Here is a 72089-nt window from a genome sequence, read left to right as displayed (position 1 = left end):
GTCACCGTGATTTTATATTACTACGACGAGCTCATCTTAGGAATGTTAATTTCGAAAAAGAGACAGTTGTTTCATTTGAAATGGATGAAAACTGCATGCAGTTGTAAATATCACACGTGGGTGTAAATATCACTCGCGTTATTTTAACACCAGGCATGGACGTCTTCATTTTCAGTTTCATAGAGACTGATTGCAATTGATCCTAGCATTGATACTTAAGATGAAGTTGGTTTCAGAAAGACCCGATTTTTTAAAGTTCCCTATGGAGGGAGACAATTTTTACTTGAAGTACAGTTGAAGATCATTGTGAGCTGTTTACACTCAGGAAAGATATATTTTAGATCATTTTTTTTAAACCGATCTAAATCCCCAAGTATACATGGGGTCTAACTAAGGTTAACAGAATGAAATCTGATCGAAGAGAGAAGGAATGCGACACATACAGTTGTCAATCATAATTAATAGCTCAAAAGATCTTTGGAAAGGACAAGCCAGACACCCTGATCCACCATTGATAGCTGTTTTTCTCTATAATTGACAGTCCCAGGGAGTGCTGGAAACAAGTGAATGACAGGGGTTGATATATATGGACTATTCCTTCTAAAGCATGGAATAGCATAGATCAGCTTACAGTCGGCTCCAAGCCCCAAACTGACAGTATAATAGAAACCTTAACATGCTGGAGGTTACATGTTTTATTGGGTGCTGAGGAAATATTTTGGACTGGTCGGGGAGTAAATCAGTCTTCGGAATCACAAATCCAGCATTTTCAATGGCATCTATGTGGCTGTATTGAATTATTACGTATTTTACAGTAATGTCGTGAGACAAACTGGGTTCTTTAAATTTGTCAGCAGCCCTTTGCATATTTTGGAAATTTTCCCCAAGATGTTTTTGGTAATCTTTAGGAAAATCTTCGGAAAAAATCAATGGGTATAAATACAATAGCCTGCATCATTCTGTACAATGTTTACGCACAATTTGCAACCTAGCAACTGCAGGTTAAATCACTGTATCTTAATCAGCATCGCTATTGTCAAAGAAAAATGGTAGACATTGTTTTTATGGCAGTTTGTTTCAAGACCAAGTCTTGGTAATGTAAACTGAAGTCTGCATACATGGCAGATATTTTTGAATTGCTGATCACAAGATGTTTTCTCTTCAACCAATCCATTTTCAGTCAAGGCAAATCAAAAAATCCTCAAAAACCTTTTCAGGTAAAAGGAACTATGCTCTTTTAAAAAGGAAATATAATTGAGAGTGGAAAGCCCTTAATGGATGTTTTGGTCTTTGAGTTTTTCCTTAATGAACATGGGTAGTATTGATCATATTAAGCACAGTGCAAGCGTTCCTTGAGAATTTGACGATCTTAAGTTTCATGTAATTGCAAATACATGCAAATGATACAGTAAGAGGTTTTCCTTCAATATGGATCCAAGTTGTTCATTGATATATTATAAAATGAAGTCCAGTGTGTGCAGCACGTTATACCCGTGGGGTGGGGGGGGCATCATGCATTAGCACTGTGTTTGAATTATGGAAAATGATTGATAATACGGGACTTTCGAGATACGGATCCACTCTGACTTTTATCGCGCGTTGAACGTAATTTGTAGGGCATGTTACTTCCGGATTACAATAACAACTAAGTAAACAAGCATGGAATACTTCAATTTGCTATAAAATTCCTGCATTCAATTACTATATTTGAAAGAATGGAATCACTATAACCATTCATAGGAAAATGCATTTGATTAAATTGTGTGAGTTGGCGAGGGAAGTAAATCTAAGGAGTATCTTTAGGGTATTGGTAAAACTTCACGCCTTGCATCCAATGATACGCGTCTAAATGACATTTTCCCTTCCATCTAATTTACACCCAGGTACTAAGCACCAATAGTGACTTGAATCGTCATCGTAGGACTGCGCATAGCTCTTTACGGACCGTCTGCTAGCGCAACACCATTTGCATCGTTGTAAACTTTGCCCTACAATTGGTTATTATCACGTGACGGTGGTGTATAAAAGTCAAATATAATCGGTCGTTCCGGCACATCCCGAAAGTTCCGTATTAAACAGTAAATTAGTAATATTTTATCTCATTTTGTTGCATTGACCAGTAGATTAAAGAACACAGATATCTAATAATTTTCTTTACTTTAATTTCGTTGCAGGAAGTAGGGAGCATTATTGGAAAGGTCAGTGTTGATTTTTTTTAATCATTTATCAATGTGAAGTTTGAATACACTTATTTCTTTAGTGATTGTGAGTTGTATGGCATTAACTTGATATTTTTTGGTCTTTTGCAGAAAGGTGACAATATCAAGAAATTTAGAGAAGATGTAAGCTCCATCTTGCATATCTTTCCAAGTTAAATATCTTCACAAGCTGTAGCATTTGTTCATTGTTTTGTTTTTTGGTTGTTATTTTTTTCTTCTGTTCCAGAAATGGCTGATATTTTGATGGGTTTTTTTGTTGTTTTTGATAGAGTGGTGCTAAGATTAACATATCAGATGGCTCATGTCCGGAGCGTATTGTGACTGTTACTGGGACCACAGAGTGTATCCACAAGGCATTCACTATGATATGTAAAAAGTTTGAAGAAGTAAGTCGCTTTATTTGAACGGATTACTTAGTCTTTCTTCTATTGGAAAAATTGCTTCTTGAAAAGGCAATGCCTATTCTCAGCAAAAATAATGTTTCTGTAATATGGATTTAAATATTCAGAAGTAAATTTTTTTTTATCAAATCATATTTAATCAATGATAATTATTGTAGATGTAATTTCAGGCTTGGATTTCTCGAAAAAAATTCTAACTTTTCATTTATTCGAACAGTCAAAATTTGAGTAAAATCTCTGACTGATGCCAAAACTGGTCCCTGCTTCTGATGAATGAGATTTGTTGTGTTTCAGGACTTACAGAACACGCCCACAGTGCCTAAACCTCCTGTAACACTACGATTGGTCGTCCCAGCTAGTCAGTGTGGATCCCTCATAGGAAAAGGAGGATCCAAAATCAAGGAAATTCGGGAAGTATGTTCATAAAGGAAGAACATTCAACAAAAGTGCAAATATCTTGAAGTTAGAATTCAAAGAGATTCCATATGATATAAATTATGTTGAATAATAGTGAGATGAGCAGAACTTTCCTGGTTTTCTCTGTGGCAGGAACGAATGTTTTGTTTCAGACTTGGCCATCAAAACACCAATATTAATTGGTAAAGAATTAACAGATGGTGGAAGCATTCTTACTTTAGAAGTTTATTAATGTTTTCTGTCTCAGATCACAGTGTTCTTCAAAAAATAAATAAGTTGTCTGTATCACACAAAATGGTACTCATTAAAATCATACAATTTCATAGTAGCTTTTAGAATTTGGAGCACTCTTTTTAAGAGACTTCTCGAATAGATGTAGGATTCCCCAAATGATGTGAAGAGAAATTAGAATTTTTTTTAATCCATTGAGCTCCGGTAGAGTTTTAGGTGCTCAAGAAGCATATGTTGTTACAGTGTATGTTTTTGTTAGAGCTTGCTTGAAACGAAACTCTATCTATACATATGTTGGAGACCTTAATAATGTTGTAAGTGGTAAGGATTTTTCCACCAGAAATTTATAGTTATCCAGATACCTGCACTGGTATGAACTTGCTCATAATACACTGCTGCATGGGTCCCCGGTAATGCTGATTTGTAAACCATCTTTTGCTGCCATTGGCAAGGAAAACGACATGTTAATTGTACCCAGGATTATGCGTAAAAGTATTTTCACTGACTTAATAAGCAAAAGCAAGAAATGTAATGTTTTGTCAGAAAATGCTCAAATGCAAACCCTATTTCTCCAGAAAGAGCTGACCTGTTTATGAAATAGAAAATATTTATATTTAGCTTTTTTGCCAAGTCTGTTATTTTGTAAATGAAATCCAGGTGTTGGAGAACTGTATAGGGGTTCAGTCCTGGCATCAGGGACCAGGGTGCTGACTGTAGTAATGCCAGAGTAATGACACCTCTTGTGGCTAGGAATGCAGCTCCTGGATAAATTGTCATTACTCCTCTTATTCCCTCCTCTCCTCACCACTTATGCTAAATCAGAAAAACCTGACTGATGGCAATAATTAGCTGGGGGTTACTCTAGTAGAAAGAGCCAAAGAATTTCCCTGTGTTACCTGCCTTGCTAGACAATTCATGAGGGAACATCTAATTACACACTAAGCATCAAAAATAGAGCTATGGTTTTGGTGATAATTGAAGTCTGTGTGGAGAAACTTGGACAAAAATCAGTAACAGATTGATAAATTAAATCTCGGTGACAATTCCTTTCCTTGAATGATTAATACAGTGTAATTTCATTCACGTATTGGACTTAAAAAGTATTAAGAGTTATACTCTTGGAGATTTTTTTTTAAGTAAGTCCCAAATCCTATCGCCCTTTAAATATATCTTTACACTCAGCTTGAAAGAATTTTCTATTTGGCACATCCAGTGAGCTGTAACCTGAAGAAATGAATGTCCGCCTATGAATTTCATTAAGTACAAGATAATCTTTGACTCATTCTCTCATTCGGGGACAAATTTTTTGCTGTCATACAAATATGCTAATTAGTTTACACATTTCCCTCTCTTGGGGATCCGAAGTAAATTTTTATTCATACATACGCAAGTATTTCTCTGGAGAACTATTATTGAATAAAAAGAAAATTAAAAATAAATTAGATTGAAAACAATTCATTGCAAATGAAAAAAGAGTAAATGAATTTACATGTACAAAACCCAATGAACTTGAATACACATGATTTATCCTAAATTTCCAAAATTAATCCTTTGGATATTTGGGGAAATGAAGTACAACTAACTTTTTGAAAATTGCAAAAATATAAGTAATTTTTTTGTAATCAATATTTATTCATTTTTATTCTTCAGACTACGGGTGCTTCAATTCAGGTGGCATCAGAAATGCTACCAAATTCCACAGAAAGGGCAGTAACTGTGTCAGGAACGGCAGATGCTATAACGCTCTGCATACAGAATATCTGCAGCATTATGTTGGAAGTAAGTCTTTATTATTGCATGTTGTAACGCTTATTTTTCCAGTCTACTTCAAAATTAAGTGAGCATTTCACAGATGGAAAAAGAAAGTGTAGATTGTACTCCCCTGAAAAAGATTACTCACAACATATGAGCATATAGTTCTGTCGTTTTGTTTCTTCAACAAATGAAAGGATCACAGATGTTGAGCATACATAATAATATGATTTTGTAGGTTACTAGGTCAATAGATGACACAAATTCTGAAGTGCATGAATTCATTTGTTATTGGTTCTCTGCGAGATAATTTGCGTTAATTGTATTTTTCTGGGTTTATCTTCAGCTAGTCTCGCCCTAAGATCGCAGTGAGAACACGCGTATGTGAACTTATACAACTATAGTTATACCCCAAAATGTTCTCACCTAATTTGCTTCACAAAGTTTTCTAACCTCCTTATAATTGTTCATTTTTCTTGCACAAAATATTCCAAAATACCAAATGCTTCTACTAAATTCTACCTGCATCTGTTTCAAATGATTAATGTGATGTATATTTGTACAATATCAATTTTAAGTTTTGTTCCTACATTGTTGTAACATATAACTATATAGTACATACATTTTATGAAGTGAAGCTACTAAATTCATGCGATTTTTTTTATACTCCAATTTTCCAGGCATCAGAACAGGGGCGTGCCTGTCTCCCTTTGTCACCATGGTTACTGCTTTTGTCCTTATTGACTAGTATTGTAGCTAATTACGCCCGAAACAATGGCTGAAAATATGATATTAGCTCCTCAGAGTTCTGTTGTTGTAGAGATGATCCCTTGCTGCACTTGGCCCCCTGCTTAAGTAGATATAAACTAACTGGACTGCGAATATTAACTTGAGCTGTTGGTGTTGTGGCCCCATTTAGTCAATTTCTCAGATTCTTTATGTGCAAGACTGCCACCTTCAAATATCAAATGCTAAAATCTCTTATCATTTTAAAAAGAAGAAAAAAAGGATTAAAATGACTTTGGTCATGGATCTGAGACTATGAAATCAGTTGGAAGCCATTGTTTCACCTGAATATGGTAAAATGCTGTAGCTATACAACTCTTCCTTCTATGTGACCTTTAACCTTTGGTATTTGACCTCTCCTCTTCCTTACGCAGTCCCCTCCTAAAGGAGCAACTATCCAATACCGTCCAAAACCTGTGGTCCCTCCGGTCATTTTTGCTGGGGGTCAGGCATACACTGTTCCTGGACAGATGCAGGGGGTTCAGGCCACAGAGGTAAGGCAATGGGCACGTTCGTAGTGGGTTACGTGTGTTTTAGTTTGAATGAAAGTTTTTTCCAGAAAATTGACATGCTCTTTATGCAGTGCATTATTATTTGAAAATTAAAGACAATTATATTTCTTTTTGAAAGTTCTTTAGTTTTGACATTTTTTGTTTTTCTGTTAGAAGAGTGTTTCTGTGATGAGGATAAGGAATTTTCCCCACTATATTTTTTTTACTAACCGTAATGCTCGTTTTTTTTAATGGCAAGGTGTGTCATTTTTGATTGATAAAGTAAATTAAAGCCTTCAAATGACCTCATTACCTTAAATTCACAGAAAGAGAGACTTGGAATTCAGAAAATGGAGGTAAAATTGCAAACCATAGACTAGCCTCTGACTATTTAATGGGGATCGCTGTACTTTAATGCTTTGTGAGAGGAAGGAGTTCAGTGTAGACTAGAATTCATGAATGTTATTTTAACAGCACTAAATACTAACTTGCACTGACCGTATTCTGATTAATTCTCACTGATATACATATATAATTAGTTTAATAGACGGCTTCTATCCACTTCTCTAATTGATGCTGCAAAGTTTTTCACGTTAAAAAAACTTATGTGATTTCATTGATTGAATTTATATGGTAGATATGGAATTATTTTTGTGAAAATGGGTCACATTGTCATGAGTTTCTTTTTGTTTCTCAAAATTTTGTTAATCACCTTTGTTGCTAATACACATGATCAGGATTATTTATTTTTACCAAAAAATGTTTTACAAATTTAATAGACCTTCATTAGTGAATAAAAATTATCCACTATTAAAGAACAATTACCAGAGTTTACTTTTCTTTCATAAGAAGTGGACTAAGTTGGAAATAATCATTGAAATCTTGGGTGTTTGAAATCTGCATGGTGTTTACTTACTTATAACCTGTTAAATGTAAGATGCATTAATTGCGGTTCCACTGTTTATTAACCAAGTTTTGTGTTTCAATTTTCAAACTGTGTATGAATTCTGTATCAACTTCTTAAAAAATGCTTTGTAATAATTTGCTTTGTAATCCATTTAAAAACTTCTCTGAGATCAGTAATTGTGAACTGTATGTCAAGTTGAATGATTTGTTCTTCAAGCTAACCAAGTTACATCAGCTGTCCTTGGGCCAGCCAATTCCCATAATTCCTTGTACGTCACCACAGCTAATTCAAGGTAATCCAATCAAATTCAAACACTAACAATCCAATCAAATTCAAACATGGGAACAAGAGCATTCAGCCAACCTCCATTAAGGCTTCCCAGACTTAATTATGATATTTTCAGGAGTTGTTCTGTTTTGTTTGAGTATATACCATCCCACTCTCAAGAGTCCTGAATCCACCAACCTGATCTCCTCTAAAATTTAATCAAATGTAACCAGTTGTGAGATTAGCGATCTCTGGGGAAGTTCTCTTTATATCTATAGTCCTTCTAACAAGGACACACACACACACACACCCCTAACTCTATGATGGAGGTAAAAAGTGTGAAGTAAAATTGAGAAATGATTAAATGTTATGAAATTTGTGTAGATTGATAAGTGTGATCTTTCTTAACAGCCACTATGCCAGGGTTACCTCACATGGCTGCTGCGTATCCAAGGGCAACCAACACCATGCCGCAGGCTCTCCCTGCTCAACCACAACAACAGCAGACAACAACAGAAATGGCCATTCCAAATGACCTCATAGGCTGTATAATTGGCAGGGGTGGACAGAAAATCAATGAGATTAGGTAGATAATAATCAGTAGTCACTGGTCAAAGTGCAGGAATTTGAAAGGGAGGAAGCCCTTCTGTAAAAGGATCAAATAATCTGAAAAAATTGGATCAACAGTATTTCTGAAGTTTACCCTTTTTCTTGTAACATTGCTTTTTTAGGACCTATGGTATTAAGACTGTGTTCTGGTTTCTCTTTGACAGACAAATGTCAGGTGCTATGATTAAAATTTCCAATGCGGAGGAGGGCGCCCCTGACAGGAAAGTGACCATAACAGGAACTCCAGAAACTATAGGACTGGCTCAGTACCTGATAAACACCAGGTGTGTATACCCACAACAGGTCTATTACTATTGATCAGCGGGGGGCATACACTATATCTCAATCTCTGGCACGTGGCCAATTACAGACAAGCAATTGGAGGCATTGCCAGATTTCACAAGGGTACATGGCTTTAGTATTGTTGGTACTGAAAAAGTTTTATGAATAATTGGAAAAGTGTAGTTTTTCAAATCATTCACTATTTTACTAGAGATACTTGACAGTGTTTTGTATGATAGTGTTGACTTACTCTTGAAGTCATCATCATCAGAAGTGATTTGATGCATAATATATATATTGAGGCTTTTTTGTTGTTTTTTATAAGATTATTTGAGTGTAGATAATAGGTTAGATTTCAGTTTTGCTGTGCTTTATTTTAAGTGACAAATAACTTAAAAAGAAAAGACCTAATTAAAATATTTATTTGTATACATATATGCGACTGTTGAGTCAGATTATGTATATAAATTGTTTTTATTATTTATTTATTAGTTTGTAAATTTTGTATGAAGATGTGTATAGAAGTGTTTATGTGCTGACATAATACTCATGTTAAAATGGTTGTGCTTTCTACGATTTTCATGTGGGCATTTGTTTATGAAATTGTTGATCTGTCATGCAACAAAGTAAGGTTTTTTTACTGGGAGATGTATGTGTCTTTACTGTAAGGGTATGAAATATTCTTGGGGGAAATCTCACAGAAAGTCAGAAAATGCATGAATGAATCTCACCGTGCCCATTTGTGGGTAGTGCTATTATGGGAAAACATTAGATATGCACAGAGGACGTGAAAGTTCCACGCACACTTTGTGTTAAACACACAGACAAAAAAAAATTGAATGAGAAAACATATCATAAGAACAGAATTACAGCTGATTAAACACAAGATATAATGGCCAACTTAATGGAGTATAGGTGTGGAGATGGGCAGAGTTAAAGGGAGGGGTAAAAGAAAGGAGCGGGCGGAGGGAGTGGTAAACACCCCCTCCACCACACCATAGGTGTTGCATTGCAATTCCTTCTACAGTACTAGGGATATGAAAGCCAATGGCAATAGGACACTTGATTTAAGATTATGCAAATTTTTAGACTATGAGAAATTTTTGATAGTTTTTTTTTAATGTACAAAATGCACAATGAAGATGGCCACTCTACAACAATGAATAGATAATATTAAACAGATATATATGCTTGATATACATTTTTTACGGACAGTCCTCTTCTTTTTGACTTTTAACAATTGCATTTGGGTGATATGTCACATGTTTAAAAACTTATGGTGACTTTTAATTTTTCATCACATATGCATTCACAGTGGGCAGCTTGTAGTATTTGGGCAATTATGTACATTGGTTGTTTACTTGTTCATGAATTCATTTATATGAAGTAATTTTATGGTAGACTGACCTGCCAACACACTTTACCTTTGAACCCTACATGAAATTGACGAACAATATTTTACGATAGGTCAAATGTTGTTTATTTTTGTCCCTTGGTTAAAGAAACGGGAGTTTGGGGACAGATGAGAACTTAATCACCATAACTGCACAGCAGCATTTTTTGTTGAAGAAATCCAACTCAATTTCGACCAGTAAATTTCATCTGAGTCATTCAGTACCTCACTAACCTGTCTGTCCCGCTAACCTTTGGCACCTGGTAGTAACAAATTCGTCATATTTATTTTAATTATTTTGTAGTTTGACACATCCACAGCACTTATGATTATTTATATCATGCTTCTGTTTTCTTTTTCTTGGCTAAATTTTTTAGAAATTTTTGCAAATTTTTGTTGTGTCTGAATGCATATACTGTACACCAGTGAACTGAGTGATACCTGCTTCGTAGATCACATGACACGCAGTAGAGACGTAGATCCACTTTACAACTTTGGTTGTGCATTTCACATACAGGGTGGTGTTAATTTCAGACAGGGGGTTTTGTTGCCAAGTTGATGTTGAAAATGCTGAAAGCTTAGATGATCAATTCTATTTATTAGATGACCATACAACCCTTATTGTGCCATCTTAGAGAGTTTCATTATATTTATTTGATCTGCCTTATTAAAGTGCACCTATAAAAATGCTAGAGTTCAATATTTGTACAGCGCATTTCTTTCTATACATACACTAACCACGAAAGTCACGACTGTGATCATTTCAAGAATCTTTTCTTCTGTAGAGTAAGTTTTGATAAATTTTAATGTTAAAGAATTTTTGATGTCATATTAGATTTCTTGAAATGTTTGTTGATATTGTTGTTTCATGAGATCGGAAGTTCACAACAAGATCAACGCTGCAGGTGTAAAGTCTCACAAATATTTCGCTGCATTTTTCTGAGTGCAAAAATAGACCTGGACGGCTTTTTGTTTTTTTCTATCAACAAATTTAACCAATGTCATAATTTGTGGAAAGCTTTTTGAATTTTACTAATTTTATTTTTCTGTAACATTTTTATCAAAAATTATTTTTTGTTTTCATATATGAAGTAAAACTCAGAATTTTCATTGAAATATTTGCATGATTTTATTCCTGCATGGTTGTGTGAACTTTTGACCTCATGTGTGTATTTGAATGGTTTATATATCCTATTCTAATACTTTTTCCCTTCCCTTTTTTCTTTCTGCAGCATGGAATTGCATAAGACTCTGACCCTTGACCCGAGTTCATCGACCCAAAATACTACCCCGACCTTGACCTCTGTTCAATCCCAACATGCACCTATGGCAATTCCAATCAATCAACTGGCGATGAAGCCGATACCACTAATCGGATATAATGGACTAAGTGGAATTGCGGGATTAAATGGCATTAATGGACTTAATGGACTAAATGTTCCAGTTATTGACAGTGTGGCAGCAGCCAATCAGAAAAATTTAACAACTAAAATGCGCGTAGGTCTGACCTCGGTGAGAGCAGACCCCAAGTTCTCCCCATACTGATGAAGAGGGTTGTTTGGGGGTTATTGTACTCATGTTAAAATATATGTAGACATTTTTCCTTCATCCATTGTTTTTAAAAGCTAAGTTGTTATGTCTAAAGCTTTATGACATCAGAGATCCGCACTATTAATGCCAAAAAAAATTCACTTTTTTTCTTCTTCATTGGTTTCTGTGTTTTCGTATGTGTAGTCTTTTGTGTTTCATGTAATTTAGAAAAATCCCATTAGAGATGCACTACATATCGAAAACACATATCATGCCAATTGCACATCAGATTTAAGATCGCAACCACCTGTTTTTTCCCCCCATACGTTCAGCAGTGGCAGCATTACATTAGTGTCTAACTACAGAAAATTATTTTAATCTTGGTTTTTTAAATATCATTTTGACATCATAAATTCAATGGCTGCTTGCTGGATCTAAATTTGTTTCCATTTCAGGAAGGAAACATAAAATTTGATTTTTTAAGAATCAGAGACTACTTGCGAGTATATTTGTAATAAAAAAAAAATTAAATGGAAAGCAGTAACATTTTGTTTGGAATATATCTCTATTTTGCTACCTTACCAATTATTTTTCTGGAAACGTGATACAGAAGTTGTTAAACTTTTGAATGGCTGTATATTTTTTAGCTTTTAATAGTGGCTTGGCTGCATCTGTGCATTATTATATGGGTTCCCTGTGATACCCAGTTATCTTTCTTCTCTTGTTAATTTCTAAAGGATATGCGTCTCACACTAGAGAAATCCATGCATTGAATTTTGTGCGAAAAATTTACTGGTTCAAATTGGTGGTAGTAGCCGCAAACTGTCCCCCTCAATATTTTTTCATGTTAATAGTTTTATGTAACTCTTTTTCAGGAGAACTTGAAATTTGCATTGAATTTTGTGGTTTTTATCTTTAGTATTGTAGAAACATGTAGTTTGTGTTGATATTTATGATTTTGTACATTTGTTGACTTATTACCAATTGTGTATAAACTTCAAACATGAAAGGATAGTGTTCAGATATTTATTGTGGTTTTTTGTGTGAAGCCAAAATGTTGGGGTTTTTTTTAAAAGAGGGAGCTTCTTGCATCCCACCATCCTTACTCATTTTTCATGAGTGCTTAATCTTCTTATTATATGAAAACCACTTGTTAAAGTACAGAGAAATGATCATTACTGTGTATTGTTTATTTTATTGATAGTTGTACCGCAGGTTGAGTCCCTGTAGTTTGGTTTTAATTAACATATACCCTTTGATTGCTTGTAACAATTTTGTTGTATACCATTTATGGGTTTATTCTTGCCATGGAGGTTGTAGGGGAAAAAAAACTCTTTTTAACATTGCATTATATGGTTGTCTCATCGTACTGGAAGCTGTGTAGTTATGGTGATGAAGTGAATTCAGTCATTTTTGTATGAAGTTCACATGGGAAGTCAGGAACTGACGCCATGCCAACATAAGTATGTGTTTCTAATACAAGGTCAAAAACAGGTCACCGGAACATTCCATAGTGCAAATATTGCCCAAGTTTTGTTTTTTTCTCTCTGAAAGAATGATTGTGGTCCTTAATTGTGCTTATGACACCCCTATTTTGCCCAAGTTTCTTAATTTTGATTATATTATTTAAAAGGGTTTTAAAACAAAAATTGATATATTCGAAGTTGCTGGCAACAATGTGTAACATTTTTCAATAGAAATTTTTAAAGAAAAGTTGACTGTCGAGACCCTAGGAAGGGAAGCTTATCTATCTGTTTTGACAAATGTCTCTATTTTTCATATCTTTTAGTTTTAAGGGTCAGATATAGTCCAAGTCCCATTTTCATGTTTTCAATCAGTGATTATATATATATATATATATATATATATATTTGTTTTAAGTGTACATATATATATATGGAGGGCTCTACCATATTTAAATTAAATACCTCAATCAGGACTCTTGCACTAAATGGTACACCGAGCAGACACATGTAAATTTTGACAAACTGTAGCTAGTAATTCCCACATCATCTAGTCAGACATTTAAAGTGACTGAGCTCATACCCCCTATAATATTTTGTATCATTAATGACTGTGATAAATTTTGATTTGATTTTTTTCTTTCAAATTTTTATTTCACTCAAAAATTGTCTGCTTGGTGGTTCATTTACTGCTTTGATGCCAAACTTCAATTGTAAAGGTGGAACCTTAAAAGCATAATTATTTTGATTGTTTTTGCAATATATATACCTATAGATATATTATCATGTTTGCAATATACATTTATATATAAATACTTGACATGATTTATTTGTGTTTGCATGTTACAATTAAAAAAAAATGTTGATCATGTTTCATCTCAAGTAAGTTCAATATTGATTATACAAGCCCAAAGTACACATAGGAAAAAAAACGAAAATCATGGACAATAAGTAAGTCATTGTCATTTCTTTTCTTGTTTCTTCTCCAGTCTTAGATTTGTCAGGTAAAAAAGTAAGGATGAAAAAAAAAAAATGCGAACTTACAGTGGCAGCTTCTGTTTCAGTAAATTCTGTTAAACGATCCTCTATATTTAGAGAAATCAGTAGAGAAACGGCAAAGAAATGACAGTGGCTCTTGTAATCATTCATAGGAAACTGCCGAGTTGAATGCATGCTAATTAAGGTTCACATGTGAAAAGTGTGCAATTTCTTTCTTTTTTTTTTTACTTGATAATTTATGACCAATAAATCTGTTTTGATGAAACACGGAAGAGTGCTGTTGTTCTTTAGCAGAGGGGTACAATACTGAAGGAATGGTGATGAAACAAGAGGAAATTTTATAGAACAGGAAACTTGTTGTCCTTCATTACAAGTGAAGTTGATGTCATCATGCACACATATGCATTCACACTGTTGCAGCTTTTTATCTCGGTGACATGACTATTTAGTTCCTAAGTCATTTGAATATCTTCAACTTCTTTCTATTTAATGATGAAATTTGTTGTGAAATATTATCATTGAATTGGCACCTATCGGCTTCCGTAGGTTTAAACAAAGTATTGGTTATTGTGTTCTTGCATTTAAAAGCAGTGTTGCCTAATTGCAATAATATTTTCTTTATCATTTCATTTGTAGACTACATGAACGCGCATGAATACGTTAGGTACATTGTTCAATCTCTACCCAGAGTTATCGTTCCTTACACTCACATTAGCAGTGTTATTCCCACATGTAAATCCATTCTGACGAAAATATATATATTATCTGAAATGAAATAACGAATTCTATATTTGCTTTGTTTAAATAGATAAACAACAAACTAGTTAAGATAATTTACATACTGCACGTGGTACATTTTTACGGGAATACTTCATGTTTACAAACAAAACGAAGGAAGTATTTGAAGACTTCGAGAGAATAAGTTGTATCGATACCTGCTACAAAGTGTGTCCGGGCTGTTACTGTTTTGTATTTTGTGGTAGGCTTTTGATATTTGACATACAAGTAACAATAAATGTCCATCTCATGTAGATGTGCTGGGTACCTTTGATCTTAACTTTTATGTTTACACAATTTTTGAAGGGTAAATTCCTCCACCCGATGTGTCGTGTTCTTAGTTTGTGACGTTGCATTTCCATATATGCTTAAAAGCATAATACGCATGTTTTACCATACTTTGAAGATTCAGAATTAAAGCTTATAAGACGGTACTGTATACGCCACCCCTTGTTGGAAATCGCGGGCTAGTCGACTCTGAGGCCTTTGATTTTAAGTATGGGACATCTAATCTAACGTGTATTGTCATGGTAAAAAGGGTTCTCCAGAATTGTGAAATTCATAGCCCTTGGGTCAGCAGTTCTGGTGAAAGGGTTGGGCTTAATATAGGGAATGAATGTATTAATTCCTCTACAAAGGAGAGGTAGGATAGGGGCCTCATGATTCCCATTGTGAGTGATCATCATGGACTAATTTGAAGCATATATTACTTCAGAGAATGCATGTATATAGGACATACTGGCCTATATCACAAACTTGCATATTTTGTACAACTGTATTGCTGCAACTTTGGTATAAAAGTCGTACATAGGCATACAGAGATGTGCTCTATCAGGGGTGGATCCAGAAATTTTTAAAAGGTGGGGCTTCTACCGTGAATTTTGGTGTTCAATTGGGGTGGGTGGGACCCGAATTTTGGTGTTCAATGCGGGGGGGGGGGGGGGTATTTTTACCCTTATTAGCTCACCTGAACTGAAAGCTCTTGAAAGTGAGCTTTTCTGATCACCCGTACGGACGTAAACTTTTCACATTTTCGACTTCTCCAGAACCACTGGGCCAATTTCAACCAAACTTGGTATAAAGCATCCTTAGGTGAAGGGCTTTCAGGTTTATTCAAATGAAGGGCCATGTCCTTTTCAAAGGGAAGATAATCATGAAAATGCAAAAATAGGGTGGGGTCATTTAAAAATCTTCTCAAGAACCACTGGGTCAGAAGAGCTGAAAATTACATGATAGCTTCATGGCATAGTGCAGATTCCAATTTGTCAAAACCATGCATGATCCCCAGGAGTATTTTTAGGCCCCAATAGGGAATCAAAGTTTTACTTGCAAATTAATATATAGGGGAAATCTTTAAAAGTCTTCTTCTCAAGAACCATTAGGTCAGGAAAGTACAAATTTACATAAAAAGCTTCCTGACATAGTGAAGATTCAAGGTTGTTAAATCATGGCCCCCGTGGTAGGATGGGGCCACAATAGGGGATCAAATTTTTACATTCAAATATACAGGGAAAATCCTCTCAAGAACCACTGGGCCAGAAAAGTTTACATTTACATGAAAGCTTCCTGACATAGTGCATATTCAAGTTTGTAAAAATCATGGCCCCCGGGGTTAGGTTTGGACCACAATAGGGATAAAAGTTTTACTTGTCAATATATATAGAAAATATTTAAATATGGGTCAAGGTGACTTCGGTGAGCGATGTGGCCCATGGGCCTCTTGTTAGCAAAATTTTCTGACGAAAAGTGGGAGGTCATGAGTTCGAGTCCCGCTCGTGCCACGGCTGTGTCAAAACTAAGACGTTATAACATAGGTAGTGATCACGGGTCTTTCGGATACAACCTTAAAAACGGAGGTCCCGTGTCGCGGGAGGCGTTGGCACTAGTTTTAACGCGCTTTATGAAGTATGATGGCATGGAGCATCGCAGTTCATACCCTTATGTATTTTCAAAACTGAAATTCATTTCTTAAACATACCAGAGATTCTTTCAGAAAACTAAACGATTTCACATTCTCCTCTACACCCCGTTCATTCCTGATGTGACAATCACTAATGAACGCAGCAATACATTCTATGGAATTAGCGACGACACTTTGCACCTTTATTAATACGTATATTGATAAATACGCTTGTACATTAAGAACGTACCTACCAGTTGGATCAATGTGGATCTAATTTGAAATTATTCGTATTTCTTATACTTGCTACTGGTTCACGTGTCGAACCAAATTGATTTTTATAACCAATTTATTTAAACCAGTAGACGGAACAAAACAGGTATTCGAATGGAAACCTCGAATACCCAGAATAATCCATTCATTCTTGTTATGGAGTAAGATTTAATTTCCGTTAAATTTGTTTCCCAAACAAAAGAAATTACAATTCTTTCTGAAATTAGAACACAGCAACACTATGTTTGCCCAACTCTCTATTTTGTATTGCTTATAGGAGTTATGAGATTGATCACTGTTCGTTATCGTCGCCTTTCATCAATATACCAGCAGATGTAAAATATTATTTAAAAAAAAAACAACAAGCAAAATGACTGAATTAATAATAATTGATAATATATTAGATTTAATATTTAAAAAAAAAACACCCAAAAAACTAAAGGAACTGACGCTATTGGTCAAAGCGTCGCGGCTGCGGTTTCATTTCTGTGGAAGCCCATAAGGAGGAAAGTGAGATGATTGTAAACCTTATAGTGAATACGTTGACCATTCTAAAGTTTCAGTTAAAGTCCTCGTGGATTCCAACAAAGAAGGTGTTCGGCTTGAATGGTGTCAAAAAACCTAACTAAATTCAGATCGATACCTACAGGAGATTTTTAAACAAATGTCATTGCTATACTTTCATGTAAATTAAACGAATTTGATTGATTTAGAAACATTTGTTAATCAAAGGCTTCGAGGGCCTCATAGTCTACTCGTTCACGATTTCCAACAAGGGGGGGGGGGGTATATACAGCATTATAAAACAAAATGTGCATGCATAAGTATACCATACTAAACACCATTTTGTTCGATGTTAAAAACGAGACCAATATTTTGTTAGTATGATAAACTATGAAAATTAATACGATTTAACAATTTCGACAAATTATTTACGGATATCATTTAGGATTCAATACGCAAGAGCTTGTTCTGCGTATGGTCAGTTTTTAAATCGAGGCAGGCTACTGACAAACAACTTGATGGTGCAGGGATTTCAACAGTCTCGTTTAAAGTCAGCATTTTGCAAATTCTATGGTCTTTATAACGATCTAGTTTTCCCGTACAACCTATCATTGGAGCTTAACGCAGTCAATTGCTGTCTGACGTGTTTCATACCGATTGTTAGACCGTTCTTGGCACACTGATTTTGACTACGGATAACTTCGTTTACCTGATCAAGATATAGAGCTCACGGAGGGTGTGACCAGTCGATAGGGAATGCTTACTCCTCCTAGGCACTTGGTCCCACCTCTGGTGTATCCAGGGGATAGTGTTTGCCCAACTCTATTTTGTTTGCTTATAGGAGTTATGAGATTGATTACTGTTCGTTATCTTCACCTTTCATACTGGTCTACTCAATGTACGATTGTTGATTGTATCGAGAGACGTTTTAAGTATCGGTGAAGGGCTTCAAATTTAGGCCTATGCTCGGCGCTTACGACCATTGAGCAGTGAGGGTTCTTTAGTGTGCCACACCTACTATGACACGGGACATCCTCATCTCCGAGGACCCATAACATTCACACCTGATGCCGAGCGTTTGGCAATGGAACTGTCACTACCTGTTTTAACGACTAAGGCCTGTCGCGGCAGGGATTCAAACCTCGGGCTTCCGCATGCGGGGCGAACGCTCTAACCTCTAGGCCACCGCGGCGGCAGTATACTCAATGTAAGGAGAAAACGATGGTTTTAGAATGTTTATTTATGAAGGGATGACGTTTATGGTGGATGTGCGCAAGCACTCGAGAAAACATTAGAAACACCATGGGAGATTTACAGTATGTAGTCTTACTGAATGGTGATTTCACGCTAGACATGAAATCCCCCCTCTTCCATTGCTCAAATCGCCGCGGTGGTCTTGAGGTAGGGCGTTCGCCCCGCATGCGGAAGGTTGGGGTTCGAATCCAGGCCGCGACAGACTTAAGTCATTAAAACAGATAATGATAATTCCATCACCACACACTCGGCATAAAGTGTATAACTTGGATGTACTTGTATACGAGGGTTGTCCAGTATGTAATGTGTATTGTACGATATCTCAAAAGCATTCGACTCAAGTAGTGAAATGAACATTACATCCCTTCAAAATATTCTCCAAGGTTTGAAATACATAATTTCAATCTCTGAATCCATTTCTGAAATGCGTCACGGTACGCTCATTTAGTAGACCTCTGAGGCACTGACTGATGGCTGAGCCAAGGTCTTGTCGGGAATTGTAACGACGACCAGATAAGAACTTTTTTAAAGTTTTGGAAAAGGGAAAAAGTCGCATGGGGCTAGATCTGGAGAGTATGGTGGGTGTGGCAAGACGGTAACCTTCTCTGACTTCAAAAATTGCTTCACAAGCTCAGATGTATAATGATACAATCCATGAAATTTCTAAATCATCTAATAGAGTCAAAAAATTCCCTAGCTCGTGAGATCTTGATTTATACATGGGATTCTAATCCATGGGCTATGAATATTAAGCACTGCTTAAAAAATTTTGGATTTCCTGCTTTGACTGAACTTTTACCTCATAATTCATTAAAACCTGTTATCAATATGATTTCACAACGCATTAATGACCAAGTATTACAATATCAAAACTCAAAAATATCTTTTTCAAATAAACTTACATTCTTTAGAAATGTATATGAAATGAACTCAAGGTCTGCTTATGTTGATATCCTTACATATAGATTAGATAGGTCTGCATTAGCAAAGCTTAGACTGAGTTCACACAATTTAGAAATTGAAAGAGGAAGACATATTGGAGTTTAGCATATTAATAGAATTTGTAAACTGTGCAATAGTAATAACAGAGAATATGAAACTCACTTCCTATGGTTGTGCAACTGTTATGAACAAGAAAGAGAATCCCTATACAATAAATTGTTAATGTTACATAACTTTGATTATAAGCTGATCAATGATGGCAATATTAGGTCAAAGTTATTATTGAATTCCCAAGTCATCTAGTGTATTTAAATGCCTGTCTAAATTTATTGAAGATGTGTCAAATAAAAGGAATTTCCTTGAAGCAACTGATTCCAATATGTCTACATAATTTATCATGAGAAAGTCCTATGACTATTCCTATATTATATATGTATTATGACTCCATATACTATTCCTATATACCTATTATGGTCCCTTTATCTCATGTACACCTTATATGCAGTGTAATATAAAATAATATGATTTTGTCTTCTGCCATATTCATACATTCAAATCACGGATTGTATTTTGAATATTATTGTTTCTATGGTATAATATGTGCTTTTGCCAGTAATTGTTATTGTACTTGTGCAAATAAATCATTGTCATTGTCTGTGATGGAACATTATCATGAAGTAGACAAACATGCCTAAATCCTGACACAGGGCGTCGTTTATGATAATATTTGTTGAGCTTTTTTAGTATAACATCTCGGTAATACCGACCTGTAACACTTCTGCCCTTCGGCACCGGAATTTGTACGGCTATACCATCACGTGAGAAGAATATGCAATAAAGTACTTTCTTTGTGCTTATGGTTCTGTTGGCAACTACAGGCCTTCTACCGTGTTTAGTTAGCCATATTTTGTTTCCAATTTTTCTTACTGGTTCGAAATAGTGAACCCATGTTTCGTCACCAATAACAATGTTTGCAAATTGTCTTTGATTGAATTTGGAAAATATTTTGAGCAATTGCTTAGCGGTTTGTACTCGTAACCGTTTTTGGTCATCTGTCAACATATGCGGTATCCATCTGGCAGACATCCTTCGTACTTTCAAAATACGCTTCAAATAAAATGCACCCGCGATAGCGATATGCCAACAGTTCTTGCAAAATCACGAATCGTGTAACTGCCATCGCTTTCAATTATTTCCCTGACTTTTGTGACATTTGCCTTGCCTGTTACAGTCACAGGTCGGCCAGATTTTGCTGCATCTTTAACGGACTCTGTGCCAGTCAGAAATTTCTTTCTCCACCTACGAACTCTCCCATAAGATACCTTATCAGACCCATAAACTCCCCCCAATTCAGTAAACATCTGCATTACCGAATGACCGGGTTTTGTGCAAACTTTTGTATAAGCTCTAATTTCTTCAATATTCTCAAACCGTTTCCCAACCATTTTTACAACAGTGGTCAATGACTTGCTCTATTGAAATGACTAAGTTTAAAACTGTGTGGAGCTGAAGGCTCGTGTTTATACCGTTGGAAAGGTGTTGAATAGAGCTATTCAAGAGTATCATCATCCACGAAATCGTTCAAAGCGTTATCGCGCTGTGGTACAATACCCATTACTTATCGAATAGCCCTCGTATAGCTTGATTAAAGGTGAAGACAACGAACAGTGACCAATCTCATAACTCCTATAAGCAATACAAAATAGATAGTTGGGCAAACACGGACCCCTGGACACACCAGAGGTGGGATCAGGTGCCTAGGAGTAAGCATCCCCTGTCGACCGGTCACACCCGCCGTGAGCACTATATCCTGATCAGGTAAACGGAGTTATCCGTAGTCAAAATCAGTGTGCCAAGAACGACCTAACAATCGGTATGAAACACGTCAGACAGCATTTGTCCCAATGATAGGTTGTATTCACGAACTAGATCGTTATAACGATCATAGAATTTGCGAAATGCTGACTTCAATTGAGACTGTAGAAACCCCTGTACCATCAAGTTGTTTGTCAGTAGCTTGCCTCGATTTAAAAACTGACCATAAGCAGAACAAGCTCTTGCGTATCGAATCAGTTAAGATTGATTGATTGAATATTGTTTAACGTCCCTCTCGAGAATATTTCACTCATATGGAGACCTCACCACTGCCGGTGAAGGGCTGCAAACTTTAGGCCTATGTTCGGCGCTTATGGCCATTGAGCAAGGAGGGATCTTTATCGTGCCACACCTGCTGTGACACGGGACCTCAGTTTTTGCGGTCTCATCCGAAGGACCGCCCCATTTAGTCGCCTCTTACGACAAGCAAGGTGGTACTGAGGACCCATTCTAACTCGGATCCCCACGAAATCATATGCAGGTTATAATGGAATATTGCTACATAAATATGGGAAGTTGACGATGGAGAAGCCCCGTTTGTCATATAGCTGAGTTGTCAGTTTGCCGTTAATGTTTACTTTCAATAAAAGATATAAAACACATATTTTTATTCCTATGACAACATTTATTTTAAAGTGATTTCCTATCAATCAAAACACTAGAAAAACACTCACAGAGACATTTATTAACACATAAATCAAACAACCCACAAAGACTAGACGAATGAAACGACCACAATGCTGCGCTCTACAAATCACATCTGGTCGGCTTGAACGCGTTAACATTGAGGTCTATGGGAAATGAATTGGTACTCTTTTCCCGAATAACACGTGCGATACCACAGGACTTCGAGCCCGACCGCAAATGTAAAATTCATCCCCTAAACTAACCACACGTCCAAAGATTACGGCATATATAGCTAGATATCTGTGGAATTTCAAGGTCACAAACTAGGAACACGATACGTCAGCGTGAGGAATGTACCCATAAAAGCTTCAAATGTTGTGTGAACATAAAGTTCAAGATCACAGGCCATGTCACTGTCAAAGGTACCCAACAAGTCAGTTCAGTTATATAACTGTTGTTTAACTGCTTCAGGTATCCTGTACCCCAGTACTACCTGTCTCAGGGTCAATCTGCCGGCGAGTCATCCAGCAAACCCCCACATATATGTAAATAGGCTCACAGCCTTGTGAGGTTCAAAGACTGTTGCAGCAATGTGAGCGGAGGAAACCTACGCGGTTCAACGGTTACAGCGGCGCTTCAGCAAAGTGACGTGTCACACGCAGGGTGATGACCAAAGGCCAGTAGTGATCATTGGCCAGACACTGTAGCCCATCTCTCCACCCAGACGTCATACTCTGCATGCCCCGACTCCGGACTTATGTGGCCGAGTGAGCCCGCCCCCGCACAAAGCAGGCCTCACTTTAAGCAACTGCACAGGACTCAGGTCGCCAACCTTCAAAGACCTGTGGCGATAGGCTAGTGACGACGGCAGCAGACAAGATGGTGCTGACAGCTGCTAGTCACAGACCTGCACAAAAACGGTCAGGGTAGGATGGTCGCTGGTTGCTTACCCTGGGCAAAGACAACTTCTCACAGCCGCCCTGATATCGTAGCGGCCTTTTCCGGGGACAGCGCTCCCCACCCCCATATGGGAAAGGGTCTAGAAAAGGTTACCCAAACATTGCTTGCCATTCTGAATCCTGTCAGTTTACCGCAACTGGCTGGACATCCAACTGTGCGGTCGACACATTACAAAAAAGGATCATAGAATGCATACTCGTAAATCTAGCCAACTCTGCATTGGTGCCTGAGACGTTAGAACACTGATGGGCAGACCAGAGCGAAGGACGGCGTTAGTGACACGAGAACTGGATATATATGGAGTGGACATCACTGCACAAAGTGAGACTCGTTTCGCTGAGCGTGGTGAGCTGACGGAACCTGGTGCCAGTTATTCAAAGAAAGGGCCACGAGAGGCGGGAGTTGGCTTTGCCATCCGCACCAGCGTTGTGCGGAAGCTATAGTCTTTACCGAAGGGCATCAACGACAAACTCATTGTGATAAGACTGTAAATAAACGACAGTACAGGTATCACCTTCATCAGCGTATACATGTAGGTCCAACAATGCAACACGCAGATGCTGACAAGAAGGCCTTTTATCAGACCCACGGTGAGGCTATACAGGCAGTTCCCAAGTCAGACAAGCTGAATGCTGATAGGGCCTGGGCAGGTATCTTATGACCCCTGGGTCGAGGCCTCTGCTGGTGGACTGTTAGTCCCCGAGGGTCTCTACAGCCCAGTAGCTAAGTACTTCGTTACTAGCTTGAAAATACGGATGTATATTTAATTGCTATTATTAAATTTAGAAATCCATTTCAAAATTAAGGATTATCTCCCTCATGCATAGCTCTTATCCTTGGACGAATTTGGCTCCACTTTTTTGGCACGCTATTTTTGGCTATATTTAGCTCTAAAACTTCATAGATATTTCGGATTTCAAACATTTCGGTTGAGCATCACTGAAGAGACATTATTTGTCGAAATGCGCATCTGGTGCATCAAGATTGGTACCGTATAAGTTTTACATTATGACCCCTGGGTCGAGGCCTCTGCTAGTGGACTGTTAGTCCCCGAGGGTCTCTACAGCCCAGTAGCTGAGTACTTCGTTACTAGCTTGAAAATACGGATGTATATTTAATTGCTATTATTAAATTTAGAAACCCATTTCAAAATTAAGGATTATCTCCCTCATGCATAGCTCTTATCCTTGGACGAATTTGGCTCCACTTTTTTGGCACGCTATTTTGGCTATATTTAGCTCTAAAACTTCATAGATATTTCGGATTTCAAACATTTCGGTTGAGCATCACTGAAGAGACATTATTTGTCGAAATGCGCATCTGGTGCATCAAAATTGGTACCGTATAAGTTTTACATCATAGTCATGGTGTTGGAAATAAAAATTCCTAAGGGGTGTTACTCCTCACCTTTTGTGCAGAGAGAGAGAGAGAGAGAGAGAGAGAGAGAGAGAGAGAGAGAGAGAGTTTGCGATTAGAAACATGTATTTCAAGCTTCCAGTGAAACACGAAAACACTTGGACACACCCACGTTCCAAACATGGTCATCTAATACGTCAGTTTCGAGATACGAACTCTTCTGTGTAGGAGGTGCATTTAGTGGAACTTTGAATGACTAAGTGGGAGAGAGTGGACCTACAGTCAGCGAGAAAGATGATGAAATATATTAAAGGCGGCTTCTCTTTTAATATATAAATGTGGGAAATACAAAATACTATCGAAAGAAATGTTTTACTAAAGTGGAAACATAAAAACAATGTCATATTTGCAAGTAATGCCTTTGATATGGTACTTATGACCAGCGAAATAACGTGATATGATAAGAATTTTATGTATTTAATTATTCCCTAAATACTTATAACTTACTTAGTTTGTGTAAGGTGAAGATAACGAACAGTGTATCAGTCGAATTCGGGTGATCTAACAGTGTAAGAGAAACTTACTGAGTACATTCACTTACGCAGTGATGAATATTAGTCCCACTCCGGGATCAGTGATCAATCTCATAACTCTTACAAGCAATACAAAATAGATAGTTGGGCAAACACGGACCCCTGGACACACCAGAGGTGGGATCAGGTGCCTAGGAGGAGTACGCATCCCCTGTCGACCGGTCACACCCGCCGTGAGCCCTATATCCTGATCAGGTAAACGGAGTTATCTCCATATGAGTGAAAGGTTTTCGAGTGGGACGTTAAACTACATGTTTATATACATTCAATCAATGCTTGTTAATTGTAATCTTGTCTCAAACTCAAGTATATATGTATGTGACTATGTCTCAATTTATGTTAACTATGTCTTTTGATTTCGTTCCTATGTACGCAATGCTTCTTCTATCCTGTTTGGGTCCCGTGAGGATCCAGGTTACATGTAGAATAGGTCCTCAGTACCCCTTGTGTTGTCGTAAGAGGCAACTAAATGTGGCGATCCTTCGGATGAAGTGTGGCACAATAAAGATCCCTTCCTGCTCAAAGGCCATAAGCGCCGAACACAGGCCTAAATTTGAAGCCCTTCATCGATAATGGTGACGTCTCCATATGAGTGAAATATTCTCGAGAGGGACGTTAAACAATATACAAATCATACAATCTGTCCTGTTTGGGCTCTGGATTAGAAATAAAACTATTTAATATTATATCAACTGCGGTAACGGTGTGGGAATATAATCGACACTTTCCTGTGCCATATGCAAGAACTAGAGTCCACGAACAAAAAAGGACCCCATTGGAAATAAGCTTTCGAGCTATCATGGGATATCCTTGGTATTTATGTATGTATGTTTGTATATATGTATTTACCGAATAAACATTTATTTTATTTTATTTAGAACACGCATTTTTCCTGATACATGTAGCATACAACAGTGAAATAGTTTATCATATTTTCAAAACAGGGTTGTGTGATATATAGCTTTGTTAAGTTTAGAACCGTCGATTGATTTTAATTATGCATGCATTATTTTATCCTCACTTGTACGTATGGGTCTACTGGCAGCACAGTTATAAACAAAAGTACGACAGTACACCAGCCATGGTATGAAGTAACGCGCCCTCTGGTGAGAGAATACCGCTGTGATATAATCTGTAATGACAAGACTTGTTTCCCCAGGACCCCACACTAGTATATGCATATATATCTCAATCCACACTAAGATAACATGTCTCCTGTTGATGTTTATACTTCACCACCACCTACAGGTATTTCCTTGCCACAACATTGGACGGTCTCACGTGGTTTATTTTTCTTTTCACTATGTATTTCATAATTCACCGGGTTCCCTCCTCACAGGTTTTAACATTATCCAACATCATAATTCAATAGTAAAAGAGAGGGACTGTTCCACATGTTTATTGTAATTCTCTGATGAATGGATAGGGGGAAATAAATAAAACAGTACGTAGACAGATAAGCCAGATAGATTCATGAAAGCTTTGTAAAATCATGAAAGCAACGTGATTTATTTAACTTTTTACATCTAAGATATCTAACCGGAAACTCAATCAATTTTTGAAAGCAGTTTTGCTATAATAACTGACCTTTATATAAATATCTTTGATAAATAGGTGCGTGTACAGATGTACTGCCCGTTCATTGGTCAGAGTCTAGTGACATCACTCTCGTCTAAGCTAGTGGTGCTGCAGCCAATCGAAACATCAGTCGGCCTTCCCCGGAAAAGGCCGAGTGAGGTTCCGATTGGTGTTGCACCATCAATTTCTTTTATGTTGGCTTCATTTGAATAAATCTATTCACGTTAGGGGAGAAAGAATGAATACGACGAACCCGACGCGGAAGAAAACGAAGATAGCGAAGAATATGAATTGACAGCTCAACTGAATTCAAAATGAGAGTGATGACGAGTGGAAGAAGCAATAAAAAAAAGTGTTCAGAAATATTCATGTATTGAGAGACCGAGAACCTAGAACAGTACGAGACAGTAGAAATTGAACATGGATACTTGAAATCGTTTACTCGTCATTGTACAGTGCATCTTATGAATGAATAATTAAGCATCCCAACACTACAAGATGCAGGGATCAACAGAAAGGATAAGAAGAAAATAAAATAACAGTAAATTTCAAGGGAAAATGTGGATTATAAGACGATAGTGATTGCAAGCATTACACCATATTGAAATGAAGAGTCAGAAAATAGCTGTTCTTTTGTTCTGCGTAGTAGATGTCTTCAATTTGGAAAATTCAATGAGTGACACATTTACAATCCTGTGAATTCTGCAAAATGCGCAGATTAGTCCAAAAAGAAAGCAGGGAAGTGCAACGTCAGCAAATGTAATATCGACGGTTTATGACACAGAAACTATATAGTCTCGATGCTAAGTAATCACTTTCTAATTTGCTGGATATCGTGAGGTGATTAATTACGGTGGAAAATGTGATAACGTGCATAATCAAAAGACAAAAATACCAGATATGCCTTTGAAACTGTTATTCAGTAATTGTGAAAATAAGGAAATCCTAGTTATACATATAAAATGAAAACAAAAATATAGATTGTTCCTTGCATGATATTCGTGTACAGTTATAAATGATAGTGCGTTTGAATATTATGTGATTTCGTAAACTTTCTTCTATGCATTATCAGTCAGCTGGGTCCAGTCCTTTACCAGGAACTACCAGGTGTTAGAGTGTGCTTTATTTCATCTGATTTGACAGTGTCTTCTTGTAAGACTTTTTCTAAGAAGTTTGGCAATTTCCTGTCAACATTAAACAATATTTTGCGCGATATGATCAAACGACCACTCATGAGCTAAAGCTAAAGCTGAATAGACTCATTTTTTGAGAACAGAAAAGAAAATCAACTCATTATAACGCGTTAGTGCCTTGTTTTAACGAGTTAGTTATTTCGCTATATAACGAGATAATTATATCGTTATAATGCAATAATTTTAAAAGGTTATAACGAGATCCAAAGTAGTTCTAACGAGAGAATAGTAAGTCGTTAAAACGAGATAGTAAGTCGTTAAAACGAGATGAAGCTCGCTTTTATAGGATTCTAACTTGGTATAATGAGATACTAACTCGTTATAAGGAGTTCATTTTTGTTTATTTTCTTAGAATGAGCCAATCTGGTTTGATGACAGAGGGGCCAGGCTTTCATACTATGGGGCTGAAAGGTCAGAATTTGACCCCTTTAGTTCAGATAAAGTAATCGATTTTACTTTTAAAATCAACACGACTCTGATCATCAGTACACGGTGAGCCCTGAATTCAACAGTTCGCTCTTCAGACGAGTAAAATTCTCTTTGAAACAGTTATAAATATTTAATATGATAGACTTATGGACATACATGGTTAGCATTAGTGCAGTCTAACATCTTATATTTACCGATTTACAAACCATCAAAGAACCTGACCCCTTCTATTTACTCGTTATTTCAGAGTAAATATGGACGTGCAGATACCCACATATTAAAGACTTGCTAGGCAACCCCTAGGATAAAACCCTTTTTTTATTTACGTACATGTACTAGGCATGGGGTGGATGTTTGAAAATATTAAAGACATTTTTTTGTTTCAACGATATTTAAACAGGTGAATGCAAAAATAGCACATCGAAGAAACTTGTGTTTTGGGGGTTGCGTTTCTTTGTATTTCTTGACTATACTCAATTGTGAAAGGTAAATCGTATCAATGCTAGGCTATTTAAAAACTGACAATATCAAATATCTTCAAGCACAGCTAGAATGAGCTGGCGTTTCTGAACAAAGCTGTAAATTCATGTCCCATTTGTCTGACAGCGAATTCTGCATGCATTCTTTCTGTACGGTACACAGGTATGCACCGGGTACTGAACAATTCGGTCATGTTATGATGGCTGCGCTATGAGGATGGCCCTCCTGTTTATAACTTTGGGGATTTTGCTCCTGATTCAAGGTAAGAGTTATTCCCGAAAAGGATGTTGCAACAATCATTCTTTTTATACATGTAGTAAATTATTTTCTATGTACCCATTTGATTTTCTCTACAACAGTACAGTCGTTTGGGGTATCGGAATCACTTTGTTGATCACGTCTGATTTCTATGTAAATACATATCACATGATTCAGAGTGCTGTGTTAAAAGGGCATTAGCTGTCATTTTGTCACAAAAAATTGAATGAAAATTGCTTTACATAATATATTTCAGTTATAACACCAGTATTCAATTATTTCAAACACTTTTTAATCTCAATTAAAGCATGCACATTAATGTGTAATTTTGGTGAATAAATGATCATGGTCTTGCAAGACAATAATTCTTCCTTATATATATGTATTTCTATACACTAAAAGTGGTTATCTAACGTAGGTTTATTAGGTTTCTCTTGTTTTTGTACAAAATGAAAGTTTTTATCAGTCATTAATATTTATTCCTATGCCATTGAGATATTTTGAGAAAAATAATGGTTGCCATCACTAAAGGGTCAATAAAGAGTCTACATTGCAGATATTGACCTTGACGCAGACTATCTCTAGATTTTATATATCCAGGTGATTCGGAATAAACTAATAACATTTGTTGTTGAAACTATTCCAAATAAAAATGCTTCTTTACATATAATAGTAAAACAAAAATACACTCCCTTTATACATGTATAATTATACAGGAGCGGATTCAGGAAATTTTAGAAGGAGGGGTCGGGAGTTCTACCATTAATTTTGGTTTTCAGGGGGGGGGGGTGTCACCCTCAAAATACGTTTTGTTTTGTTTTGTTTTTTTTACCTCTTTATAGCAAAATTTTCTGACGAAATGGGGGGGGGGGGGGGGGACGCCCGGAACCCTCTCTAGATCCGCCACTGTTGTATAACTATGTTCTTATGAATTAATAGCCGGGGGATCTCTCACGTCTAAACCTTTGTACGCTGTCCCCTTTTTACACGCAATCTTGTTTTACGATATTTTTCCTGGAGGTGGGAATATCTGGAAATATTTTCGGGGTTTTTTGTGTGTGGATATAGTAGTTTCTGTAGACTGTAAACTTTCTAAGCTGGATACAAAAAAATTCTCCACCATCTCCCAGGCGGTTTGTTTTAGAAATAGAACCTACTGTAGCATCCATTTTAGATAAACCGGTTTCGATTCTCGGATGTGTTATCAGTTTTCAGCCTATTCTGAAGCACCTGACACAGTGTGCAATAGGGGTAACCTTGTCGTAATTTCAATTCATAATGTTTAAAATGAAAATATGGCCCCGATAGAAAATTCTTTGTTATTGTTAACTAATGTGTGATGATACATCGATGTTCTAGATACCATGGTATTGAATATCTGACTTCCCATTAACAAGGATTATAAAACATATCGGATCTCACAAATTCTATTGGGCATGGTCTCTTATCAGATGACCTATGAATCCCGAAGAATGTTTTTTTTTTAAATAAACAGTAAGGATTTCTCTCACACAAATGCAAAGAATTTAGATACAATGTATGTAAAATATTTAAATATTCACAAATGTTCTGAAAATGATACACCAATTAAAAAACTATATATTTTAAATTCCTTTAAAAAATGTTTTTCTCAAATCGAGGGAAAAATTCCATACCCCCCCTCCCCCCCACCCACACACACAAGATGATAAAACCGACTACCCAGAGCTCAATATTATTTAAACACCGCGATCAATCAGTGAGGCGTTTCACAACTTGTGCGTACACAATTAGTATGCATTGCACTGCAGATCCATGAATGGAGAAAGTGGGTGTAGATATGAGTAATAAGAATAAGAATCTAAGAAGAAGTAAGTTTTCACTTAGGTGGTTGTAAGAAGGAGTGCGAAGCGCTATCAGTTGATGGTAATTTTGTCCCAAGGGTCGCTATTCACCACTAACGAATTTAAACGCAGTCCTAACACGAATAAGCAAACCGATTTGTTTTCATTTCTATAAATGATGTCATCTATTTTGAATTAATACCAGGAAATGGACAATCCTGATACTGATATTACGAAATCCGACATTTCCAAATACACGTTTTAAAATAAAAACAAACATGTGAAAATTCAAATTAGCTGCAAGTTTGCCGTATATATATACATGTATTTTTTTCAAAAGGAGTGGTAGATATAAAACTCCCAAGCATTAAGCGTCATGACTTTGAAATTCAATCATCATATCTTGATGTCAACTATAATAATATTACGCCAACGGTAAATATTTCTGTAAGCGTCATCACTGCCTACTTTGGTAGGGTACAGATTATATACTGCATTTTTATGAAAATGAAAAGAAACTTCAAAACATGTTTTTAATCGTTCATGAAAGGCAGGTGCTTAGCCAGAAAGAAAATGAAGTGTACGCAAAGTATGGCAAGTGGTCTGGGGGCCGCCTTGAGGACTCCGATGGGCTTAGGGCAAAACCCTTGTGTGGGCACAGGGGGCGAAGCCCTCAGAAGTTCCTGGTTTTCCCCAATGAAATCACCAAATTTTGTGCATAGAAAGAGGGTTTCTTGTCAGTTTCAAAAAAGAAATTCACAAAACTATTTTCTACAGTATTTTATTATGCCAACCGTGTGTACTAGGACTGACTTTACATTCGTTCTATGAATTTTCCCCCCGTTGTTTTCGACTGGTATATACATGTATGGTAAATGTTACTGATAACAAAGAATATCCTAATCCGTCTACTACATGTACATATATGAAGTACATTAAAGTGATATTCGACATGATGTTAATGATTTGAAATTAAAAAAGGACTTTAAATTTCATTGAATGGGCATTGTGATGCTGATTAAATCATAAACCGGCACTAAATAATGCAGTCATTTTAGGCACAGATGTTTTAACGACAAAGATCTCTCTCTATCTCTCGCAAATGATGTGTACGCAGTTGCGTACTCGCGTATAGGCAGCTACACGCCTGAAAGGTAATGAATTTTTAGTGAAAACATACATGCACTGGCACTTTCTGAATGTATTCATATTTCTAGATATTCATTTTATCGAAGATGATGCAATTCATTATTTGATTAAATTTGATGATTCAGCTTCCCGAGAAGTACAGCATTCATCGAAAAAATTATTTATAACGAAACTGGCTACTGTAGCTTACGAAACGAAACCTATTACGTCATCTTTATCTACGGCTAGACTGCACAATCTAGTCGAAAATGATAACAGATGCGAGTTGTTGATGATTTGATTGAAAGATTTAAAACATTGAAACTGGCTACAAGAGCGCACCAAAACAATACACGATAGGCCATGTTTGTATCAGTCCTGTGTTACTATAGGTTGACAATTGTTACTCCAGTTCGCGCGAAGTCACCATTTCTTACAGGAAGAGTACAGGACACAGTGGAAAGTGACTAGAGTTTTCACAGTTCGACCCAAAATGATAATCGTGTGACAATATTATGATTTCATTCAAATATTTTAAAATGATATAAGCGGCATTTCATTCACAATAGCTTATTTCATAATTCAGCTTAAGCACTTGATGTAACCGTATTGATGTTGTGGATTTTTGTACTACACGAGTGTCATTAATTATAGCACAATTCTTCCTGGTCTGATATTGCAAACTTCTTTACAAATAATTTTTAAAAATTTCCATTTAAATTTTGGTCTTATGTTGGATAAATCAAATGTTATATTCACCCCGGAAGCACGCTTGGGTGAATATAATGTTTTTTTAATTTCTCGGATCTCCGCCAATCGGGAAGCCTGGTATTATTCAATCAAATAATCAAAATGAATAAACAAATATATGTACATGTATACGAAAATGTGCAGAGGTGTTCATAGAATGTGACTTATTAGGGAACTTTTTTTACATTTTTATTTAAAACATGTATCATTGAAATGACTCTTTGTACAGGTATTAATGCGAAGTATTATTGCGAAGAAAGCTGGCTGACGAATCCATCAAACGGATTCTGCTACAAGTTGTTTCCAGACCTCCAACCCTGGAAGCAGGCGAGAAATAGCTGTACAAAACACGGAGGTTTTCTTGTGTCAGTAACAGACACAAACGAACAGCAGTTCATCGCCAAAGGTGTGTATTCCTCTTTGTTGACGGGGACCAAGATCAACGTTAGAATATCATTTATTAAGAGACTTGTTAATATAGATACTTGTTGATTTATTCCCTGTTTTATTAGATGTTTTACAGAATAATGAGACATCGTCTGCTTGGATTGGTGGCCATTCCCTGTATTCAGACGATTGGGTGTGGGATGATTATCAGAGAGAGTTCAACTTCACACAATGGGCAGCTGGTAAATAACAAGAAAAGTATCATAAACAGCAAATAAAATGTTTTGAAATTATTCCAAACGAATATCCATGTTTTTATCATTTCCTTTAGGTGAACCAGTCTCTACCTCCCGTTGTATCGCAATGCTTGGAGCGTCCGGATTCAATTGGTCGGGCCAGTCGTGTGCAGATCGCAATGTCTTTATTTGTGAAAAACCAGGTATATTATGCAACTTTTATAAAGATGCTATTAACAGAGTTATCGCTCCATGTTTTCTGCGGATATGTTGCTCACTGGTCTTATATTGTCAGGCGAGCTGTTGTAACCATAGAGACAGTACTGTAACCACACGGAACTTGTCTTAAATATGTATTTTATAGATAGATATACTAATGAAAGGTGAAGATAATGAATATTGATCAATCTCAAACTACCATAAGCAATACAAACTGGAGATTTGGGCAAACACGGACTTCTGGATATACCAGAGTGGGATCAGGTGCCTAGGAGGAGTAAGCATCCCCTGTCGACCGGTCACACCCGCCGTGAGCCTTATATCGTGATCAAGTAAACGGAGTTATCCGTAGTCAAAATCAGTGGGTCAAGAACGGCCTACCAATCTGTATGAAACATGTCAAACAGCATTTGACCCAATGATAGGTTGTATTGGCAAATTAGATCGTTATAACGATCATAGAATTTCCGAAATGCTCACTTTAAACGAGACTGTTGAAACTCCTGTAACATCAACTTATTTGTCAGTATCCTGCCATGATTTAAAAACTAATCATACTCAGTACAAGCTCTTGCATATCGAATCAGTTGAAAGGCAAAAATACCATATGCAGGGGATAATGGAATCACTATTACTACATAAATATGGGCAATACGCGATGATTTATTCAAAGTTTACTTTTGTTTAGCATCAATGATGTTTATATCCATTTGATAGAACTTTAAACAAAGTACGAGGACATGAAAGTATCCCAATAAAAATCTTTAAATAAATCAGCTTTGATAAACTATTTTACTGTAATGACATGTCAATGTGAAGTCATTATATATGAATTGGAGAATGAATTCCTATGCTTTATTGAGAGGTTTGATAAAGCGCATATTGTTGTAAATTTTGCACGAGGTAGAGCTGCGTACATCAAGAGCAATATCGGAAACATGGCGTCTTCAACAGATCTGATAAGGATATCTCAATATCTGAGTGCAATCTCATAGTCTGTTAAAAGCACAAACACAGCCCATAGGTTGTGGTAGATAAAGGCGACATCTGCATATATATATATATAATTATATATATATATATATTCCATCTACTAATAACTTCTTGACTACTTGACCCATGGTACTATTATATATATATATAAATATATATATATAAATATATATATATATATATATATATTATATTATATATATATATATATATATATATATATATATATATATATATTGCAGCTCAAGTGCTTTACTGTGACGGCAAAGCAAACATCATACATCTAGAGGGAAATAAACTCACCAGCGTCAGCTTCCCTCCATTTTACGATCCTCTGAGGCCATTCCAGTTTCCTTCCTACGAAAAGTAAGACTAGTATATAATTAATTATCATATTACATATTGTAATACTCATTGTTGCTGATTCGGTACTATTTTTTTTTATGTAATTCAAGCTCCTTTGTCATTTCAGAAATTTAAACTGTGTTTGGAGAATAATCCCACCAATGGGATACAAAATCGTGATGGAATTCGATTTGTTCTGCAATGATGATTTGAAAGCACTTAGTGGTAGGTTTTCAAACATAAAGCAGTTGATAAATTCATGCATAAAAAGGTGCGTGTTTGCATAATTTCTTTGAAAGATGGATTTCTTGATTTCACTAGCATTTTTTCGTGATGTACTTATGGATTTTAAGGATATTCGTCGTTGGATGACATCACATGCCAAGTGCATTCTGGAAATGTAGAGGTCGATTCAACCTTAATGTTATCTTTCACAACAAATTCCTTCACTAAACCAAGAAGTGAACAGGGATTTCAGTTGAGACTGTTTGCAACAAATGGAAAAGGTAAACAAGGAAATGCACTTCGTTTTGTTGAAGAAACCTCTGTATCACGTGTGTTAGCCTGTGAATGTAGTTATTACACATATCCATGTCCGTGCAAGTTAGTTTTGCGACATGCCCATTTTCACGATAATGTAAAATGCACTGGACTACGATTCCCCCCGAAAGTTTCCTGGTAATTAAGGTACATATGTCGTTCATTTACTTTTTCCTCAGAAAGTTCCTGCGATCCGGCTGGTATCCCCTTGGTGGCCTCGTCAGAAAAACAAATTGTAATATCTCCAGGATTCCCGTATCCACGGTAATATCCGGTCTTAGTTTCTTCATAAGTAAAATCAATACATATCTATATACAATCTCAGTATTAAGAATAGGTAGGTATACGCGGTTCTTAAACTGAAGAGATTATGATGTAGGGAAGCCATCTGTGCGATATGTATACATGTATACTGTGGATTATTGAAATATATCAACATTTCAAAATTCCTTTACCTATATTTTGCTGTTTTTAATATTATGTATGACAACATTTAAAATAATTTTGATATGACTGTTAATAAATAATATAATTCTGATGACCCAATTGCATTAAATCAAGTATATGTAGTCAACCATGGGCAGAAAGACACCCGTGTTATAGAGTTAAGTAGCTATTTTCATGATGACGTAAAAGAATAATATATGATATAATTCTGAACACTTTACGCAGATCTTCATCATGTGTGTGGACTATAATGTCCCCGGTAAAGGCATCCAATATATATGTTCAGTTCAAATATCGTTACATCAGCGAAGGAGCAGAACTTCAAATCCAAGACGACGGTACGGTTACTTATAAACAAACAAATTACGTATAAACAAACAAATTACGTATAAACAAACTGATCACATGTTCTCTAATCTTAAAATGGTCGCAATGAAGTGTTATCAAATGAGAAATACATTGTCTAAATGTTGAACTGTTGAACTAATTTTAGTGTTTACGAGATCCTCAATGTTGGAGGAGAGCAGGGTTTTGATTTACCCGGCAGAAAAGATCGTTGTTAACTACACCAGCAATGTCACGTACCCTGGTCATCACGGATTCTCACTGGACTACTATACGGGTATCTAAATGACCCGTCTCATTATGTCGTATCCATTTAGTTTGTCATTTACTTTCAACGAATTTCATGGTTTGTTTAGATTCACAATGGTGTATTTGTCGTTGTAGATAAAGAAAGCGTGGATATATGTACCCAAAACCTGGTTCCAAAGGTCTTATCTGAATATGGAATCCCAAATCCCAAGGAACAGTTTTTGATTTTCTCCGTAAAAGCGACAAAAGATATAGAAGTAGATCTGCACACAGCAACTGGAGAAGACTATCTTATTACGTCTAATCAGGAGCATTCTGGGTATTCTTACTGTTTACGTAAAACATCGACATCATCCTGTGTTGAAACATACAACGATACAATATCACATTACGGGTTTCAAGATTTATGGGTGACATGGACTGACATACTGAAGGTTGGACGCGGAAGAATACTAGGAGAGCACGTCGTTATGGAATACCGTTTACACATTCCACTAAATGTTAATTCATCATCGATTCAGACCAAGAACGGTACCGGGGTTTGGAAATTCTACGGATTCCTGACCGGTAAATGTGTTACCTTTCCTTGTGATGCTTTTGATATATCAGTGTTTTTCTCCCCCCCCCCCCCCCCAATGGTATGTCAAAATCTTGTTACCACCAATTTACAGTGGCAGATCTGGAGGAATCGGTTGCAGGTTCTGAACCACTCCCTTTGAATTCATTTAAAATACAAAAAATGGTTATTTTTGGTGTCTACAATCATCCTTTTTGGAGTGAAAAGGGTAAACATTTAATAGTACCCCTCCCTTTTGAATTTTTATGGATCCGCTTATGATTGAATGTACATTTAAAACTGTGTACTCCAATACTACAGTTTATGTAGTCCTTTCTATTGAATTTTGACACCAACGCTACATGTACCAGTACAGAAACTCGACCATCATCTGTATGATGTGGTAATAGATCAGACTCGATGATATCTTATGAATTTCAGTTTAGTCTAGTTCAGAATGGGTTTAAATAAAATATTGAACATTTAAATTTCGTATGGTACCAGTGTAATATTTTGTTATGAATTTCAACCCGAATTTTCATTCCCAGTTGTCTTTGTTCCCCATGCTCTTTATACTCTGCAATCCGAAATTCTGTCGTATCTGACACAAAATTTTCTTCTAAATTCGAATTAGACAGGTTTTTAAGGTACATGCATTTTAAAACTTTTCAACTATGTAATATGCAATAAGCAGGAAACTACTACTGTCCGGACCACTTTTGTGTTTGAAAGTCCGTATTGTCTATTCACTGATCACTTGTCATTAAAATTGTTATCTCATCAATTATGATTTGTCAGTAATTGTTTTGAACTAGAAATTAGAAAGCAGTAAAACACCATCATTTAATTGGTCATTGTTCGTTATCTTCATCTTTCATGTTACGTCCACTTATTTCTATTTGTACAGAAAATTATCGGAGCATTTTATTTCGTACAGAAGCAGCGGAAGTGGATCAACTGTTTTATTATTCAAATGACTGATTTATTGAGATTATTTTTTTTATAGATTTTGTGGAAGTCTGTCATACGTCGGAGACCCCTTTGAAGTCTCTCTGGGACTATCATCTACCAGTACAAGGCCAGAACCATCTAACTTTCTCTGTCATGATTTGTGAAAGAGCTCTAATAACTTTCCAAACTCGGGTTGGAAACTCTTATCGGATTTGGCTGGACGCACTTCAGAAAGGCAGTAGTACGTTCATCTCCTGCATCACGAATTACACAAGCGATAGTGGTGTATACCCCTGTATCACTAGTGCATATTCACATCGTGTTTTAAATTGTTCGGAGTTTCGTGAATTTTGGATTTCTTGGGGAAGAAGTGCAGGCCTACAAATTGGAAAGGGTAAAAGCATAGGAACGGATACCATGATTAGCAGTGTCTCTGAAAATTTTACTCCAGTGAAAGAAAGTGCATTCAAGTTTGGTAGCAGCAAAGCTGACACCAGATACATTACATCAGTGTGGCGATTCAGTAAAGCACCGCCTAATCCAGGTCAGTGGCTGTGGTGTTAAGAAAGATGACCATGATATTTAACGCTTATTGTTCTGTGTATAGTTTAATACGGTAAACTATACACTACTTGTATACTACTTGTACAGCCTTGTCTAGTTCTGAACGGGTTTGTAAAAGTCTGAAAAGGTTGTCATATATATATATATATATATATATATATATATATATATATATTAGGAGTGTCAACGAATATTTGACAATTCGAATATTCTATATTATCATCGACAATCGACAAATTTTTTATTCGAATAGTTGTTAGAAACAACATTTGTCTGCAGGTTTTGAGGGTAAAAAGTGTTTTAAATCATTAAATACTTGTGTTATTACTGAAATATACATGTATTATACGGAACAATTTTCATTTAATTCAATTTTCGTGACAAAATGACACTATTCTATATAATCAAACCAGAATCAAGACTACGCAAATGAAATAATTTTCGTTGTTGAAGAAAAAGTCTGTGTAAAGTATATCAAAAGCACGGATAACAACTGGGTTCTTTCTAGATGCATAGGTGTTCCAATGAGTGACGGTATTCAAAATCTCATAATGAAGTAAACAGAGTGTCGTGCATGTTGTCTATAAAGGATGATTACATTGGGATCTACCAAAAGGGGACTTGTACGGTTAACTGAGCACTAATTGGCGGGAATTTACACCTCACTTCCCAAGCCCTTGTATACACTCAAAGTATTTATCATGTTTATCCCATGTACACCTTTACATGACACATTTATTTCATTTCAAAAACATTTTTGCATTTATCATTAAATTTAGATTCGATATCCCGTAGGGGATCTGGGGTAGAATTAGTCTTCAGTACCCCTTGCTTGTCGTAAGAGGCGACGAAATGGGGCATTTCTTTTGGATGAGACTGTGAAAAACGAGACCCCCTGTCACAGCAGGTGTGGCACAATAAAGTTTCCTCTCTGCTCAAAGGCTGCAACTGCCGAACATTGGTCTAAAATTTGAAACCCTTCTCCGACAATAATGACAACTCCATATGACAGTATGAGTGTAGTATTCCCGAAAGTCCCTTAAAAGGGATGCTAAACAATATACAAACAACATCAATATACCTTGAAGTAGCTTGGAATACGCGTGTCTGATTGTTTGTAAAGGTTTGGAAATGCTGACTGGGTACACTGAACAATATGTGTATAATTATTATGTATTGTATAATGGAACATCACCCTAACAGTGATTTATCGAATGTTCTTCGACTAAACCTCTCAAATAATAGACTAAGAAATTTACTCATTTTGACATCTCTAAGTATATACGAGTATATATCTTCACAACTCTCCACCATAAACCCAAAAGCCCTTCTATTCTGATCTTCCTAAACTTCTGTTGTGCTTTCTTTTCTTGTTTAGGTTAGGTAAATGTCTAAAATCCTTTTCTTCTATTTTTCTAGATTTCGTTGTACCTGTTTTCTTAATGTTGTCGACAGTTGTCTCTGTTATTTTGTAAGTAATCTTTGTCTGGTCCTCTGTCACTGTGCTGCTGATTCACGGGTCTCTCTTCCTTGATGATCATTGAGTCAGGAACAACTTTATTTCCACTATCTTCAAGGTTTAGTAAATTTCATCAATAGATTCCGAATGGTCATTATTTTTATGATTTTCTCATTCCTGTGACTTTAATAGGGGGTCATGCGGGTCTTTTTTCCTAAAAATAAATTGCAAAGGTTTCTCTTTCCGATCTTTTTCATTTTACTTTTTCACTGTCTGTAACAGCATTTAAGCGTGCGCATTCGGATTTTGCACTGCCTTGGCGTTCTTTGTATTCTTTTCAGTCCATTTCATCCGCAATCATTCAGTAAAGGATTAGATTACTTAGTTTGGGATTTTCCAATTGTTCTTTAAATCCATGTTCTTACCACATTCTAAGAAGAACGTTTGTTTCTTCATCTGTCCAGCTATATTTGCATATGTAGTTACACTTCTTCTTGCCATTGTGTGTTCAAATGAAGATTACAAACATTGATCAATCTCATAACTCCTTAAAGAATACATAATTGAGAGAAGTGCAAACACGGGCCCCTGGGAATACCAGAGATGGGATCAGGTGCCTAGGAAGAATAAGCATCCCCTGTTAACCGGTCTCACCCGCCGTGAACCCTATATCTTCATCAGGTAAACGGAGTAATCCGTAGTCAAAATCAGTGTGTAAAGAACGGCTCAACAATTGGTATGAAAGACGTCAGCCAGCATTGGACTCAATATTTGATAGCTAGTGCTTGCAAATAAGATCATTATAACGACCATAGATACGATTTAAAATAGTGTTTGCGGACACAAGAGAAGATCACTGCTTTTTCAAATATAGGATATCATTTAATTTTTAAAGAAAGTGATGCAATGCTTTGTGTGTAAATTTTGGTACGCGTTCATGTAAAAGTCAATTTGCTCCTAATCTGAGAAGATGCAACTTTGTACTAGAAGTGAAAATTTTCACGTGCAAATTTTGTTCACTCTCCGTGCACATGCGCCAAGATATTCCCATTAGCAAAATTTTGCGTGTAATTTTGTGTAGAAAGGCGTATGTGAACGGGACTCGATAAGTAGTCATATCTGATATTCGAGCAGAGAAACAGCTGTATTCAGGATAGGCTGTGTAGTCTGGTTCTTGAGCCATCCAATGTTGGTACTGTTGTCACTATTCATTTTCTAGTGGTAAAAAGACAACTCCAGTTTCTATTAACCCTAGGCATATTATAGGTTGCATAATATGCTGCATGATAAGTCGACGAGGTGGTTCAGTTTTTCATAGAATGGGACTAAACGAAACGTTATATATGCAAGGTGAAGATAACGAACAGTGATCAATCTCATAACTCCTACAAGCAGTACAAAATAGATAGATGGGCAAACACGGACCCCTGGACACACCCGATTTTAATATATTCAATATTTGTATTCACCTGAGGATGGATGTTAAAATCCAGAACGCACTAGTGATTTAAATATATTTGGGAACTGCATATTTTCCTGCTTTTTTATTGAATTATATATATATATATATATATATATATATATATATATATATATATAGGATTAAACATTCTTTTCGAAGAATTTATCGATGTGTATACTCTGGACATTATACTCACAATTTGAATAAAAGTTTGTGAGTAAAATGTCCAGCGTTTACACATCTATAAATTCTTCAAGATAAATGTTTGATTCATATAATTCTAATTCGTTCCCTGTATTATCAATTTCAATACTTTGAATAGTTTCCCCGCACTGTGTTATTTGTTTTCAGGCGCGTATGTATTCAGAGCGTTTTTGGATTTATTGATGTGTAAATACTCGTTCAGATCAATGTATTTTTGTCCAATCAAAACAATTGTAATAAATAACATTGGAATTATATATGTATATACATGTACATACATACTGTAACCTCAGGGGATGGGAGTACATGACTAATGTTAATCTGGTTTGCACATGCTAAATGTCCATCAGCATCAAATATTCAATGTAGTTCTGCTGTTTGAGAATTTTATAACATTCAGAAACTTTACTTTTTTCATTACACATATTTCTTCTCCGGAGTGTGTCTGTAGTTGTAGGTGGATCGACATTAACTGTTAACAAGTGATGGATTGAACTGTCCTAGATGTGTTGTTCGTGTTACCAATATGTAATATCTAAACAACCTTATTGTAATTAATTTCATTATTTGTGCTTTCTCTTTAGAAAACATCACCATAATTAGGAGCGGAGTCGTACCCTCCCTACAGGAAGTAGAGGGAGCAGAACTTACCATGTCTGTAGATATCAATCTCAGATTTGGGTTTGAAGTGAAGTGGCTCAGAAACGGAACACACGTCACACAGTCTCCTGGACGATTCTTGGTTCATCAAACGTTTATAGACGTGATGAGATGTTCACTCACAATTGTAGAGCTCAAACTACGAGATGAAGGTAAGGGTAGCTTAAACTACAGAACACCAAGAACACACAGATTTAGTGTGAAATTTATATCTTATCGATATCATTCACATTATCGTCGACCTCGCAACATTGACCACATCACAATGACGTTCACGTGGACATCGTTCATGTAGTTTACATCGCTATGTTGACATTATCAAACGGGAATTCTGTTACATCATATATCAATGACATGGTGACAATATGACGTTGCTTTAATCTAACCTTATGCACAATCTCAACTTTTGCTCTAACTCTAGATACTAACCCCAACTCTACCCAAACTCATTAATCACAACTTTAACCCTCAACTTAACCAAACTTCAGTCCTTCGCTATAAACTTCACATAGATCCTAATATAAACTTAACCCTTATTCTATCTCTTTACCGTTACTATTAATTCAACTATGATCCTAAACCTACCCTGCTTCCATGACCCTATTCACGAACATTACCCATGACAATAACCTCTAAACTCTAAACCCAAACCTGAAACAGAGTTAGCAGTGTAAAACTCTAGATCCAAAACTGAAACAGAGTTAGCAGTGCAAAACTCTACACCCAAACCTGAAACAGAGTAAGCAGTGTAAAACTCTAGATCCAAAACCAAAACAGTGTAACACGATGTTGTTTATACATTGACACCAATTACAAAAATTGCATTGTTAACTATTGCAAACTGTTGTCAAATATAATTTTCTAATCTAATCCAAGTTCCATTATCTTTTTTCTAGAGGATCAGAGTGTTTTGCCCCAGTCAATCAAAGTTTCAGTTATTAAAATCATTAAATGTTTTGCCAATTGAAAAATCAATTATTTTTTCTAATATAGTAAATGAAAGGTTCATAATTCCTAGTCAACAAAGTCAGAGACTAATAATGTTGGTAAAGTTGCTATATAAGCTCTGGTAACCTTGTGATATCCAGAATGTTGAATTGCTATTATTGGCTGGTAATGGATGACAGGGGATGCTTACTCCTTCTAGGTACCTGATCCCACCTCTGGTGTGTCCAGAGGTCCGTTTTTGCCCAACTATCTATTTTGTATTGCTTATAGCTAAGTACTTCGTTACTAGCTTGAAAATACGGATGTATATTTAATTGCTGTTATAAAATTTAGAAATTCATTTCAAAATTAAGGATTATCTCCCTCATTCATAGCTCTTATCCTTGGACGAATTTGGCTCCACTTTTTTGGCACGCTGTTTTTGGCTATATTTACCTCTAAAATTTCATAGTTATTTCGGATTTCAAACATTTCGGTTGAGCATCACTGAAGAGACATTATTTGTCGAAATGCGCATCTGGTGCATCAAAATTGGTACCGTATAAGTTTTACATTATAGGAGTTATGAGATTAATCACTGTTCGTTATCTTCACCGTTCATCTTACATGCAAGTGAATGTCTTACTCTATTTTGTTTTAGCAAATTGGACTGTCGTTATCTCAAACCAACATTCGAAAGCGACCTTGAGTTTTGATATCAAAGGTATATAGATAGAAACACCTATGGATTGCATTAAAGTTTTGAAATTAAAAACACAATTCGTTTCAATCTTAAGGCTAATATCTATATTCTATCCTATAGTAAAACCAGGAATCCAAATAAAGATCTCGCCACACTACCAAATTGCTGTTCAGAAGGGAACTGCACTAGAACTTGTTTGTAACATAACCAACTTAGGTGATTTACAAGGATTTCCGGTAGATATTTCTTCATTGGTGTGGTTCAAGGATGGCATTAAAATACCAGAAGGTCAGCGTCAAGGTAAAGATATTGTTATCATAGTAAAGAACTCTGAATTGTACGGGCCTATCTTGTCCTTTTTTTTCTTAGATACTCCCTATGTCAAGCAAAGGTTATTTCAATTTTATAAATTTAATATTGAAATTAAGAGGTGTCATTGATATATGGTGTTGATGTTATTTATGAAGTCCTTCTATGTCTTTGAAATAAAAAAGCAAAGTACTTAAGATTAAAACAACAACCAAGAAAGAAAACCCGATTGCAGTCGATAAACACGGCCCGGTATTTGTGGTAAATATCACAAGGAAGAGCTTTCGAAAGAAATATATAAAGTCTCAAAGGTTTTACTCAAACTTTCAGGTTTCTAAGAGGCAAAATTAATCCCCTACGATATACACATATAATTGTTTGGTTTGATTTATGAAACAAATACATTGTATAAACCTATACAATATTCCGTCAGACATTTCAATAGCGGTCACTCCCCCACCCCCCCACCCCTTCATATAAATTAGTTTGCTTCTATATACCCCGGTTTTCAATCTTGTATAGTATTTGCGACACAGTAGTATACTATTTAAATAAAACTTTACTGAAATATTTGTAACAGAAAAAGAAAGGATAACTATGATTACTGACCAATCCTTCCGTCTTCTCCGTATTTATCCGACCGAGGAAAGCGACAAGGGTACCTACTCCTGTACCCACGACAAGTACAAGGTACCCGGAGTGATCAACACAACAGTGGATATATATAACACAGGTACGTCATATTCCAGTGAGTTCCGAAATTCACAAGCGCGAGTTTCTGTTTTATTTCTTGGAGGACTTTGTTTATTTTTCTGTTGTTTGGCTAGTCACTAGAATTTTACTTTACATGCCTTTCAATGTATTTTTCGTTAGGCCAAATCATTTGCGAGTCAGAAAAAGATGTCTATGGAATTTTATGGCCAACTGCAATTCCAGGAAATCTGATCCAATCGGATTGCCCGGATGCTGGACAGGGTGCGTACTGAGTGTGTATAACGACAGTAGTAACTCGACAACGTACTGAGTGTGTATAACGACAGTAGTAACTAGACAACGATGAATAGCTTTCCGTGTTGCATGTATATTCTCATACACTTGATGATTGTGAGATGAATGTTCTCTCTAGGAAATGCCAGTAGATTGTGTGATGATTACGGTACATGGAAGAAAACAAGTGTATCGTATTGTACAGACACAGACTTTTCAAATGCTTTGAATGAGGTTTGGTTTATCATTGTTATTGAATTTCAAAACAAAATCTTAAATTCCTCCAAATTCTAATTGGTATAAGAAAGAATGTACCGTTTTTGAGTACTCAGTAATTTATTCTGCAATCTTATATTATGATATTAAAAGGAATTTTCTATCCACTAGAAATATATACATATTTTCCAGGTTCAGGTCCTAGAAAATGACGGTATATCTGATAAAAAGTATATAGAACAAACCTTTGAGAGTTCCTTGCGAAAAACTGAAAATTTAACTGCCTCCAAGACTGTCATTTCATCAGGAAATTTATTGTCTTCCATGGATATAATCAAAACGGTCCTCAAAGTAGCCACACAAAGCAACGCTTCTGTTCCAGAAAGGGTGAGATTGCCTCGAAACACAATGTTACACACACACACACACACACACACACACACACACACACAACACACACAGTGTTCTGTGGAGATAGAACAGTCTTATCATTATTTTTTCGGTATTCCAGAACGTCTATGGCATCGTGGACAATGTTGCGTCGTCCGACAACAAAGATTCTTGGAAGCTTGTTGAAGAAGAGGTAAACATGTTCATCGAACAATGCTACATCAACTTTAAATTAGTAATTAGTAAAGAATCAGAAGCTGATACTATTTACATTGTATTCCTAATGTATGTCACTCTGCTTTCAAGACGTACAGTGGCCCCTCGTCGGTGTTGGACATCATGGATCGCACAAATTCCCTGCTGATAAAAGACGCAAGAGCAAATGAATACAGAGGACAAAATATTGGTGAGTAAAATAATTTCGTTAAATCAGGCGTTCTAGCAGTTTAATTTTTCTTAGCATCACTCAAACTATGTTTGCGGCGAACAATTACTTAAATCCTCATGTTTTGCAATCACAAAACAGATACAATTAAATGTTGTTTTGTTACAACAAATTACAAATAAAAGAATTTACAATGTTTACTTAATATTTACTAGAAATTTTATTTCTCGCACAGTTGTCAACATAAGCGAAGTGTCACTTCACGAATCCGGAATAAAGTTTCTGGAGAATGACTCCTTCATGGTGCTTCCAGAGCAGCAACAACAACAGGGTAGGGAGATGAAACGCGGTGTTCATCTGATTTTCAATTACCAAAATATATTAAAGTTTTTAACAATTTTGTCCTACTTGTAAAGCACTGTTAAATCATAGCATGTACGTATCTATAAGGCTCGACGACATGTCATGGATTATTGCACCTGTTTTAACCAAAATTATATGGTTTTAAATCAGTGTTTATAAACAAGAGTCAGTCTGACATTGCTAATGCCTATTCAGAAGACAAATCAAGTGACAGTCACATGTTCAGCTCAGAATCATCGATGGTCTTCTTTATGTAAAACTCTGTAAGCTGTTACTACAGTAACATGATATAAGTTTGAAAGGAATAAATATAAGTACATGTACCTCTTGGAAATTTGTTATTTTACGGTCTTTCAAACCCCAATTTAGACAATTGAGTCTGAATTATATATATATCATGTGGGGATTCCCCTCATGCGCGTGGGACTATTTATGGACACCTACCAAACTTACTGAGCGGAAAATGTATTTATGGTTTTCCAATTAACTTTTTAAATAATCTTCTCACTGTTTTCTTTTACATGCAAATATTTTCAGTCATGTAATAAGGGAAACTTAATAACTTTAAAAACTAATTCATCTTCGTTAAAGTAATGCTGTACAAAAATAATATATGAACATCGGACCATACAGCTTTAAAGACGAAAAAACCTAATGTATATTTTCGCGAAATTTGGGTTATCCAAGGTAATGATTATTAATATACAACAAAAGAAAATCTGAACCAAAGATTAAAATGTTATCTTGTATGAAATTTGCATTTCAGCGACAAAATTTTCTGCTGTTCTATACAAGACGATGTCTCAGTTTTTACCAACTACTTCCAACACGTCTGGGTAAGCTGCAAACTTTGTCTATATATTCATTGTTGTCGGTTGAATTCTAGATTCAGACACTAGAAATATAATTTTTTTTTTCATTAAGAGAACGGGTTATCAACTCCGTGGTCATGTCACTAACACTGGAAAAATCTTTGCATGACCTTTCACCGCCACTAGAGTTAGTATTTCAGCACAACAAAGGGGTGAGTAGCACTATAATCAAGTGACCAAAACAAAGGGGTGAGTAGCACCATATATATAATGATTAAAAGTTAACGTAGTTTTCATAAATCATGGTAAACAAAGCATTTATAATCATATGCTTCAATACATCTCTGTTAGATCCGTCATCATGTAATGCCATAGTTTTTGTTTAAAGAAAAAAAAATCTTTATCAAATCAAACTTTGCGCATGATAGGAATATATCTTTCAGGGGAATTTTATTCACTGGATAAAATAAAAAAAAAAATGGGTAAACTATTGATAGTGAAAAAGTTTATATTTTCCATAGACAATCAATTATCTATAATAAAATTTTTGTCAAGGGCAATAACTCTAATGGTGGTATTTCCTCTACTGTAAGTCTATTATACAATGTTTTCCCTAATATCCACAATTGATTTATACATTTTTATATATAAGCAATTTTTCTAAAGTGTTGACATTTAAAATTCTCATATCAACAGGTTTTTAACTATTTTCATGATTCTGATTTACGAAAATGTGTGATTTTCTGATGTTGACCTATGCTTCTGTGTTGGTATGTCTGATATATTAAAAATGGTGGCATCATATACGCATGTTCTTTGGTTATTAATTAAATCAAACAAGATTGAGTGTAAATTAATACAGGTTTTTTTTCACTTTGTACCATTGATATTGATAAGCTATTTGAGGATGGAGCTACCTTAAATGATTTTCTTAAATTGGGGCAGCAAAAATAATTAATGCTTTGTACTTAGTATGGAGGTCCTTCACATTGTCACGTGATCACATATATATCTTGACCAAGACAGTCGTTATGAGGTATGATTATTTAATCATTCAGGAAAACAATGTCTTCCTGGGCATCTGGTCCCACTTCTGGGATAAACCGGATGTGGGATCAGGTGCATATGAAAGGTAAAGATAACGAACAGTGATCAATCTCATAACTCCCATAAGGAATACAACTTGGAGAGTTGGGCAAACACAGACCCATGGGTATACCAGAGGTGGGATCAAGTGCCCAGGAGAAGTAAACATCCCCTGTCGACCGGTCACATCCGCCGTGAGCCCTTTATCTTGATCAGGTAAACGGAGTAATCAGTAGTAAAAATGAGAGTGTAAAGAACGACCTAACAGTTAGTATGAAATACACCAGACAGCATATGACCCAATGACAGGTTATGTTGAAAAACTAGATAGTTATAACGACCATAGAATTTTCGAAATGCTGACTTATAACGAGATTGTTGAAACCCATGTAACATCAGCTTGTTTTCAGTAGCCTGCCTCGATTTAGAAACTGATCATATGCAGAACCAACTCATGTGAATCGAATGAGTTGAGAGACATAAACATCATATGCAGGTTATAATTGAATATTGCTACGTAAATATGAGAAGCCGATGATTGAGACCCCCCCCCCCTCTCTCTTTCTCTCTCTGTAAAGAGAGGGAGGGTGATTGAAATAGGACGGGTATTTAACTTGTTTTAAATGTTAAAGCCTACCAATAGAAGAGGTTTGTTGTATGCGGGTTGTTTAATTGCTGTTACAATATATTGTTTCAGATTAGAGTGGAGGGAGAGGCGGAGTGTGTATTTTGGGACTACACCTTGTTGTAAGTGTAGTTTGACTACATTTGAGTGTTCATAGTCATATTTGTGATGACTAGAGGGCTTTACGTCAAGTGGAAAGGTCGTTAGGTGAATGTAATGATATGTACATGTATATAAATGTATCTTTAATTCAAATTTTAGCTGTATTTAAGATCGCTTTGTATCACATTACGTTCAATTTGCAGCAATGACGGAGGGTGGTCTACGGAAGGGTGTTCTATAAATTCCACACAAGATGGCACTAGTGTGTGTTTGTGCAACCACACCACCAACTTTGCCATTTTGATGAGACCTTATACACCGGTACAATTTGATTTAGTGTTCACAGATCGTTTTAAGTTCGAAATAAGTAGTCCTTTCGTATATCTATATATGTCTTCCAAATACATGAAGTAGCATCGTTATTCCAGTCACAACTTGTACTCCACTTATTATCATGAACCATCGTTTCAGTTTCTATTTATCGGAAATTACAACTTTAGAATTTTTGCAACGGGTTTCTAAAATGTTTTCAGCTATACTATGCATTGGAAGCAGCAGTAATATCTAATGCTTTTATAGTGATTTTGTACATATACATTTCTATTCGAATAATGCAAAGCAGCTGTGAGATTTTAAAAGCGATAGAATGATTTTCTTATATTTGTGGGTTTTTTTACGATTTGTTGATGAAAGGCGAAAATAAAGAAAAGTGATCAATCTCATAACTCTTACAAGCAATACAAAATAGATAGTTGGGCAAACACGGACCCCTGGACACACCAGAGATGGGATCAGGTGTCTAGGAGGTCTAAATTATAATCAACTCACAAATGTTGGAAAAGCAGATTACTAAAAACTATTTATTGATTTTATTTTCTGTAGACAAAAGAAGATTCTGCCCTTGTCATCATCTCCATCGTCGGCTGTGTTATATCCATGCTCTTTGGTCTTCTGACAATATGTGTCTACGTCATTGTGTGGAAGTAAGTTTACCTGACAATATGTGTCTACGTCATCGTCTGGAAGTAAGTTTATCTGACAATATGTGTCTACGTCATCGTCTGGAAGTAAGTTTATCTGACAATATGTGTCTACGTCATCGTCTGGAGGTAAGTTTATCGTTGATGTCAGAAACATCTGTTCGTGATTTTTGAAAAAAAAAAAAGATTACTGAATACAGCAAATATTTCACCCGTTTTAATTTCGTTCATTTTGTTCTTATCCTGAATATTTAAAACTGTGAAAATATAAATTTATTACCTTAAAGTAGCAATTAGCGGTCATGGACGAATTTTAAAACTAGGCGAAGTAATTTTCTAATGTGTATGGACAAAATAACACGTGGCGAAAGTTCCCCTATATACAGTTTAACAGTCCTGACCCCCTAGTCTACAATATTATAGGATTAAACATTCTTGTTGAAGAATTTATCGATGTGTAAACTCTGGACAGTTTACTCACAAACTGAATAAAAGTTTGTGAGAGTAAAATGTCCAGAGTTTACACATCGATAAATTCTTCAAAAGAATGTTTGATTCTTATAATTCCAATTCGTTCCCTCAACTTCCCTGTATTATCAATTTCAATAATTTGGATAGTTTCCCCGCACTATATCATTTGTTTTCAGGCGCGTATGTATACATAGTATTTTTGGATTGACTGATGTGTAAATTCTCGTTTAGATTTATTTTTGTCCAATCAAAACAATTGTAATAAATAACATTCGAATTATATGGATATAGTAAATTCACTTCGTTATAACAACCATAGACTTTGCGAAATGCTGACTTTAAACGAGACTGTTGAAACCCTGTAACATCAACTTTAAAAGCTGTTATCATACGCTGAACAAGCTCTTGCGTATCGAATCAATTGAGAGATAGAAACACCATATGCAGGTGATAATGGAATATAGCTACATAAATATGGAAAATTGATGATGAAGAAGCTGGAATCATCCCGTTTGTCGTAAAGTTGAGTTGATCGTTTGCCGTTAATATATCCATTTTCAATAAAATATCCAAGTACGAAACAGATGTGGAGGACTCTTTTGTGTTGTTTATTTCGAGTTCACTGGGATAAATCAAATGAAGATGTGAATGAAAATGGTTTTTGCTAATAGATAAAACGTCGTCGATATATCTTCATGTCAAGTTGAAAGCCAGAGCAAGAGATTTTTTCTTCTTATTTAGAAGTTTTGAAATACTTCTGCTTTATAAGAATATAAATACAGATCAGCAAACAAAGGAGTACAATTCGTGCCCATGGGAAATCCAACAGACTGATCACAAAATACTTCGAAGATATTTTGAATGAGGAACTCCAACTTTAAAGTACTTTTACGTGGAATCAGGGTGGTGATTGACAAAGTAATTGTTTGGATGACTGGTCACTAGATATGAATATTTTCTTTTCCCACCTACACCTGGTGATGTATAAATATGAGTGAAACATTCCAACGAGATTTAAAAACAATATATAAATCAATCATTTGTTCAAGAAGCAACTGCCTATGATGTCAAGAAGTCTAGTTTTAGATTTATCGTTAAGAATGGTCGTGTAAAGTGTTGAGAAGTCCTCATTTAAAGTGTGGTAAATATTGTGATGAATGATACGAGTAGGTGAGTGCAATTTAACATTTATTTCTTTTTTATTTTAGGTCCATCAAAAGTGACCAGAATGTTTTGATCATCTGCCTGTGTGTTTCTCTTTTTCTTGCCTACCTCTTACTGCTTGCTGGAGTCGACAATTCTCAAAATGAGGTAATACATACAATGTATAAGATGAAAAAATATCCATGAATACCTCCGGTATCATATGAAGTCCTTCAGATGGGTAAAATATCTCGCGCATCTCGCGACCTACATGAATGGCAAGCGAAACGTCTCTGTCGTTTAAAAAATATCATGTTCACAGAGGATGCCACAGCAACTGATGAATTAACGATTCATGTATGTGTGCTGTACTTATATTTCGTTTTTATTATTTTATGGCAGCTTGTGTTGTAGTTATATTTAATTGTTTTGCAGGCTGCATGTGTTATAATTATGATTTGTTTTTATTATTTTATAGTAAGCATGTCTTTTAGTTAATTTTATTATAATTTTTTTGCAGGCTACATGTTGTGTTGAAGTTATATTTTGGTTTAATTGTTTTGCAGGCTGCATGTGTTGTAGTTATATTTAATTGTTTTGCAGGCTGCATGTGTTGTAGTTATATTTAATTGTTTTGCAGGCTGCATGCGTTGTAGTCACAGCTTTATTGCATTACCTCCTCTTGCTAACCTTCTTTATGATGTTAGGAGTGGGAACAATCTTTTTCATGAATGTCACGGTGTTATTCTATGCAATGCACATCACCAACAAATTCAACTCACGGTCAAGACTAAAGTGGATTCTGGGATTCGCAACATGTAAGCTCTCACTGGTTGTATAATTATAAATAATGTTTGACTAGCAGTCACTATAGCGTTTTCTAACAATGGTAAATGTTGGCATTGCAGGTATTCCGCTGGTCATCGTGTTCATTACGTTGGGAAGCTGTTGGAATACAAAATACCATGCAGACACATTGTAATTATTACTAATCGTATGGAAAATAAAGTAACATTCAGCTTGAAATATAAAGTATCATTATATTCTTAACATAATGCTACTGAAATGTTACCCCCCCACCCGCTGTTTTTGATATTTGTGATTTTAATAAAATAAAATAAAAACAACGGGTCAAAACCGTAACCGGGTATATTGTGATACATAATAGAATTACAATAGAAGGTAGGCGAAGATAACGAACAATGATCAATCTCATAACTCCTATAAGCAATATAAACTGAGAGTTGGGGAAAACGGACCCCTGGAAATACCAGATGTGGGATCAAGCGCCTAGGAGGAGTAAGCATCCCCTATTGACCGATCACATCCGCCTCGGGCCCTATATCTTGATAAGGTAAACAGAGTATTCGTAGGCAAAATCAGTGTGGCAAGAACGACCTAACAATCGGTATGAAACAATTCAGACAACATTTGACCCAAATATAGGTGATAGGTTGTATTGGCAATATATATATATATATATATATATATATATAGAGCATTATACATTAAAACCAATATTTCAGTTGCTGGCTGTCAGTCTCATCGGGTGCAATATACGCTTTCATCGCACCTGTTCTCGTCATTTTTGTGGTATGTATTCAAATTTCCAGTAGAAACATTATACTTCATGAGATAATGATTTCACTACATTTTCTAATGTATATGGATATTTTATTTTCATGATTACGATGTCGAAAAAGCTTTGTGTATGTCAATGATGAATTTTCATTGGTTGTGATTTATTTTGATGATGATTCCAATCCATGAAATATAAACAACATTGCAACTGATTTCACGGAATGTAAGATATAGATATTATTTGCTAATTGCATGTCCTTTAACATACACAGCTTGTAAAGTTATCCACATATCTATTTTACTTTCTTACAGCTAAACATTTGTATCATTGTCTCATTGGTACGTGTCATGTTTCTGACAACCAAAATGAAGAATGCTGAAATTAAAGAAAAAGCTAGGTAAGGATTTCTTTACTAAAGAATTATTCATACTTGATCATCTGAACATGTTATTTGAAATCAGAGATACATCTATTGATCTTAATGTACATATTTCGAGCTGAATTCAATAGATGAAGTATTTTAATCGTACTTTTGCTCTGCGTACAAGCAATATTTTCCTTGATATAACAAGTATGTTTGATAACTTTTTCCTTATTTAACAGATATGCCTTACGCAGTGTTTGTACACTCGTTCCTGTTCTTGGGGTCACGTGGGTATTTGGAATTTTTGCCATCAATGAGGATGCTGTAGTGTTCCAGTATATATTCACTATCTTTAATTCAATACAGGTAAACTACAGTTTAATGTTTGTAGACATAATCTGAGATGACGAAACACGACGATGGAGAGTTTGCAACAGCACTCAATTGAAAATGTTAATAATGTACTGCACTTATGATTGTTTATGCTATTCAAAGGTAGAAAGTGTACGGCTGAATGCGTTTGGTTATAAGATAGAAGGATTCTCATGAATTCCATTTTATTCTTGCGGGAAAGATTATATACATATTTATATTCCCCTGGTGTGATTTTAAATGAAAATCATACCAAGGCGAACCATAATGGTATATCACTATAAAAGAGCGACGTAAATCTTTCATAGTAAAGGTGAAGATAACGAACAGTGATCAATCTCTTAACTCTTATAAGCAATACAAAATAGATAGTTGGGCAAACACGGACCCCTGGACACACCAGAGGTGGGATCAGGTGCCTAGGAGGAGTAAGCATCCCCTATCGATCGGTCAAACCCGCCGTGAGCCCTATGTCTTGATCAGGTAAACATAGTTATCCGTAGTCAAAATTAGTCTGCCAAGAACGGGCTAACAATCGGTATGAAACACGTGATACAACATTTGACCCAATGGTAGGTTATATTGGCAAACTAGATCGTTATAACAACAATAGAATTTGCGAAATTCTGATTTTAAAGAAGACTGTTGAAGCCCCTGTACCATCAACTTGTTTGTCAGTAGCTTGCCTCGATTTAAAAACTGATCATACGCAGAACAAGCTCTTGCGTATCGTTTTGTTGTTTTACATCCGGTTTTGAACCGAGAATCTTTCACTCACGTTTGTAATACCTTATATTTGTATAAATGTATTGAAATGAGAAAATATCAGTTTTCTGTTTTTAGGGTCTCCTGATATTCATCACACATGTGCTGCTGAACGCAAAGGTAAAACGATCACAATCTAGTATGAAGGCAACTTATAATCCATTGTATCTTTGTATGATTATTTAGATTGAATAACAAATTCCTTTTGTAGATTAGAAAAGCATTGATAGCAAAATATCCTTGCTTGAAACGAAAACGAAATAAAGGTGCTTACAAAGAGAAGGATCAGGCGAGGGTACCATCTACAACGTCTGAGAACTTCTCCAGTACGACGCAGTCAATGGCATTAGTTCCGTCCAGTTATACAGAATATGTGAGTTTATACACTAGGAAAGATAGACAAAGTTATACGGAATATGTGAGTTTATACACTTGAAAAAATAGACGAGGTTCCAAAAAGTATAAAATCTATACAGCATGTCCGTTAAGTTGTAATGAGTTGAATCTTGGGCTATGCTTTGAAATGTTTCGGATATCTATCATCTAAACTTGTTCTGCGATAAAATTTTATTTTTTGGATGTTTGTTTCTGAATACAAAACTAGAGAAAATTTGCAAATCGTATTTTATCATTCGTATGAAAGGGGAAGATAAGGAACAGTGATCAATCTCATAACTATCGTATGTGTGGTGAATTATAAAAGTGTTTCAATGTCTGATGGCACTGATTTCATCATTTATCTTTCAGCAGTTACAGATATACGTTGTTTTGGTTTTTGGAGGTATATTATTGCCACAATTATATTTCAGAATGTTTGTAAATAATAATGTTATTTCAACATTTTTTATTCTTTTTGTTCTGATTGTATATTTTTGTTTCAAAAATTGTATTTGATATAATTTACAATTTTACATGGTTTTAATAATTTTATTTTGATATTGTTATGTCCAATTATAATTCTGATCTTATATTTTGGTTTTAACATATTTATTTCTGTTAATTCTTGTGTCTTATTCCGAAATCTAAAAAAAGATATATATCTAAAAGGTTATGGATAAAAACTTATTTCTTAAAAGTTCTTTTTAAAAAGTTATTTTGATGTGATTACATTCAACTCGTCATTTTACGAAGGACAGGCGGGGGCAATCAAATCACCACTCGGAAGGTGCCATAAGATATTCTCTATGAATAAAATAGAAATCAGAGTGATAAGATCTAAACCATATACCCAGAATCCACAATCAACTTAAACAGTGGTGGCATTTTTCATCCGAGTTACCCACAATATATTTGTTTGGAAATAACATGACAAAATGTTGAAATCGTTGAATAAAATGTTGAAGTAGAATTGTAAAAACAAAAATGTTAAGATATAATTATGGCACTTATATACCTCCGTAATAATTAGCATTTCAGATTTTTTATGATAAAGGTACAATAAATTTAAGTAAATTGGTTTAATATACCAATTCTTATGACAACAAATATCACGTTACATGTATATAATCTCTTTTGTATTAGTTATGACATTTTCATTTTAGATAGTAATGAATTTGTAAACGCATCAAATTTCTGACTTGTTATGAAAAAAAAATGAAGATTAGAACATTTTTGAGAATCATGAATGTTATTAGCATCGTTATATCAAAGACTTTAAGATTTAAAGAGAAACCTTCTATTGATCAGATGATTCCGAATCCCTACAATGGTTGGTTTTCTACCTACTGTTTTGGAGACTTGGGTATACTTCCCATATAAACATATTTCTACTTTTATGTGTTTAAAATCACATGTAAATACGTATTTCACAATTAGCATACTATTTTGTTCCACATAATCTCGTAAAACGTTACTTGTTAATCATCAGCGTGACGAATTAGTGAAAGTCAAAGAACAGATGAAAATAAAAAATAATTTGCCAAGTCGTAAAATAATGAATCGTAAAGATGGCTGACATAATTGCAGAGAGACCCTGAGAAGGTGTCGGAAAGTGATGTACAGATGGAAACCGAAGAGATGAATTTCACCACAGCTGATGGAAAGAAAGTTATCGAGAAGCATCTTTTCGTCACCAAAATGGAAACGCGGGTAACTTATGTTGAATTTCATACAGATGTCCGTTCATACAAAATTTGATAAAATGATTTGTTTTCTAGCATGCGTTTTTAAAAATATTTTTAAGATTGAGGGCGGTAAATTCATAGCCGAAACAGAGGACACAAAACACTTCCAGACCGACCAAGAAACTGTAGCTTTTAAGTCGGTATCTTCGAGTAATGCTTTTAACGAGAGGACAAGAAAAGAGGAGGTTCGATGGGTATGGAAATCGCTGTAGAATAACATCGTTTATATTTCAAACTATAAGGACTTGTTGTAAGCTCTGCTTTATTTTTTTCCCCGCATGCGGTAGACCGGGGTTCAAATCCCGGCCGCGACAGACCCAAGTCGTTAAAACGGGCAGTGACAGTTCCATCGCCAATCGCTCGGCATCAGGTGTGAATGTCACGGGTCCTCGGAGATGACCTTAAAAACGGATGTCCCGTGTCACATTAGGTGTGGCACGCTAAAGAACCCTCACTGCTCAATGGCCGTAAGTGCCGAGCATAGGCCTAAATTTGAAGCCCTTCATCGGTCTTGGTGACGTCTCCATATGAGTGAAAAATTCTCGAGTGTGACGTTAAGCAAGATACAATCAATCAATCTGCTTTATTTTAGGGCGGCGGAGGTATAATTGGAGGAAAATTACCATTCCAGTCCGAAGGAAAAAAGTACGAGGAAATGCGCTTGACGAAGGAGGTCAGAGTGAGACACACAAATATAGAAACCAGCCGAGTTGTCTCTTCGAACACCTCTCAGTTTTCAATGGTGAGGACATTCATATAAAAATCATTAATCAACGAAATATTTTCTTTTTTTATGAACTAAACCTTTGTCAATTAATTTGAATACGAATTATTTTTTTGTGTAGAATATATCAAAAGAAAATAACTTGTTGCAGAATAAGATACATTTTTCTCAACTTACAAAGGACGATGAAGGTAAGAGAACAAGACTATTTACTCCGTTGTGATTCATAATAAGACGAGTAAGAGTATTGTCATATTAAACATTGTAAATAATCATCGAAACCTGGAACGTGAAACATTGGACTTGTATAATACTGAGCTATTTTGAGTTTATCTTTAGTTTCAAATTGTCAACCTTTTCTTTCAGAATTTGATGCTTAAACAGATTCGTTAGAATGGATATTGGTCAGAAATCCTCTAAACCGTCTGCTTTACTATAATGCTCATGTTAAATGTTTGGATTTCCAACGATAAGAAAGTACTACACTTCAATTAACCCAAATAGTGAAGTCAGACAGAGGACCGGATTTGGTCAATACTTCACACAAGTGATTGAATGTTTTGGAGGAGGGTGATTTTTGTGTTTTGTGTATTTCATACTGACATATTTGCAAATATTTCAGTCAGCAATTGAATATTTTGAACAGTATAAACGTTATGATAACGTTAATGAATTTGACTACAAGAATAACAGAATATTGCATTAACTACAAAGTGTTCCAATCTTAGATATACATATGTATGTCATGAGATGTAGCAAATATACACTATGATAGACACTGTGATAGACAGAGGTGTATTACGTACCCGAAGTATACACTGTGATAGACAGAGGTGTATTACGTACCAGAAATATAGACAGAGGTGTATTACGTACCCGAAGTATAGAGAACAAACACAAAGTATGCATTAAAATTCATTTTGTTTTAATGTGAAATAGCATGAAGATGTTTTGTATTGAACTAAAATATGTGTATTATTAAATGCCTTCTCTACTGAAAAAAGGTTTTGTTTTGCAACAACAGCATTGTCGTTTCAGAGATATATTCTTTCGTGTAACAAATAGGGAAAATTTGTTTGTATAATGGTTTACGCCCCACTCGTGAATTTCTCACTCGCACGGTGATGTCACCAGCTGGAGAAGTGCCACAAATTTCTAGCTATGCATGACCCTTAAAACTGCATTAGTTAAAGGTTCTTTATCGTGCTAATGCCTACTGCGAAACTGGACCCGACCCGCGACTCCTACTCCTACCGTTAGGCTCTAGATGAAGGAGAAATCGCTCACGTGTGTAAAACATCTTTGGTTTTACGCGGTGACATGATCAAAAATCGAACCAAAGACCCCCTGGTTGATTAGGGAAAGTCGAAAATGGATTCAATAGAAAAATGATTTAACAGCCTAGTATATAGAACAATCCTATATGGGGCATGACACATATCTTCATCCAAACTATGCATGCTGTGTTGTGTTGTACAGCTAGTAAGCCCAATATGTTATAAAATTATTATTTGTCGATATAAAAGGCAAAGATGACGAACAGCGATCAATCTCATAACTCCTATAAGCAACACAAAATAGAGAGGTGGGCAAACACGAACCCCTGGACACACCAGAGGTGGAATCAGGTGCCCAGGAGGAGCAAGCAACCCCTGTCGACCGGTCACACCCGCCGCGAGCCCTATATCCTGATACATATACCACATTGAACTCGATGTATGAATTCATTTTATCGTAGAGGTGTATCACCTTAAATATGCCTGTGTTACTATCATATCAGTTTAGTCAGCCATTATGACGATGTAGAGTGCCTACATCGTCATAATGGCTGACTAAACTGATAAATGAATAGGAGAATTAAGAGGCCTGATAGATGGAAATGTTCTTAGTAAGAATGTTATATAAATTCGGTAAATGTTATGGATTACACCAATATTACCCTCAGATTCGTCAACAGTTTTATGTCATATACCACAAAGAATACATTGACACTGTTAAACTGAGGTCAATATTGTTTTCAACAGCTGAGTTATGCGAATCAACAATTCATTTTCGCAATACAGCACTTAGTGGTAAAACATAAGAATTTTTTATTTTGAATACAAAGTAATTGGTCACTTGATCATTATAGAAGGTTTACGCTTCCCAAGCACCCGATCCCACTCTGATGTGTCCGGGGTCTGTGTTTGTCTGATCCCACTCTGATGTGTCCGGGGTCTGTGTTTGTCTGATCCCACTCTGATGTGTCCGGGGTCTGTGTTTGTCTGATCCCACTCTGATGTGTCCGGGGTCTGTGTTTGTCTGATCCCACTCTGATGTGTCCGGGGTCTGTGTTTGTCTGATCCCACTCTGATGTGTCCGGGGTCTGTGTTTGTCTGATCCCACTCTGATGTGTCCGGGGTCTGTGTTTGTCTGATCCCACTCTGATGTGTCCGGGGTCTGTGTTTGTCTGATCCCACTCTGATGTGTCCGGGGTCTGTGTTTGTCTGATCCCACTCTGATGTGTCCGGGGTCTGTGTTTGTCTGATCCCACTCTGATGTGTCCGGGGTCTGTGTTTGTCTGATCCCACTCTGATGTGTCCGGGGTCTGTGTTTGTCTGATCCCACTCTGATGTGTCCGGGGTCTGTGTTTGTCTGATCCCACTCTGATGTGTCCGGGGTCTGTGTTTGTCTGATCCCACTCTGATGTGTCCGGGGTCTGTGTTTGTCTGATCCCACTCTGATGTGTCCGGGGTCTGTGTTTGTCTGATCCCACTCTGATGTGTCCGGGGTCTGTGTTTGTCTGATCCCACTCTGATGTGTCCGGGGTCTGTGTTTGTCTGATCCCACTCTGGTGTGTCCGGGGTCTGTGTTTGTCTGATCCCACTCTGGTGTGTCCGGGGTCTGTGTTTGTCTGATCCCACTCTGGTGTGTCCGGGGTCTGTGTTTGTCTGATCCCACTCTGATGTGTCCGGGGTCTGTGTTTGTCTGATCCCACTCTGATGTGTCCGGGGTCTGTGTTTGTCTGATCCCACTCTGATGTGTCCGGGGTCTGTGTTTGTCTGATCCCACTCTGATGTGTCCGGGGTCTGTGTTTGTCTGATCCCACTCTGATGTGTCCGGGGTCTGTGTTTGTCTGATCCCACTCTGATGTGTCCGGGGTCTGTGTTTGTCTGATCCCACTCTGATGTGTCCGGGGTCTGTGTTTGTCTGATCCCACTCTGATGTGTCCGGGGTCTGTGTTTGTCTGATCCCACTCTGATGTGTCCGGGGTCTGTGTTTGTCTGATCCCACTCTGATGTGTCCGGGGTCTGTGTTTGTCTGATCCCACTCTGATGTGTCCGGGGTCTGTGTTTGTCTGATCCCACTCTGATGTGTCCGGGGTCTGTGTTTGTCTGATCCCACTCTGATGTGTCCGGGGTCTGTGTTTGTCTGATCCCACTCTGATGTGTCCGGGGTCTGTGTTTGTCTGATCCCACTCTGATGTGTCCGGGGTCTGTGTTTGCCCTACTCTTGATTTTGAATTTTTTATGGGACTTATGAGATTGATCTTTGTGATCTTAACGTCTTCATTGTATACGAACGCCTGATATTTCTCGAGACATTTTTTTAAAAGCATCCATTGTAACAATAACCTTGCTTACTTCCAATATCAAATGCCCAATTTGGAGTCTGTGGGCCTATAATGAATTGCTGAATTCTTCAGCATTCAAACGCTCAAGGTCCATCCCCAACAAAAACCAATCCTCCGTTACATTTACGGATCATTCCTCTTTGTAAAATAACGACTACAATTTGACAGGTGTGAAATCTCCGAAACATCACTTGTCTCTTCAGCCATCATGTTGCAAAACATTTTATGCACCTATGACGGACGTTTTCTTTAACTTCAATTTAAAGTGTTGAATAAGTCAATCTCAGATATATATTTATGTATAATTATGTATATTTATGTATATGTATATTTAATTGGTGTGATAAAATTAAGAAATTCATTTCAAAATTAAGGATTATCTCCCTCATGCAAAGCTCTTATCCTTAGACGAATTGGACTCCACTTTTTGGCACACTGTTTTTACCTATAATAGCTCTAGCAAGTTTATCGTTATTTCGGATTTCAAACATTTCGGTTGAGCAACACTGAAGAGACATTATTTGTCGAAATGCGCATCTGGTGCATCAAAATTGGTACCGTATAAGTTTTACATATAAGATTATAAATATTTATACTTCGCATTCAACTCTATAAATTGTATTCTTTATAGGAGTTATGACATTGGTTACGGTTCCTATTTTCACCTTTTCAATCAACATTGGAATTTGTTAACTTATCAAATTCTGCTTTACAAAACATGAAAAACTGACATCCTCTTTCCCTCGAGACTTGTTTCAATTTCTTCGAAAAGCAATCATTGTTTGTCCAAACAATCAAGGAAAGAAAGCAACATGGGATCCATTTTGATTAAGTTTTTTCTTAGATGCTTATTTTTTTCAACGAAGATACATGTATATCAAAGACGTTTTAATCTATTAAAAGTGTTCATTGTTATTGATACGTTGATTCGATATGTTTCCCCAACTCTCTATTTTGTATTGCTTATAGGAGATATGAGATTGATTTACACCAAATTCTGGCATATGTAATCGCACAGTACGTTTGCAGTTTCTCCTTCATAGCTGTTAATATTTTCGTTAGGAGCAAAAATAGAGCTTAGCAGAACATTTACTGGATCGAGCACTGTATCTTTGTAAGGATTTTCAACTGAGACCACACGTCTGCAGCACTACCGAGAAATTCTGCAGATGGTCCATGTGTGGAGATGAATATCAGCTGGTTTAATATCTTCCGGGATAATCTGTTCATGTCCCAGGTTTTCAAACCAGGCAATATCCTGCACAACACGTTGCTACTGATATTTTCAAAATCTGTTATTTCCTTCAATGTCGATTGATTGAAGAAAGGAGCAACCGATGTTTTTCCTAATTCTAGCAAATCAAGAAAAATTGTTGGATGTGGAATTTCTTTCTTGATAAGAAGTACATACATTTGAGAGCTGCAATAAAAGCCGGACGCTCCACATTCACAGCTTTGTCTAAAGCTGTCGTAATACCTGCATATATGTAAAACATAGATCATGCATTGCTCAGTCTATCAACATTAACACCAGTGGCAATATCGATTCACGGTTAAAAGTTGAAAACTGAATTACCTCCCGTAGTCTCAGAGAGAAGGCTGTCCTGCTTCAAGAGTGATAGCTCGTCCTTTCGTGAGTTTTAATTACATCATCCCTGTATGATTTACAACTTTCGTGGTTGTTTGTTGTTTCTTATGTAGATTCTGTACACTACATACAATGCATTCTTAGATGATATCAAAATTGGTACCGTATACGTTTTACATTATGACCCCTGGGTCGAGGCCTCTGCTGGTGGACTGTTAGTCCCCGAGGGTCTCTACAGCCCAGTAGCTAAGTACTTCGTTACTAGTTTGAAAATACTGATGTATATTTAATTGCTGTTATAAAATTTAGAAATTCATTTCAAAATTAAGGATTATCTCCCTCAAGCATAGCTCTTATCCTTGGACGAATTTGGCTCCACTTTTTTGGCACGCTGTTTTTGGCTATATTTAGATCTAAAACTTCATAGTTATTTCGGATTTCAAACATTTCGGTTGAGCATCACTGAAGAGACATTATTTGTCGAAATGCGCATCTGGTGCATCAAAATTGGTACCGTATAAGTTTTACATGATATACATGTGCAACTCAGTTAATATCAAATTACTCGGGGCGCAATTTTTAGAATTGAGAGCTCGTCAAAGATTGTGTAAAAACATCGTACATATAGATCTATACCTATATCTATTTATCTTTAATCTTTTGAATAAGCTGATATACTCGTATAGTAGAAAATGTGTTACCATGAAGTATATATGTTGCATTATGATGTGTTTATTCACTTCCCCTCGTCATGCAGTTCATGCAGTCCGGTTCTTTTTCTGTTTTTGAGGATGAGGATGGTTCTTCTAAATTATTAATGTTTTCTCTTTCGTTTGTGACAATTTTGATGTTTACATGTCTTAAAATGTCAGATTTTCAGTTCTAAAGTTTATATATTACGTCTAGTATATATCTACTCACTTCTGAAGTCGTTTTAAAATCGTACAAAGTAAATATTTTTGTATTACAAATGTTTACCTTTCATTCCTCTTATTATTTCAATATAACCACAATGTTGTAAGTATTTCCAAACGTAATTCGTATTCTGCAATTTCATTGGCTATGAGGTTTAATGCTGGCTTATCATAATGAGCGTTTATTTTTATTATTTTATTGATTTGTCATTCTTATATATAGCGTGATACCCGAGAGATTCATTATCTTTCTGCTAGGATCGAAAACTTACGTTCGTTTTTTTTTCACAAGAACTTGTGTTCGATTCGGGTAGGGGTTTTCAACATGCAGTGAGTAAAACGAACGTAGAGTTAGGAAACATCTCTTGTTTTAGGAATTACTTTTTTCTTGACAAAATGTAGATATCTTAGCAGAGAGAGGTTTACTTTGGTTCACGGTAGAATTAGATATCCCTTACCTGAATATTTTTCATAGGTAGAAGTTATATATTTAGGCTACCTCAGCATTTTTATTTAGCCTTGAACTGTATTACTTTGAGGTGTGTGGAGCACGCTAGTGTAAGAAACTATATGTTTTAACAACACATGGAAGCTCGTTAATGTTCTAACTTTAGATTTTGTCTTATCATTACAGTAGATATTTTTTCGTAATTCTGGTCTTCTATTTTGGGTAAATTCTACATTTCTCTCTGGTTCTATTCATTTTCATGGGAAAGTTTATCATTTGTTTTAAGTATTTTTGCACCATATCTATTTTTGTCATAATAACTTCATAAACTTTACAAGTCTTTTCATTTCAATACAAAATCATAATCTAGGAATCACTAAAGAACTTGGATATATATTCACTGAAGAGACATTAATTGTCGAAATGCGCATCTGGTGCATCAAAATTGGTACTGTATAAGTTTTACATTGCAACCAGTGTGGTTTATATTTTCAATAATTTATTAAGACTCCAATCCCAAGTACTATCTATATCCATTTGAATAAACACGTATAAGTTAGAATTTGTACTTTGGTAATGGTTTGACTTATGCTAGTCCTTATGTAACCTACTTCCCGTTACACATTGGCTTTTCGATGCGTTGTTACTGAAATCGAAAATAATTTCAATTTAGACTGTTGAAGCATACCTATTGCGAGACATCGTAACCACATAGTGAACATTTTATTTGTTGGAAACAAGTGAATGCTTGTTACATTTCTCCAAAAATTACTTGGAAAGAGAGGACTGTCAATTATCACGCTTCATTGCAAATCGCACACCAATATTAAGGGGGTAGGGGCAAGCCATGCTGTGTAAACTCAATTGACATATCAATTTAATGGAGATGTCAACGCCTAAAATAAAGTTATACTCCAAGACATTTTAAGATAGTAGTAAACGGGTATGTCTTAATTCCCTCTGGCAATGTCAACATGGATAACGTTCAACTTGAATGCTGGTGATCTTTTAAAATCATGTGAAAAAAATCTAAATTGAAATCGATACCTAAAGGAGATTTCGACAATACCCAGTGTGCATGTTTAGTACATCGAAGAAAAATGACCACTATTCAGCACCTTGTCAAAGCACTGAAAGCACAAGAGGCGTTCTACAGCACAATGTTGTTCCTACACTTCAATGGTCAGCGTATAGTCCTGATTTCAACCCAATTGAAAACACTTGGGGGTCGAAGAAAGAAATCCTTTGATTAAAGTTTACCAATGACTAAAAATGAAATTAGGAATGTACTTGACGCGGAACTCGATTCTAAAGGCACTGTTCATAACAGGCAAAGTTATATGAAGGAAATTCAAACGAGGGAACAACTAAATACTACAAAGTGTAATACATAATGAATGTAAAAACTATACGATTGATAAAACTTAGCATATCCAATGTTTGCTTTGTTGTGTAACTGATACACATTCCTTTCCAAATTGTGCATTGAATTTGATCACAAAGCATGTTCACTGGGCTGAATATATTGGTAGAATGAGATTGCATCTCATACCGCATTCCCCTTAGAGTGTTGTATTACATAATGGATATCTGTAATCATCAAATGTAAAGAATATAGTGTAATGTCACATTTCTAATAGCAATTACAGGGTATCATCTCTCTCATTTTCAGATCTTCAGATAAAAAAATCTAACAAGAGTTGTCAGAAGACAACATAACTCGCCAGGAAGAATGACGCTACTTTGTTCAAACGATTCAATTTTATGAAAAGTCGGTCAAAATCTATTGTAAGATTGATTGATGTTTTTCCGCTACACTCAACAATTTTTCAGTTTTCTGGTGGCGCCCAGTTTTTATTGGTGGAAGAGAGAACCCAGATACAATGTATCTGGGAAGAGACCACCGACCTTCTCCAGGTCAAATTACCTGACACAAAAGGAAATGTTTCTTCGTAAGACATTTATATGTGAAAGCCCTACCCCCCCCCCCCCTTTGTGCAAAAGATAAATACCCGGTTAAACTTTTTAAAAAGGTAGTTCAAAGTCCATAGAAAAGGTCACTAGGTCTTGGTCTCTTCGTGAGGCATCTTTATGTGAAATATTAATGCGATGAAGTGATATTTTCTGATTTTACAATGCGACTACTGCAGTCGCCTTCCATGTTGTATTTCTGAGCGCCCCCCCCCCCCCCCCCCCCCCATTCGATGGTCGACTGTATCGAAATATATGACATGTTCCCACTTATTGCATTTCAGTCAGAATTACGTTGTGGCATCCCCTCCCCACCAGAAACTGGTAGGCAATGTTACGTAACACGCCCTGTTCTTAAAAGAAAGCGTTGTCAATTATCTGCAATAACAAAATTTGTTTCCCTGGTATCTCATGTCACTGTAGGAATTTCTATTGACACTAAAGTAATTTGGTTTTTTTTTGTTATGGCGGATGTTTATACTTCATAACCGCCTACAATTACATTGATATGACAAACAAATTTCAGTCAAGTAAATCACTAAGAAGTATATCACATTTTTTATCACTATGAATTTGATAATTTGAGGATTCTATTCTTTACAGGTGTTAACATAGGTAACATCGTAATTCAATAGGAAAAAGGAGTAAATGCCCCACATTTCTAGTTTGCGTCTCTGGTGAAGTGATAAAAAATTAAACAAGATGTAAGGCAGATACATGTACACAGACAGGTGCTTTGTCAACTCTTTGAAAGCTATATACCGGGTATAGCTTTTCGCGTTCACGACACCTTATCGGAATCTGAATTACAGTAATTCATATTGGTTTTAAAAGCAGGTTTTACTATACTTACTTATCTTTAGACACCAGTATTCGATAAATGGGATTGAACAATATAAAAATAAAGTATCAGAAACAAAATGGTGCATTATTGCCGTGCTCGTTGGTTATTGTTTACGCTCCGTCGAGAAGTTTTCACTCCTATTGAGAAGTTGCCGTGTTTCGTAGATGTCTTCAATCTCTAAAATCCTCCGAATGACACCTTAATGATACTGTTAATTCTGTTAACTTAATGGATCTGCAAATTGCAAAGATAAACAAAGATGACGAATGCTGGGAAGTCCAACATGATTTACGACACATAAACCATATAATTTCAATGCTTCAATGCTTATCAAAAATGTGCTTTCGTTGGAACAGAATGTAAATATGACTGGTTTTTGTGTAAAAAGAAAAGTAAAATACCATGCTATATCTTTCAGCCATTTTGAAAGTTAGGAAAACCTGGGGTTTTTTTCTTTATTCACAGTCATGAAATGATTGATAAAAATGAAAATAAAAACGTGAATGTGCCCTACAAATTGCATGTAATGCATGACATTGATCATTGTTTGTACTTTTATATATATACAATTCGACAAAAAATCTAGTGAATTGGAATGCTATGAGATTTGGTCAAATTTCTTTTATGCATTATCAACCAACTGGATCCAATCCTTTTTAGGAGCTATTTATATTAAGGTGTTAGATTGCGCTTAATGTCATCTGATTTGACAATTTCGTCTATTAAGAGTCTTTCCTAGAAGTTTGGCAGACTTTTCTGCCAACACTAGATGCAATTTTGCACTACATGTATGTAGTCTGGTTATCAAACGACCACTCATGACCTACAGGGGTTATATCAGCATGGAAGGTCAGAATGTGATCAATTTATTTCAGATAAGGTAGTCGATACAAATCGTAAAAGCTAAACCAGTTTTAATAATCGAAACGGCGAACCTTGAATTCCATAGGGTGCTCCTCATTCGCGTAAAACTGTATTTGAAAAAGTTATGAATATTTGATTTGATAGACTTATGGATGTATAACAAAACATTTCAATTTCAAACAAGTTTTACTGTGTCTAACTATAGATTAGCTAATACATAATCCATCTACGTATTCTGTTCTTCGTCTTATATCAAATATAGTTAAGTTGGACATATAATTAATGGTGATGATGATATAGTTGAAAATGAGGACCTGAAATTACTTATTTTTAAAGATCCAAATTTAGAGAACCCAAGTCTTTCAAGTGGCGGTGGAAACTCATCTTTCTGTAGAAGATTATGCCAGACCATGGGTTAAATATGAAAAAAAAAAATAACCTGATGCCTTGTTAGAATGGATAAAAAGTATAAAAATCCCGCATTAGACATATGAGGAGAAATATTATATTCATATATTAGACACATCTAAACAAAAGTGCGTACCATCTTTAGTAATCCAGAAATGATAAAAGAACATAAGAAAGATGTTTTAGTTCCAACTGAAAAAGCCTGTAACAACATTGTTTTTATTTGTAATGCTCATTAATACAACTGTATTCTAAACGAACGCGGTATTAATTCCAATAATCATACTTATTATATACTTTCAATTTCATCTTTTTTCTTTAAACGTTTGCGGGCATATAACACACGGCATATGCCCGGAAACATTCCGGCTCGCAAACATTACGTCACAATCAATACACAAGCCGGAACTAATTTTAAAATTTAGTGTTTTTCATCTTTTACTTCGTCAAACCAAGAAGAAATTGTTAAAAATAAAATTATTGTTAGTTTCTAAATGAAATTGAAAGTATATAATAAAAGAGTTATCGCAAGCTCGGTCCGTCTACGCGCCAAAAAACCCCCCAAAACTCGTTCGTCATATTTTCCTATACAAAGTCTATAACCTATAATTATACTCCAACGTACTTTTCAAAAGATCAAATTCTTCTTAAAGATGCTTAAGTTTTAGACACCTTTAATATTCCAGTCAGTGGGATGAATGGATATGAGTTACTGGATCCCTACATTCACAAAAAGTCTTTACAAACATAGATACATTGCTGGATCCAGTAAATGTTCTACCAAGCCCCTATCTTTGCTCCTCAGGAAAATATTAACAGCTGTCTAGGAGGATGTGGTGTAAATCAAATGTGGATTCTAAAAGCAGTCTAAAGAACTTTTAGTAAATTTGGATTCACTAAACTTTTCTCAAATCAACAACATCAAAATGTGTGAGTTTTAAACACTATACACCACCATTCCTAACAATAGATTAAAGACTATACTTTTTGACATTATAGGAACAGGGGTTTCAACAGTCTCGATTGAAGTCAGCATTTCGCAAATTCTATGATCGTTATAACGATCTAGTTCGTCAATACAACCTATCATTGGGTCAAATGCTGTCTGACATGTTTCATACCGATTGTTAAGCCGTTCTTGGCACGCTGATTTTGACTACGGATAACTCACTTTACCTGATCAGGATATAGGGCTCACGGTTACTCCTCCTAGGCACCTGATCCCACCTCTGGTGTGTCCATGGTCCGTGTTTGCCCAGGTATCTATTTTGTATTGCTTGTAGGAGTTATGAGATTGGTCACTGTTTGTTATCTTCACCTTTCATTATACACAGTTCATTTTTCAACAAAAATGGAAAAAAGAAATATTCATATCTAGTTATGAGTTATTTAAAAATTACTTTGTCAAAAATAACTCTGTTTCTACACACACGTACTCTGAAATTGATTTAAAAAGAAAGAAAGATGGGGTTCCTCATCGACAATAACTTCGTAGTTTAGTGATCAGATCTCCCAACAGTTTGTTGAATTTCCCATGGCAATAAATTGTGCTCCTTTATTTTCTAACCTGTTTTTATATTTTTACATGGCATAATTTTCTCAAAAGCTTTTAGATCAGAAAAAATATCTTGCTGTGGCCTTCAACTCGAGATTTAGATATATCGACGATATTTTATCTATTAAGAATAATTATTTTCATTCATATGTCGATTCGATTTACCCCAGTGAACTCAATATAAAAGACACCAGTTTTCAACATGTGCTTCATACTTATATATTGCATTAAACATAGTTGTTAAAGGCAAAAACAAACCTTTATGACAAACGAGATGGGAGTGATTTCAAACACCACAGAGTCGTCCACTTCTGCTTCATACTTAGATATTTTATTGAAAGTAGACATTAACGACAAACTGACAACTCAACTGTATGACAAATGGGATGAATTCAGCTTATTCACTGTCAACTTTCCATGTCCATGTAGCAATATTCCATTATCACCTGTATATGGTGTTTATGTCTGTCAACTGGTTCGATACGCAAGAGCTTGTTCTACGTATGATAAGTTTTTAAATCGAAACATGCTACTGACAAGCAAATTGATGTTACAGGAGATTCAACAGTTTCGTTTAAAGACAGCATTTCGCTAATTGTATGGTCGTTATAACGATATAATTTGCCAATACAACCTATCATTGGTCAAATGTTGTCGGACATGTTTCATGTCAATAGCCGTGTTTCGAGTTCCTCCGGAACACGGTTTTTATTCTCTGTTTAGTCACGCCGCTTCAAAAATGTTCAGCAGGGTTACTTCCGGTTTCTCGTTGTTTACCAACACTTCGCATATTAAATGTATTTGTTTGGGATGTATGGGGGTACGTATTTGTTTGTCAACGTTTGATAAGCTACCATTGGTCAAGACGACGATGCTGCAGTGTAACTTGCAGATCTATGTAGAAGGCCTGTCTAGGAACCCTAGGCCCTATTAGTACAGTAGTAGCCATAGTGGGACATGAAAAGAACGCATTAGACTCGGTGAAACCTACCAAATAGGTAAATCAAAATAGTTACTATTTTTTGTAGAACGTTGTATATGATTAAACAAAACACAATGTCTTAAAGTGATTCATAAAGCCGACATCGTGCCCAGTACTGACTTCTGTGGAAATGAGGGGTTGGGCAATTTATACAATGTATTCGTTCATTCCTAGTGCGGGTGTAAAGTCTCACAAATATTTCGCTGCATTTTTCTGAGTGCAAAACTAGACCCGGACAGCTTTTTGTTTTGTTTTTTCTAAAACAAATTTAACAATGTCATAATTTGTGGAAAGCCTTTTGAATTTTACTGATTTTGATTTTCTGTAACAATTTTATATATATAAAAAAAATTGTTTTCACATATGATGTAAAAGAAACCAAATATAAATAACCCCCTCGTTTCCACAGATATTACGCTATGTAAACTTGAATTGCCTAATATCCATTATTTTGTTGATCCTCATTCATAATTAAATCATTTCATGCTGATTTGAGAAACTCTTTCTAAGGTGTAGTAAGACATTTTTGTAAAGTAACATTTGTGAAACAAAATTATATTTCCGAGGAATGTAGTTTATAATATATTATTTAATTTTTTTTTGCAAGTACAACATGTACATGTGTGGAATTTTATAATTAACTGAAATTGGATTTTTACACTTTTCAAAGTTAATTTCATAAAAGATTTGAAATAGCTAAATCAAGCTCTATAGCTTAATATAGAGATTGTATTGGAGCTGTTCATGTACCTAAAGGTTTCACAAAATAAGTGAAGCAATTTTGAACTTAAAATATTTTATTCTATACATGCATGCTTGTAAAACCATATATATATCTTGCAGGTGATGTAATGGTGTACATATATGACCTGCTTTGGTCTGAATGGTTTGCTATTAAACTATGGACAGGGCAGTGGTATCATCTGTGAATGACTGCCCATGCTGATTATGTCAAAGCTATGGAATATTTCTACATAAATGATCATCATACTCATCAAAGACACAACTGAATGCGATATATGCGACCAAAAATGACCAAGATAAAAGAAAAAATGTTATATGGGTGAGAATAATTTAATCATATCTACTAAGTTATAAATGATATCCTCCCTAATTTAAACATTGATATTTGAAAATTATTATTTATCAACTAATACTTGCGCCACAAGTCTTTCATTTATAAGTGACTCATTTAATAAGAAGAATTTTTAGTATGAAAGTAACTCTAGTAGATACATGCATTTCAATGAGTTTTCATAATTCCAATGTCATGAGTAGTTGTGATCATTATTCAAACTGTTATCATTGAACAAAATATATCTGTTCATGATTAAGGTATATTCCTGTTAGTGACATCATTTCCATTCTGTGCACATAGATGTAGCAGTACAGAGAAAATCCATTATATG

General features: G+C 35.8%; 2 protein-coding genes and 1 long non-coding RNA gene across 35 annotated transcripts in view; all 3 read left to right on the top strand.

The window, feature by feature from the left end:
* The window catches only part of LOC125683264 (poly(rC)-binding protein 3-like), a 79333-nt gene extending 65319 nt beyond the window's left edge, over positions 1-14014 (top strand). For 14 of the 25 annotated variants that reach the window (XM_056140574.1, XM_048924237.2, XM_048924240.2 and 11 more), the window contains 11 exons: positions 2175-2198; positions 2310-2342; positions 2489-2605; positions 2915-3034; positions 4919-5047; positions 6181-6300; positions 6624-6653; positions 7421-7496; positions 7883-8057; positions 8245-8364; positions 10988-14014. In XM_056140574.1, the coding sequence (XP_055996549.1) occupies positions 2175-2198; positions 2310-2342; positions 2489-2605; positions 2915-3034; positions 4919-5047; positions 6181-6300; positions 6624-6653; positions 7421-7496; positions 7883-8057; positions 8245-8364; positions 10988-11300 (1257 nt within the window). In that variant the 3' untranslated portion in view covers positions 11301-14014. The remainder of the gene's footprint in view (positions 1-2174; positions 2199-2309; positions 2343-2488; positions 2606-2914; positions 3035-4918; positions 5048-6180; positions 6301-6623; positions 6654-7420; positions 7497-7882; positions 8058-8244; positions 8365-10987) is intronic. The other 11 variants (XM_056140579.1, XM_056140580.1, XM_056140583.1 and 8 more) reach the window with 2 other exon arrangements.
* Positions 14015-28516: 14502 nt separating this feature from the next.
* LOC125683740 (uncharacterized) lies at positions 28517-58496 on the top strand. 8 transcript variants are annotated; one of them, XM_056140568.1, is made up of 40 exons: positions 28527-28750; positions 32677-32853; positions 32960-33076; positions 33166-33273; positions 34525-34648; positions 34755-34852; positions 34981-35133; positions 35347-35431; positions 35840-35952; positions 36108-36236; positions 36344-36775; positions 37771-38259; positions 41989-42216; positions 43653-43715; positions 43815-43994; positions 44584-44736; positions 44877-44978; positions 45130-45224; positions 45399-45593; positions 45718-45789; positions 45903-46002; positions 46217-46312; positions 47111-47180; positions 47269-47368; positions 48331-48458; positions 49173-49290; positions 49852-49952; positions 51629-51731; positions 52204-52381; positions 52472-52541; positions 53090-53156; positions 53457-53542; positions 53749-53875; positions 54725-54766; positions 54858-55019; positions 56612-56734; positions 56829-56963; positions 57362-57511; positions 57615-57684; positions 57860-58496. In XM_056140568.1, exons 1-40 carry the CDS (start codon positions 28699-28701, stop codon positions 57871-57873), a joined length of 5205 nt encoding a protein of 1734 aa, XP_055996543.1. In that variant the 5' UTR covers positions 28527-28698; the 3' UTR covers positions 57874-58496. The 8 variants fall into 8 exon arrangements, 6 of the variants coding, with proteins under 6 accessions (XP_055996548.1, XP_055996546.1, XP_055996543.1 ...); XM_056140570.1 differs by lacking the exon at positions 48331-48458 and adding an exon at positions 48940-48989 and having other exon boundaries at positions 28528-28750; XM_056140569.1 differs by lacking the exon at positions 28527-28750 and adding an exon at positions 30505-30596.
* Positions 58497-70392: 11896 nt separating this feature from the next.
* The window catches only part of LOC130046917 (uncharacterized), a 2621-nt gene continuing 924 nt past the window's right edge, over positions 70393-72089 (top strand). The window contains exons 1-2 of one of the 2 annotated variants that reach the window (XR_008795980.1): positions 70393-70696; positions 71524-71743. This is a non-coding gene — a long non-coding RNA (uncharacterized LOC130046917). Of the gene's footprint in view, positions 70697-71523 lie in introns of both variants that reach the window. The other variant, XR_008795979.1, reaches the window with a different exon arrangement.

The sequence above is a fragment of the Ostrea edulis genome, chromosome 6 (genome assembly GCF_947568905.1).
Source record: "Ostrea edulis chromosome 6, xbOstEdul1.1, whole genome shotgun sequence".
In the NCBI taxonomy this organism is placed as follows: Eukaryota; Metazoa; Mollusca; class Bivalvia; order Ostreida; family Ostreidae; genus Ostrea; species Ostrea edulis.
The sequence above is the reverse complement of the archived record's forward strand: the minus strand, read 5'-3'. Positions and strand labels throughout refer to the sequence as shown.

What these genes read in the sequence shown, in the direction of transcription:
- LOC125683740 (XM_056140568.1), top strand. Translation starts at nt 28,699, where the DNA reads ATGAGGATGGCCCTCCTGTTTATAACTTTGGGGATTTTGCTCCTGATT. An exon ending in CTTCACACAATGGGCAGCTG is followed by an intron (nt 33,077 to 33,165) that starts GTAAATAACAAG and finishes CATTTCCTTTAG; the next exon opens with GTGAACCAGTCTCTACCTCC. An exon ending in CTTGAGTTTTGATATCAAAG is followed by an intron (nt 43,716 to 43,814) that starts GTATATAGATAG and finishes TCTATCCTATAG; the next exon opens with TAAAACCAGGAATCCAAATA.